We start from the raw sequence: 72089 nt of genomic DNA on the forward strand, positions 1-72089 counted from the left end.
TGGGGGCCGCTGCTTCTGAGTGGCTTTTAACCCAGCTCTTCAGGACCCCCCCCCCCCCCCCCCCCCCCCCCCGGTGACGTGAATGTGACATACCCTGAATGAGCCACCACAGAGACATCTACATAAGCTCAGGTTCTGCCGGGCTTTACAGATACAGGGGCTGACTTCCTGAGAAGAGCAGGACCCGTCTTGTGCGGAAGTGGACGGACCTAGTTCGAGTTCTTAATGCCATTAAGTCTGGAGTCAGGATGTTTGGGGAGAGGGGTGTCCGGTGTTGGAACGACTATGGAGGAGAGTCCTGGGAGGTTTTAGGAGTGAGGTCTCTAGATTCCTTTGGAGCTCTATTTCGGCTTATTTTGTTCCGCGGTAATAGGCACTCAGGGAGGTCAGCGGATGAGCTTTGAGAATTTACAAAACAAAAGAGAAAGAGATAAAACGCCACCCGGGTGGGGCTTGACCTCTGCAATGGCATCCAGTGCCGGAGAGACCACCATGCCTGCAGCCGGCAAGCCAGGGCAACTGCTTTCTGCCAACTCAGCTGTTGATGATCGTGGGCCAACCATTTCCATCTTTGGGTCTCAGAGTTCCATCCAGGTAGGGTGAGGTTAGGCCTTCCTGGCTTCCAGAGATGGGATCTGTGTGCACTGCAAATGGGGGGGAGGATCTCTACACACCCCTCTTGGCCAATCACAGCCTCTGCATCTGTGTACACTTTTTTTTTTTCCTTTCTTTCTTTGGAATTAACTTAACTCATAGGAATGTTACTGATAAGTACGCCTCTTCTCCCCTTTTTAAAAAATTGTTATTTGAAGATGCTAAGTGCCTGGGGAATGAGGCCTGGATATTCAGGACTTGGAGGGTTGGATTCAGTGTTGGAGAAAAAGCATAGATTGCCTCCTCCCATCACCTGGCCTGAGTTTTCCAAAAAGTTCTGCCTCCTTCCCTGGTTCTCCCCAGGGCAGGCACCCAAGCCCTGGAAGATGCCCCTGGCTGGGAGGGGGCAGAGAATGGTTGCTGAGACCTGCACCGTCCAGACCCCCTATAAGTGGGGCAGTCTAGAAGCAGAACAGGTAGGCTCATGCTGGAGGCCTCAGCTGAGAAGCACAGCTGCCAGGTTGGGCACAGCATCCCAAGCAGGAGATAAAGCTTTAATGATCGTGGGCAGCAGGTACCACTCTAATTCTTTGAGGTCCATCTCAGAGCCCACTTCCTCCATGCAAACCTCTTTGCAAGCAAAAAAAAAAAAAAAAGAAAGAAAGAAAAAAGAAACAGAGAAAACAAAGACAGCATTTCCTTAGTTCTCAGCATGACTGGAACTCTCTTTTCTCTGACTTTTTAGTCCAGATAACCTATGATTCTCTACCTTCTTGCTTTTAATCATTTCAGGTTTTTTTCCATGGGTCCCAGATAGGATAGGATCCCTCCGGGGACCATCATATCCCCTACCTGTAGAAGCAAAGGAGCCCCTTTCAGAAGTGCTGAGGGTTGTGCCCGTGGATTTGATGGTTACAGGAGTGCACTCCCCACCGAGCCACACCCCATGCCAGCTCTGTCCATTCAGTAGACTGGTGTTTTCTGCCCACCTCATACTTTTCTCTCTCCATTCAATTGTTCTCAGTACTTGCATTTTCCTTGTGCCAGTTGCTTCTTCTCACCTCTGCCAGCCTCTGAAAGGAAATTAAACACTTGTTGCTTAATTTCGTTGTTGCTTCCTCCCAGCACTGCTATTCGCTGCTTGTCATAAGGACACTGAGACCCCTGGAAGATCCCAGGGGCTGCTGATGGTCAAACATTCAAACAAGCAATTTTTTTTTTTTGTCTTTTTAGGGCCGCACCCATGGCACATGGGGATTCTCAGGCTAGGGGTCTAATCAGAGCTGTAGCCGCCGGCCTACGCCACAGCCACAGCCATGTGGGATCCGAGCCCCATCTGTGATCTACACTACAGCTCATGGCAACGCAGGATCCCCAACCCACCCAGGATCCCCACCCCACTGAACGAGACCAGGGATCGAACCCCAACCTCATGGTTCCTAGTCAATTCGTTAACCACTGAGCCACAACGGGAACTCCCAAACAAGCAATTTTAATTTTCAGTACATTTTATTGCTTTCTGGTGCTTAATAAAATTAGAGGCACCCTAGTTCACTGATTGGCAGATGGTTATTCTCCTAGTGTCTCTGAAGCTGGGACATGCCTTTTTTTTTTTTCTCTTTAGGTGCTCCCAAGGCATGTGGAAGTTCCCTGGGCTAAGGGCCCAGTCAGAGCTGCAGCTGCTGGCCTCTGCTACAGCCACAGCAATGCCAGATCCAAGCAACTCCGGATCCTTAACCCACTGAGTGAGGCCAGGGATTGAACCTGCAACTTCATGGTTCCTAGTTGGATTCGTTAACCACTGAGCTACAATGAAAACTCCTCCTGGGATGCCTCTTAATCGAAGGCAGGCTCTTCCAGAGACAGCTGCTCTCACCTCTCTTGGTACCTGGAAACCAATTTTGAGTCTTGGCTTTAGGGTTGTTTTCTGGACCAAGAGGGTATGTGAATTCAGACTGCAATCCTGTGTGAAGAGGAGCCTGTGGCTTAAATTTTCAGACTTCCTTCTCTTCCCCACTCAGTGCTGAGGTGAACGTGAAGTCTTGCTGTCCCTCTGAGAGATGTGGTTGTCCCTTATCAGTGGTACACTGAGCCCTCTAGTGTCTCTAAGAGATTCTTCATTTGGGTTCATTTTCTTTCTCTCTTTTTTTCTTTTTTCTTTGTGTGTGTGTGTGTGTGTGTGTGTGTGTGTGTGTGTGTGTGTGTCTTTTTAGGGTCCTACCTGAGGTATTTGGAAGGTCCCAGGCTAGGGGTCAAATTGGAGCTACAGCTGCCGGCCTATACCACAGCCACAGCAATGTAGGATCCCAGCCACATCTGTGACCTACACCACAGCTCACGGCAATGCTGGATCCTTAACCCACTGAACAGGAACCCGAGTCCTCATGGATGCTAGTCAGGTTCGTTACTGTGAGCCATGACAGGAACTCCTAGGTTCATTTTCTTTCTCAGGGATACATGAAATAATGTTTATTTTACAGTTCCAGATAGCTTTGATTTGAAAAAATATGGCCTGTGGTTTCTCTACTAGCCAGCGTTCCCCATCCTCTGGCAATTCTGGGGAGCAGGATTGTTACTCTGCTAGTAAACTCCAGCATGGCTGGGGTCACTGAGAATTCTATGGACTGGCACTCGGGTCCAAAGATTTTAAGGAGCAGCGCCAACCCAGGTATTTCCGCTGGTTAAGAGTAAGTCCACCAGATAAGACTCACAAGGACTGGCCAGAGAGCCTGGCTGGGGGTGAGAGGCTGGAATTCCTGTAGCCTCAGTCCCGCCCAGATGTGGCTCAGGATGAGGTGAACAGGATGGGTGGGGAGGGAATTCTCGTGTGTCAGGGAGTGGCAAACAAGAGACTCAGCTTACCTCGGGTGATGGGGTTTGACCAAAATGGTGAGAAAGCTCTGGGAGTGATCTCAATAGCCATGCAGTCATCGGCCCAGAGGTAACCCAGCACCTCATGCTTTCAATTCTCCTTCTTGGCTTCCACTGTCAGGACCTGCCTCCAGGAATGGCTCACAATCCAGCTCGTCAGAGCAAGAGCTGACTTTCAGGTCACTTAGTCACCATAGATGCAGAGTATCCCCACTGGGCAGGGTTCCTACACCCTGTCACCCTGAGGGCACTGGCTAGCCTACAGATGGCTGCTTGGGCATTGGCACCAATTTTGGGCCAATCAGCTGTGATCTGGATCACAGGATACTTAGCATGGAACCTCCTGGAACCACTTTTTCTCAGGAAGGGGCAGTATTACTGCTCAGGAAATGTATTCACCCTGAGGTATGTATATGAAACCCTGGCAATTTCACATGTCACCCTCCCTTGGAGCTCTGAATTTTAATTAGAGGTGTGGAGTTCACTGTGCTGACTTTTTGAACATTTATTTTTTCCTTTAAAAAAAATTGAAGGGTTCCTATTGTGGCTCAGCAGTAATGAACCCAACTAGTATTCATGAGGATGTGGGTTTGATCCCTGGCCCTACTCAGTGGGTTAAGGATCCAGTGTTGCCGTGAACTGTGGTGTAGGTCGCAGATATAGCTTGGATCCTGCATCACTGTGGCTGTGGCTGTGGCAGGCAGCTGCAGCTCCAATTCGACCCCTAGCCTGGGAACTTCCATATGTCATGGGTGCAGTCCTAAAAAGAAAAAAAAATTGAGATGCAATTGACATATAATGTTATATTAGTTTCAGACTATAACATAATGATTCAATACTTGTATATATGGTACATGTATGAAACATGATGACTATCCTTGTTCAACTCTCCTTTTCTTAGAGCTCTTAAGCCCTCTCAGCTGTGACCCAACACTTTTGTAAATTCCATGGTGCCCACTGCCAAGAGTATCTTCATCATTTTGAAAAATGACACAAATGGTACTGTCGTGAATCCACTGTATTAGGTGGCCCCTGATCCATGCAGAAATAATTCTGTTCAAAGGAGGGATGCTGAGATATGTGCCAGGAAAGGCCTGGTAAGCCATGGATGTTAACCCACAGTCTCCTCAAATATCACTTCAAGTGCCCTGGGTGATTTTAATCATCTATTCATATTCTATCAGACATACACTTATCTGTATATTTCTTGAACATACATCTCTTAAAATATGACATTTTTTAATAATATGAGAAACAGACATAAACTTTTGGAAAATAGGAGAATAGAAAAATCACCATTTATATACAACTATTTGACGGTATTTTTTTTAAAAAATTAGTATAACAGGGAGTTCCTTTGTGACTCAGCAGGTTAAGAACCCAACATGGTGTCCGTGCAGGTGTGGGTTCAATCCCTGGCCTCATTCATGGGTTAAGGATCTGGCACTGACACAAGCTCTGGCATAGGTTGCAGATGCAGCTCGGATCTGGCATTGCTGTGGTTGTGGCATAGGCCTGCAGCTAAAGCTCTGATTCGACTCCTCACCTGGAAACTTCCATAAGCTGCAGGTGTGGCCGGAAAAAGAAAAAAAAAATGTTAAATAAAATATGTGTGACAAATACAGTGAAGTATACAAGCCTTGAAGCGTAGAGCTCAGTGACATTTTACGTGTGTAAACATCTGTGTTACCACCACCCTGTAGGTAGGATGTTCCTAGCACCCTAGTGTTGGAGACCACTGACACTGCTGAACTTTTCAGTAAACAAATTTGGCGCATGTGCAAAAGCACAACCACTAAGAGGTAGTTTTATCATGACCTGTACTTGATTTTGCTCATTAACCTTCCCTAATAAAAGTCACATGGGCTAAAGCCTAGGAGCCTTTGTTCTGCGGAACAGAGTGCCTCCTGGTTCTCCACTTGTAGATGTCAAAGAGTCTTGTGTGTTTTGCTAGCCATGAGAGCCCTCTTTGAGGATCCCTCGTTGCCCTGCAGTGCTGGCCTTGGCAGAGTGGCACCCAATGTGGGGCTGGAAGAGAAGGTATGCCATGAGCGGAGAAAAGAAAAATTAAGGTCTGCCATGAGTGGAGAAAAAGGGAAGGTCTGCCACAAGCAGCAAAAGGTGAAACTATAGATGGTGGAAATGGTAGTCTCTGGCTTGACAGAGTCGTGACTGTGTGTGGGCAAGGAGAAATTTTCAACTAGGATAACAATGGGGCAGAAGAAATCACGAGAAACTAACCATATCCGGTTGCTTAAATGTATGTTGAAACAGCCAGGGGCTTGGGTAACAGAGTCTAAGATAGAGGAATTGTTAGAAGCCATGGTCAAATGCAATCCTTGGTTTCCAGGAGAAGGTACTCTGGACCTGGAATGTTGGGATCATGTAGGAAAAAATTTAAAGCGCGCCCATCAGTCTGGGGCCTCTATTTCTGTTTCTGTTTTTCTATGTGGGGAGTAGTAAGGCATGTTTTGGAAGCCTTGCAGGAGCATAAATTTGAATCCAATCTCTCTTGTAACTGACAGGTTTTACACAGATGTACCTTATACATGGCTAAAACTCTGAAGGAGGAAATATGAGGCCTCTGTTTTGCTTGTTTGTATCTTTGTGTGTATGGCATTGCCAAAATGAATTTATAAAAGAGCTCTACTTAGTTGGCTTGAAGGAAATTAAGCGCTTACATAAATCCTCAGGAGATCTAAGGTGGATTAATTTTTGGTTCACGTGACCTGCAAAACATTCAGTATTTGATATTTATTATTAGATGTTAAAGTTTGTTGATCTAGCTAATATAGACATATCTTTAGAGTCATGTCTTTAGAGTCCTCAACCTTAAGTACAATACCTTATTGTATTTGGGTTTACTGGAGCAATGTAATTGCAGTTTATTAAGGGAAAAGAAAGTATGCCTGTCTTATAGCTTGTTATTTTGAATGGAAAGATAGGAGACAGAGTAAGAGGGATACAGAAAGTGATGGAGAGTTTGTGGGAAGTGGACAATGAGAAAAGAATTTTGTACATGGTTGGGACCGACTAAGTTTAAATTTTCAGTAAACTAATTTTAAAAGTAAGCTAGTGCAAAACTTGAATTTGGATACCGTCTCTGTTAAAAGAAGGTTTTCTTAAGTCAGGGCTATGGGAAATCCAAGACGGCGGCTTGGTTCTTCCCAGCTCCCTGGCAATCCCAATAATGAAAAAGAAAGGGTTAGAAAGGTGTTTTCCATTTGGGGTAAACTTTCTACAGTCCTAATTTGGCTATATTTGGTAAAAATGAGGGCAATTTTAAAGAAAAAGACTGTTTTGATTCATATCCTAGTTTTGCGTATTGAGATGAATGTTTACTGTCTAAAACTCACCTCCCAAAAAATTCTTTGCCACTGTTACATTATTATAAACTTCAACTGAGTTATTAAGAAAAATCATCTAAGCTTCTTCTGAATCTGATGTTGTAATCTGTCTCTGGGCGAATATCAGGTGTCCCTTGATAACCAGGAGAATATACATACATTCTGGAAAAGTATCATTTAAAGGGTTGTCTTCAGCCTAGATAAAAAGTTTCTTGTCAGGAATTCTTAAGTGCCATATGCACAAAGAAAGTGAAGAAAATTAACCCTTAAATTCATATTTCTCACTTAAGAAGGGCCTATACATTGGGCTGGTCTACAGGGAGAATTACTGACTTCAAACTCACCCTAAAACAAGGCTCTAATAAGAAAAACACCAATGCATGGGCAAAAAGAAGACAACATCAGAAGTAGACCACTATCTCAAGATGGTCACACCTGACTCATATGGTTGTTTGTTTTACTTCTGATTTACCCTGATGGGTTTCTCCCCTCCAAGGCTCTTATTATTGATATTACTAGGTGGGATCCCCCTCATCTGGCCACTTAATACCTGCTCTGACCCAGGCCATAAATACGTTTTCTTCTAATGTTACCCAAGGTCAATCAGCAGCAATGAAGACTTCAGCCAAGGGATGTAACTTTGCCAGGCTATATTAATTTAAATCTAAAGGCCTTTATATTGGGAACAATTAAACCATCTAGGGATAACCAGCCTAATAATACTAGAGAATTAGGCTGAATGGACAAAGCCAGTATAAAATTTCCTTTAAAGATAAGAAACGACTAAGCCAGCTGAACAGGGTGAAAGCTCTTAACTTAAATTTTTGTTTATGACTTTATTAATACTCCTATATTTTTATTAACTGTTTTCACAACATTGCTATTTCTTGCATTGCCAAATTTGTAACTGAGTCTCTGGTAAAATGATGTACAGTTCCATATGAGGTCAATGATCTCTAGGAATGGGAAAATGCAACAAGAGGGAATATTTTCCTGACCATAACAGACTAGAAAGATAGGTGGTCCAGAGACGTTTGGCTACTGTTAATAAGGCCTAGTCTAATAATAGCCCATTGAGTTGCCCATTGGCAAAATCTTTGCCAGATCTAGGAATATTCATTGGGATGAAATGGCCATGAAATGCCTCTCAAAACTATGGTTGAATTTATGACCATGGGGAAACACTGTTACCTGAGGTTTGGCACTTGCCATCAGCCTCTACATGGAGTAAAACATGAGCCACAGCAGCTGCCAACCCGCAGCACCCGCTGAGCAGAGCTCAGCATAGGGATCAGGAGTGAGGCACTTGGTGCTCTGGGAAAACTGACAGGACAGGCCTTTGGATAGTTAGATTTCAGGTAAGGATTTTAATTGGCCCGAATTCTTGCATCTTCTCCTATCTAGAAAAACAAATTATTAACAGTGGCATCTGCATTGGCCAGAAGAGATAAAAGCCAGAATATAGTAGCTGTGGGTCAGACATCCAACGTAATACTAGGAAATATTATGGGAGTAACTTTAGACAAGTCTTTGTATTGCTAAGAACTTTAAGGTTTATGTGCCCTGTCAGACTTGATGCCACTAGCTATTCTCGAAGTAGCACCAGCTGGCATCTGCAACCTTACATTTTCAAGGTCTCCTCTTATAACAACAGAAGAGAGGACTGTCGCCTCTATCCTATATAACAAAAGGCTGGAATGACAGTTTTCCCAGGAGGATGAAGACAGACCCCCGCCTCCCAAAAATGACTGTTCAGCCTGAGAACTGCAACGGAGATGGTCTGCAGAATTGGATTGATCCATAGAAACAAGATGAATGCTCCGCAGTCAAAACGTACTAGGACTGCTCTTACGCAAAAAATAAAAAGGGGAGATGTTGGAGACCACTGCAACTGCTGAACTTTGCAGTAAACAAACTTGGCGCATGTGCAAAAGCACAACCACTAAGAGGTAGTTTTATCATTACCTCTACCTCATTAACCTTCCCTAATAAAAGTCAAGAGGACTAAAGCCTAGGGGCTTTTGTTCTGCAGAACAGAGTGCCCCTTGGTTCCCCACTTTGCATATGTAAAAGAGTCTTGTGTTTTGTTATGCCTTACCGGCCCTCTTTCAGGATCTCCCATTGCCCTGCAGCACTGGCCGCAGCATCCTAGCATGCACCCACCCTTGTGTCCCTCTCAGGAGATATCCCCCAAAGGGAACCACATTCCGACCTCCATCATGGATTAGTTTGACCTGTTGTTTGAACATCATATACATGGAATCATATAGTATGCAGTTTGATGTCTTTTTTCAAAAACATACCTGTGAGATTCATCCTTGGCTATAGTAGTTTGTTTTCACTGCTGCATAGTATTCTACTGTATATATTTCATAATTCCACTACCTTAATATGAACACATTAGCCTTTTAATGGAATTGTCTTTCTTCTGCATGTGTATTTTTATTTATTTTTTTCTTTTTATAGCTGTACATGTAGCATATGGAAGTTCCCAGGCAAGGGGTCAAATTGGAGCTGTAGCTGCAGGTCTATACCACAGGCACAGCAAAACCAGATCCAAGCTGTATCTTCAACATACACAACAGCTTGTGGCAACACTGGATCCTTAACCCACTGAGCAAAGCCAAGGATTGAACCCACATCCTCATGGACACTGTTGGTTTTTTTTTTTTTTTCTGCCTTTTTAGGTTCACACTTCTGTTATGAAGGGTCCCAGGCTAGGGTCGAATCAGGGCCAGCCTATGCTGCAGCCACAGCAATGCCAGATCTGAGCCACATCTGTGACCTACACCACAGCTCACGGCAATGCCAGATCCTTAACCCACTGAGCACGGCCAGGGATTGAACCTGAGTCCTCATGGATACTAGTCAGATTCGTTTCCTCTGAGTCACAACGGGAACTCCCCACTGTTGAGTTTGTAACCTAGTGAGCCACAATGGGAACTCCTGCATGTATATTTTAAAACATAGTTTTAGGAATTCCCGTCATGGCTCAGTGGTTAACGAATCTGACTAGGAACCATGAGGTTGTGGGTTCGATCCCTGGCCTTGCTGAGTGGGTTAAGGATCTGGCATTGCCCTGAGCTGTGGTGTAGGTTGCAGACATGGCTCGGATTCCGCATTGCTGTGGCTGTGGCGTAGGCCGGCAGCTACAGCTCCGATTCGACCCCTAGCCTGGGAACCTCCATATGCCGCAGAAGTGGCCCTAGAAAAGGCAAAAAGACAAAAACAAACCCCAAAAAACATAGTTTTAAAGCAGTGTACTCCAGTTTACAGTCATTTTTGGTCTCCTTAAGCTTAACATTTCTGGTCTTAAGAATATTTCTATTTTCACCTCATACTGTGTCTTGAAGAAAAGTTGCTTGAGTTACTTTGTAAGGACTTGGTCCTATTTCTTCTGAAATTGCCACCTAGAAAGCTCAAAGGGGCTAAACACCATGGTATCCTTCATAACTTGGGGTGTCCTTACTCAGCCATTGTCTTTCCAAATGGAAGTCTTGTTTCTTCCACGCACTGGTGGGCCCAGACCCATATCTGGGAGCTCATGTCCATGATGAACACCCAGAAGCCTGTGGAACAGAGTTTTTCTCACTTGGCAGAATTGCCTCTTCTTAGGGCTGGGCTAATCTGCATGGTCTTAGCCTCTGAGCCACCTTTAGGGACCAGGGAATAAGCTGGAAAATAACCAATGAGTACTGTTGGTCCATGGCAAGGCTGGGAAGCTGCTTAGGTGCCAGATGCTGCTGGTTCTCCGTGAAGATGCAGGCTTAGAGCCCTGGGGAATGGTTTGACTACGGTTCTAGCTCCCACATCCCCTTGTTTCCTGGCACCAGGCACATGACACACCAGGCACAAATTGAAAGGCTGGCTGGGTTGTGAGTTCTATTTCATCTGCTTGGGCCTCAACTCCTGAGGACTTGGCTTCAAATGCAACCTGTGTGTGTGTGTGTGTGTGGATAGCCAGCATAGCTTGCTCTTTGCTCTTGATATCAGCATGTTCCCTCAGTCTGTAATTTGTGATTTTATCTTGTCCTGTGTTGCTAAAAGGCTCTGGAGGAATGGCATGTTCAAAGCCCAAGTCTGGCTGTCACTTACCCTGCCAGAGCCCCTTATTTCTACAACAGCTTCAGGCCTTTCAAGTGTGTCTGCTTATTGGCTGTGCTAAAATGGGGCCAAAGCGTGGCTTTGGAAGACCCCATTTTATTACCTTCCTTTGCTCTCACATGTTGGAATATTGTTGAACTGTGGGGAGAGCGGACATTGCTGAGCACAGGCAGAAGGGGCCTTGTCCTCCCCTGGCCGTGTCCTGAGAAGTATAACATCCATTTTGTTTCCTTACCGAGGCTCCTGTAGCAGAGGCACTGGAATATACGTGGAGTGATCTAAGGCAGTGTGCCTGTCCCTGGGGAATCGAGGCCAAGGCTCAGGACATGGATCTCCCCGCTTGTCTGCTCTATTTCTGAGCTGTGCCCCAAAGCCCTCAGACCTCCCTGGTTATGGCCCCTGAGTCAGCTCCTGTCCATAAATGTATCTCCCAGCAGCCCTCGTTCTTATGGCAAGGAAAGGTTGGGGGCAGCTGGGACTTTTAAATAAATACAGGGTCCAGAGTGAGATGAGGAGCCCCTGGGCTCCATGTGTCCATGACAGTGAAGCCTGGGGAGTATGGCTGTTGCCCCATCTTCTCTGTTGCTCCAGACTGTCCCAGCCTCTCTCCCTATGCCCTCACCTGGCAAGGCCTGGGGCTTAGTGCCTGTGGTCTGTTACAAGCAGATCACAGGCACTTAACTCTGGACTCCTAGGGTCTGGGCCTTTGCATCTGCTGTATTTTCATTGAGGAGAAATAAAGGGCAGTGTCCTTGGTCAGAGGGACCTAGAGCATTAGCCAGCAGGTGGGACAGAACTTCATGGTTCCTAGTTGGATTCGTTTCCACTGCACCACAATGAGAACTCCTGTTATTGTGTTCTTTTTTTTTTTTTTGGCTTTTTGCCTTTTCTTGGGTCGCTTGCCACGGCATATGGAGGTTCCCAGGCTAGGGGTCTAATTGGAGTTGTAGCCCCCTGCCTACGCCACAGCCACAGCAACATAGGATCTGAGCCGCCTCTGCGACCTACACCACAGCTCGTGGCAACTCCGGATCCTTAACCCACTGAGCAATGCCAGGGATCAAACTTGCAACCTCATGGTTCCTCGTCAGATTCATTAACCACTGCGCCACAACGGGAACTCCTATTGTGTTCTTTTTGATGATAGCCATTCTGACAGGTGTGAAGTGATAGCTCTTTGTGGTTTTGATTTGCATTTCTTTGATGATTAACCATGTTGAGCATTTTTACATGTTTCTGTTGGCTGCTTGAATGTCTTTGGAAAAATGCTCATTCAAGTCTTCTGCTTATTTTTTAACCAGGTTGTAAGGTTGAATTGTCTGAGCTATTTATATATTTTGGATATTAACCCTTTATCAGTCGTATCATTTGGAAATATTTTCTGCCTTTAAGTTGACTTTTTTTGTCAATGGTGAGGCCAGTAGTTCTTGATCAAATCCCATTTTTATGCCAATGACTCTCATATCTAGGTCCATTCCAAAGCCAGACCCCTTCCCCAAATGCCTGCTCAGCATGTCTGAACTGAATTACTGAACCGCCCCCCAAACCTGCTTCACCTACAGCCTTCCCATCTCAGTGGCTGAGACGAAAAGCCCAGGAGCCATCCTTGACATTTCGGGCCTGGTAATTCTTTGTTGTGAGGGCTGCCCCGTGTGTTGCAGGATGCTCAGCAGTATCCCTGGCCTCTAGCCCCTAGATGCCAGTAGTACCCCCTTCCCAGTCATGACAACCAACACATCTCCAAATGTTGCCAAGTGTCCCCTGGGTAGGGGTGTGCAGGACAGGGCATAATTTAGGTAAACTGGCAAAGTTAAAGAGGAGGGATGAAATCCAGGCAAAACTTTGATCTCTTCAGTCTGTGGGTTCTCGAAATTTTGGCATAAGCACACTAATTTATAAGAGTAACTTTCGGAGTTCCTGTCGTAGTGCAGTGGTTAACGAATCTGACTGGGAACCATGAGGTTGCGGGTTCGATCCCTGTCCTTGCTCAGTGAGTTGAGGAATCGGTGTTGCCGTGAGCTGTGGTGTAGGTCACAGACGCAGCTTGGATCCCACATTGCTGTGGCTCTGGTGTAGGCTGGTGGCTACAGCTCTGATTAGACACCTAGCCTGGGAACCTCCATATGCCGCAGGAAGCGGCCCTAGAAAAGGCTAAAAGACATTTGTGCAATAATAGTGGGAGTGAAAAATGGTACGAATGCTATGGAAAACAGTATGGCAATTCCTTGAAATATTAAAAATAGAATTATATAATTCAGGGATCCCACTTGTTTTTTTTTTTTTAGGGCTGCACCCATAGCATATGGAAGTTCCCAGACTAGGGGTTGAATCAGAGCTGCAGCTGCTGGCCTACGTTACAGACAGCAATGCCAGATCCAAGCTGCGTCTGTGACAGACCACAGCTCATGGCAATGCTGGATCCTTAACCCACTGAGTGAAGCTGAGGGATTGAACCCACAACCTCATGCTTCCTAGTCTGATTCGTTTCTGCTGTGCCACAACGGGAACTCTAGAAAGAAGAAAATTCTGATACATGCTACGATATGGATGAATCTTGAGAACATTATGCTAGGTACAATAAGCCAGTCACAAAAGGACCAATGCTTTATGCTTCCACTTGTATGAAGTACCTATTGGAATCAAATTCATAGAGACAGAAAGTGGAATGGTGGTTGCTTCAGAGAGGGAGGAATTGGGAGTGGTTGTTTAATGGGAGTAAAGTTTCAATTTTACAAGACGAAGAGTTCTGGAGGTGGACTGTGGTGATGGTTGCTCAACAATGTGATGTATTTAAGGCCACTGAACTGTACACTTACAAATGGTTGAGATGGTCAATTTTATGTTTTTGTGTATTTTACCTCAATTAAAAATTTTTAAAAATACAAGAAATGACAGGTAAGGATTAGCTGAGATTAAGGCAGTATCTATTCCATTTCCTTACAATATTATCATTTAAGCAGTGGTTATTTGGCAAGGATACAATTCCTTTTAAGGCCTTCTACAGTGGATTTTAGTTCAGCAATGCATCCTACTTGGTACAAATCTGAGAATTTATTCTGGCGTGGGCTCTGGTTTACGATAAATGCATCTTTGCCTCATCATCTCTTGATCAAACGCAATCACTCTCAGTGCAGGGCATGGTTGGTTTCGCAGCTGCTCTGAAGGTCACCTTGGCTTACTGTGGCCTGGCCAAGTCAGCTGAGAGGGGGCCAGGACAGATTCCCTGCTCTCCTCAGGCTGTGTTCTCAATGATGATGGCAATTCCTTGGCCCCCTCCAATGCAGGCTGATCCCACAGCATATTTTTTACCCCGGCGCCTAAGAAAGAAAATAGTGGCTGAAACTTACTTGCATGAAGAATGAACAGAATTAATTAGATAATTAATTAAATAGAATTCATAATGGTCACATCTGCATTATTCATTCTCCTGCAGCTCATCAGTTCAATCTCTTCTGTAGTTCTCAATATTGGGAAAAAGAGGAGAAAGAATGTGGAAACTGGAATATTTTTACTAAAACAAGAAAGCAATAACATAGAAGAGGAAGGCTGTAACAAATGTAAAAACGTAGGTCGCTGTGAGAACGGAGTGAGAAGACAAGGAATTTGGCATGAACCAGAAATTGAAAAGGGAAGAAAATATTCAGCCCCTTTGATTTACTGGTTTTAGATTTTTTATGGCATCTTAGAATAAATAAGTATACTGAAGTTTTTATGGCATCTTAGAATAAGTAATTATACTGAAGTTTGTCCATATGAAAGGCTGATAATTTAGAAACATTCCATGTCATTTTCATAAAAATTAGACTCCTTTAAAGTACCATCTGCTCTAATTCTTCAGTCCTGATAGAATGACCTTGAGAAAACCATCCAGGAATTATTTATGTGTGTATCAATCACTCTTTTTTTTTTTGTCTTTTTTGTCTTTGTAGGGCCACACCTGCAGCATATGGAAGTTCCCAGGCTAGGGGTCAAATTGGAGCGGTAGCTGCCAGACTACACCACAGCCACAGCAATGCTGGATCAAAGCCACATCTGCGACCTACACCACGGCCCATGGCAACGCCGGATCCTTAACCCACTGAGCAAGGCCAGGGATCAAACCTGTGTCCTCATGAATCTTAGGTTCATTACCACCGAACCATATGGGAACTCCCCAATCACTCATTTCAACTTAATCATTAAATGAAATAGTCCCATGTACCTTAGCCTCACAGGGAGCGAGAGTGATTTTCTGGCCTGACATTTGGTTTGTTTACAATTTTCCTACTAACAGAGAAAAATGGTCCAAAATACAAAGTACAGAGGGAAGAGCTCTTCTATTAAAAATGAAAAGTATCAAAAACACAGAAGGCTCCTTCTGGAACCTGGAAAGAGTAAAGGAAAATCTTAGCTCAGACCCAAACTGTCCGTTTGCTTTGGCATCTTGAATGACAGCATCTAGATCAGCAGTTTGTTTTCTTAAATAACAATATCTGAGTCCTGTAACTGGCACTAGAATGCATGAGAACCAGGGCCCCATTGTGGCTGGTGAACACGTGCTGAGTGGCCACACTGCAAACATGAGGAAGGGTGAGCATCCTGAGAGCAGAGGCACCAACAAGTCACCTGAGTCATTTATCAGGTCAGCTGAAAGGGCGCCCCAATAACCTGTTCCTGCCGAGAAGCAGTGCATGGCGTAGGGAGAAGAATGAAAAGTGCTCCTTTGTTCTGGGGTAGCCTAAATCCATGTATTATGCGTTGCCACAAAAGACGGCAAATCTGAAATGTAAAATTTCTATTAAGTACCTTAATTCATGAACCAGGTGTGAGGTAATTCTTGATCCAGATCCTCCCAATGGGTGACCCAATGCAATGGCTCCCCCGTTCACGTTGGTTTTACTTGGGTCAAGATCCAAACTCTTTTCAACTGCCAAGTACTGGGGAGCAAAAGCTTCATTCACCTTTAAAACAATCAAAATACAAATAAAAAGCTTGATTCACAAACTGATTTTTAACTGAGAATTGTCCAGTCCAACTGTCTTCTTTTTTTCTTTTTGTTTATATTACTTTGCAAGGTTAGTATCTTCAATCATTCATTATAAATAATAACAGGTTTGAAAATGGGTATATTGACTAAGTGATGCTTTAAGTGTAATATATCCCTTAGAGAAAATAAATCCTCAGTGTGATATTATAAGTGCATATGGGACTAGAGGCCGTGGGATACTGGAGAAAGCCCAAATGTTCTGGAGCTAGATGGACAGTTCAAATCTTGGCTGTATGCATATTCCTTAAACTCCTTTGACATGCAAATTTATTCAATGGTAAGATGTGACTGTAGTATTATTTTAAGAGTTATTATTAAGGTTAAATGAAATCACAGGTATTAAGTGTTTGGTATGTTACCTGGCATAAGCAAGTGTTCAGTAAATAGTTGCTACTATTATTATTAACATTACCCAGTACTGGAGTTCCCGTTGTGATGCAGTGGAAACGAATCCGACTAGGAACCATGAGGTTGCAGGTTCGATCCCTGGCCTCGCTCAGCAGGTTAAGGATCTGGCATTGTCATGAACTGTGGTGTAGGCCAGCAACTACATCTCCAATTAGACCCCTAGCCTGGGAACCTCCGTTATGCCTTGGGTGCAGCCTTCAAAAAGACAAAAGACAAAAATAATAATAATAATACCCAGTACTACCAGCCATACTTCCAAGAAGAAACTGATAGACAACAAAGAATAAACCTTTAGAGCGAGATACATAAGATGAATGGTTACTAGGTTGAAATGTGGCCAGTACTAAAAAGTAACATATTGTATTATACTTAAAAAGGCTTGCTTTGGAGTTCCCAACGTGGCTCAGTGGTTAAGGAATCCGACTAGGAACCATGAGGTTGTGGGTTCTATCTCGGGCCTCGCTCAGTGGGTTAAGGATCCGGTGTTGCCGTAAGCTGTGGTGTAGGTTGCAGACGTGGCTCGGATCCTGAGTTGCTGAGGCTGTGGTGTAGGCCGCGGTGGCTACAGCTCCAATTAGATCCCTAGGCTGGGAACCTCCATATGCCTCGGGTGTGGCCCTAAAAGGACAAAAAGACCCACCCCCCCCAAAAAAAAGGCTTGCTTTCAGGATTACCTTAGTTCATGTTTATAGTGCTCTATTTTCATAGGATCTTAGCTAGGGAATTTTAGAGATAAGAAAACTGATTTTAAGAAAGCTAACTTTTACAGGGATGGGGTAAAAATCTAGTCTTCTTTCCTACTAGATCTGTGCTCTCCCACGATGGTGTTTTATTTGTCCTTAGATCAAACATCATTTTTCCACTTTATATGGTCACGCTTAAGGAGGTACTATAGATCTAGAATATGTCATGAAACTAGGCTTTTGAACCTAGAAAAATTACTGCATGATCATCAAAATTCCCAAAGACAATCGTATCAGGGTGTTTAGAGCTAGGTCCCTGAGTAATTGTACCTTAATGAATGATTATGAACAGCTTTGCAGAGCTGACATATTTCAGTAGTTTTAAATGTGAAATCTAAAGTCAGAAATTTAGTGTAACTCATTTACTAATACAAATGTGGTAATTAAACAGCCCCTAGGAAGGTCTGCACTGTGCTGATGGCCTGAGAATGGAAGAAGAGATTTAAGGATAAACCATTTGTCTGAAACCATGGTTTCCCAGGTGAGAGATTACCACAGAGGACACCACGTATGTGCCTAGTGTGAAAAGGCCCTTTCTCTATCAATTTAAAGAGAAATCCTCTGTTATATTATCTATTTCAATGTCAAGCAGCCTATACTTAATTACCTAAAATTTTCAATATTCCCCGAATATAGAATGCATATAATCTATCTTGAATCATTTTCTTAACCCCTTCTTTTAATTGTACTAGACATTTAACAAGTCTTTGTTCTAAACCAATAGTAAAGAAATCACTCTATCAATAAATTTAAGTTTCCAACACCAAAAACTATGATAGGTGCATTCCAAATCAAGCTACAACTATGATGTAAAGGCCAAAGGTAAGCCTGAGGCAGGGGTCGGTGGGGGGGGGAGGGGGGTGGGCTCTTACCTTGGTGGAAAGTACAGGAAACACACTGGGTATCAGATTATTGTTTTTCTACTAGGACAACTTTTTTACCGGTATTTTTCACTTTAATCCGTAAAATAGGTTTAAAGTTACTTATTTCAATAGGCACATTAATAGTCTAAAATGTAATAGAATCTTACAAGGGCATAAAAAGTTTCCAAGAAATTATACTTCAGTAGAAGAAATCAGGCTGTTCTAAATGTTTTATTTTTATTTGAATAATTAGGAGTTCCCATAGTGGCGCAGTGGAAACGAATCTGACTAGTAACCACAAAGTTGCGGGTTTGATCCCTGGCCTTGGTCAGTGGCTTAAGGATCCAGCATTGCCATGGGCTGTGGTGTAGGTCGCAGATGCGGCTCGGATCCCGAGTTGCTGTGGTGTAGTCTGGCAGCACCGCTCCAATTTGACCCCTAGCCTGGGAACTTCTATATGCCATGGGTGTGGCCCTAAAAAAATAAATAAAACATTTTAATCAGGTAGGGCCTGACTGCATGCCAACACAGGTATGGAATAAAAGTGATACTGATTTAGATTCACATCATTTCAGGAGTTTAATGGTACTAAAACAGAAAGAGCTATTAAAACCAAACTAAAGCCATTTATGCTGCAGAAGTTGGTGGTTTATACATGTTGTAAAAAAAAAAAAAAATAGAACACTTACTTCTACCAAATCCATGTCCTTAAGACTTAGTCCTGCTTTCTTCAGTGCCCCAGTGATAGCAGGGACAGGACCTAGATAAGAACAAAAATCAGTTTAATCTTAGAAGTATCAAATTACTTGTTCTTCACTAAACAGGTAAAGGAGGAAATAAGGGGACAGCTAATAGCCAAAAATCTTGTCATCCTGATAGCACACTAGTAAACGATGTGACAATAAATAAATAGAAAAATGGGACCAAGGTGAAAACTGTTTATGTAGCCAAATTGTAGATGAGAGACTAACATGAAAAGTCCTATCATAAATGGCTTTAAAGAGTTCAAATGACCAAAGAGGTCATATCCGGGGTTTTGCATAGATCATTTTTATTGTATTTTATTTTATTTTTGTCTTTTTTTAGGGCCGCACCTGCAGTATATGGAGGTTCCCAGGCTAGGGATCTAATCGGAGCTGTAGCCGCAAGCCTACACCACAGCCACAGCAACACGGGATCTGAGCAGCGTCTGCGACCTACACCACAGCTCACAGTAATGCCGGATCCTTAACCCACTGAGCAAGGCCAGGGACAACCTCACAGTTCCTAGTCGGATTTGTTTCAGCTTTGCCACGACGGGAACTCCTAGATCATTCTTAATATCAAATGATAAGGCAGACTTAGTGCTCTCCCAGGACACAAATCATATGCATTCCCAGTATAGAAGTGACTGTGACTACACGCTGAATTTTCAGGCTCATTTGCACAAAAGGCAGGAAATAGCAGTATCTCCATATGGGGATTGCAAGGGAGGAAGCCTACCAGGCACTCCAGCGAAAAGATATCTGAAGCAAGGAGATGTTTATCATTCCAATGGTACGCAGAGAATTGAAATAAAATATAACTCCTACTGGAGAAATGCAAATCCACCAAAAAACCTTTTGAAATAAACTTTTGCGCCTAGATTTCTGATGATCACCAACGACAGTTTCATATTGCTCATAATTTTAAAGTAAATTGATATTTTTTCCCAAAAGGTAAAAAATTTGGCTAGAAATGATGACCTACTTCTCTGTCCTTAGAGAATGAAATTGCCAAATGTCTTAAAAGAAAAACATGTAGTGTGTTCTATGGAATTTAAGTAGTCAAATATTCGGTAACAAGTTTCACAAATGCACCGAAGGTAAAATGGGAAATGAGTCTTTAGAAGAAAAGCATGGCATGATCTAAATATAACAATTTGTTTTGTTGCCTAGTCAAAAATTTCCTTGGACAAGAGTCTTCTGATTGGTAGGGCCATCTACTTAACATTTTTCAATTTAAAGTGTCAATTCTGTACTGGCTGCTGACAATAAAGAATCTAATTCCAGATTCTCTTTGTATCTGTATGACATGAAAACGGGGTGGACAGTCAACAGCAGAGCATCAGTTACCTGGCGTGGTCAGAAGATGAAGTATCCTACACACGTGAAAGGCACACAGAATTAAAAGCTGAGGGCATGAAGCTGCTGTATATACTGCCCTTGTCTCCATAACCACAGTCAGCATGGCTAAGTGTGTTCATTTTAACTTAGAATTGTTACAGTCAATTGCACCGATATGTGAGGCCATAAGCTGATTTTTAAAGAACCGTTTCCATACCACTCTGCTATTTCCTGGGACTCAGAAAGGTATAGGATTCTTGTTGGGAAAAGGGTACCCTCTTTCTAGTGCTGGCTCCCACCACTAATAGCTATGTAACCTTGGGTACCTTTGGGGGCTATAAGTTTCTCATCAGAAGTGCTTTCAGCTGGTTTTTAACCCCTTTCTTTCTTTTGCCATTTCTTTCTAAGCACTGGTATTTTTTCTACAAATGAAGCCCAGTAATAGCTACCCCAGCTGCAGAGGCTCAGAACTCCACCTACCAACCTTTGTCACCCCTGGGAGTTCCAGGGAGCACTGTCTCTCCAGAACTGTGTCCTTCCTTGGAGCCATTACTGTTCTTCTCAAGTCTGGCTCCCACCAACCCCTTTCTGGATCTGCATTTCCTCTGCAGGGCTAAGCATTGCTATATGTTGGATAACAGCATAACTGGTGAACAGCTCTTCTTAGAAGTTGGATTGATGAATCAATCCCCACCAGGTACTCAACAGTCTATTCTCCTGTGTTTATTCATCTAGAGCACTTCATGTGGTCACCTTGTTTAGCCCCGTGCTAGAACCAACAGATGAGCTCTCTAGGTGAGGGGGGCTTCTGAAAGTGTGGGACATCTGACACACATAGTTCTGCTCAAACCCTGAGGAAAAACAGAAAATCTCGTACAATAACATTTATTGTACTACAGGCCCCAGAAGAGAAGAAAGGAAAACTTCATTTTCTTGCTCACTATGTTTACATATCAGAACCTTTTTTTTTTTTTTTGCTGCACCCATGGCATGTGAAAGTTCTAGGGCCAGGGATCGAACACGAGCTACAGCAGCACCCCAAGGTGCTGCAGTGACAATGCTGGATCCTTAACCTGCTGCGCCACAAGCATTTTCTCATTCACAAAGAAGTCTCGCTAGAGTTGTGGGAAGATTAAATGAGATCTATTAATGACCTCGTGTAAAACACTCAGCAGGGTGTGTATCTTCTCTACCTCACCCCATGATTTCTCCCATCTCACTTTTTTTTTTTTGGTCTTTTCCAGGGCCACACCTGGGGCGTATGGAGGTTCCCAGATTGGGGATCTAATCATAGCTACACTGCCAGCCTACACCTGAGCCACAGCAACGCAGGATCCGAGCCGCGTCTGCGACCTACACCACAGCTCATGGCAACACCGGATCCTTAACCCACTGAGCAAGGCCAGGGATCGAACCCGAAACCTCATGGTTCCTAGTTGGATTCGTTAACCACTAAGCCACAGCGGGAACTCCCCATCTCACATTTTCCACTATCTTGTCCATTCCTTGAAATTCTTCTCTGTCGTTTACTGTATGTTAATGTTTATACATCTTAAAGGGACAATAGGACATGATTATTGTTCATAGGGAGTCGACCTGGTCTTGGTCTTCCTTTTGTGCCTGACAGTTTTTCATAAAGATGAGTTGTTTAAATGACCGATGACCCCTCTCCTTTTCTCTGCAATTGACCTTGATTTGGCTACTGTTTCAGGAATCTGAATGCTAAAGAAGACTTATCTCTAGAAATAGAACAGGTTTGTTTCTCTGCAAACTTACCAATACCCATGATAGAGGGATCACATCCAGACGCAAAATAGCCCACGATTCTTGCCAGTGGTGTGAAGTTATGTTTTTTAACAGCATCTTCACTAGCTATGATAACAGCTCCAGCACCATCGCTAACTCCCTTGGAAACAAAAACAGATGATTAACTAGACGGTAAAATACAGTTAATCAAAGTTTGAACTGATGGAATGGTATTAGGATCATGACAACATACAGGAAGTGGTGCCAGAATTACAGATTCCACAAGTAGTAGTAGAGGTACACTGCTGGATTCAAGAGATCGTTTTAGGCCCAGAATACAACCTCACTAAGGGAAAATAGGAAAGAGTGTCAAGAAAAAGCTTATATCCAGATGTGGGCAGATGTAAGAAGAGATCTGATGACTTATGTACATGAGGGAAAAAACCTAAAATAATAAACCACGTAGATTTCCTTTTAACATTCTGGAAAGACTTAAGAAATTGGAAGAGTGTTATATAAGGGCCCCTGGCTCACATTTTTTATCTTGGACTATGAAAAATGAAAACCCAAATTAATGGAGGATGACCTCTACTAGCTTAAGCTAAATAACCGAAGACTACCATGAAAGGCATCTAAAAGGTACCACATGATTATCTGGCGCTGACCACATCCAGAAGAGTACGGAATAATCTGTAGCGCTACCTACCGACGCGTTCCCTGCAGTAACGGTCCCTTCTTTCTTGAACACTGGAGGGAGTTTACTCAACTGCTCCAGGGTGGTCTGGGGCCGAGCATGTTCATCTACTTGCATGGTCTGTTTTCCTTTCTTTGTCTTCACTTCGATTGGTGCCATTTCATTATTAAAGTAGCCAGCATCATTAGCTGAAAGAGTAGAAATAAGAATTGGGGCAAGAAAAAAAAGAAACCAGAAAAACAAACATATCCTTCAGTTTAATTTGTGTTCTTTCCTCTCAGTCTACTATAATATAAGTCTTTATTACTCAAATAACTTCCCTTGCCTATTGGAGGATTTAATAGACTGTCATTCATGCAGATGCATTCTGTACCTTTTTAAAATTACAACTTTGATTTTTTTTTTAACCACAATTTTTCTTTTACAAGGTACTACTAGACTTATTAGTGCTTGCTACCTACAGATGTAATGGCCTTTTTTAAAATTCTCTGGGTGAGATATAAAGTAATTAAAAAGTAGTTTTACCTCCACTCAACAATAATGTACACCTAAAATTCTATTAACAGAGCTCATGTTCAATATTCTTACCACAATAAGAAAAAAGTTACTAAGTCGTTTATGTCACCAAATAACCTATGACTGAAATTTAATGACAGGCAGCCTGAAGAAATTATATGAGCTATTACTCACACAGTCCTAAGTAAAACAGCTTATCTATGTCCACCTCCACTGACTGGAGTGGACTATTAGTAACCTAAAGTGTCAGAAATAGACTAAGTCAGGAATAATATCACCTTAATTTTTAAATCACTTTATAGCAGGCTAAAACCTTCCTTATTTGGTTCTCACAACAATTCTGTTAGAAAAAAGGAAGGCAAATATTTTTATCCCTATTATTAGCTCAGTGAATAAATACTCAGTGAACAAACGACTTGGCTAAAGTCCATCTGTATGTGGCAAAACTAAAAATAGATGGATAACTCTTGACCTCTAGACCAATCTATACCCTTTCATTTAAACGTGTAACTAAAAAACAGACTGCGAGTTGGATCAGCTCCATTCCACTTAACCCCTCTGAAATACTAAGATGAACTTTATCCTCACTATTCCAAGTAATTAATGCCCCTAAGTAAGAGTTTCCACTCATTTATAATAGTTTAGTTTTTAAAAACCCTTTTCAGAGGACTAACAAATTTCTTCAACATGCCATGTTGATGAAAGAATGGCTGTCACCTTGCTCATCTTGGATTGGCTCACCAGCAGTGGGCAGTGTCACAGAGGGCACCATAGCTAGGGCCTGGGACTAGTTCTGAATCTCTGAGTCAGGTACAACAATTTTGAATTGGGAATGGAAGAGAAGAGTCCTAAGAGGATACCCAGTGGGTCTTTCCCAAACATCCATCCCCTTTTCTTGTGAGTATGATATGCCCCTTGGGAGAGGACACCGTCTCTGTCCCAGCTGCCCAAGCAAGCTATCATCTCTGATGGAGTGTATCACGGCCCTCAGCATGTTCTACTGAACAGTTTGGGGCAAAATTCAAGTGTCCAGGTAGGGCCAATTAACCATACTACTTTTTAAGTAGTATTAACATACTTCAAAAGAAAAATTCCCAGTTAATTTGCAGTCATTAACAGAATATTTAATCATTAAAAATAATGAAAAAATGTGATTTTCAAATGGGATAATTTTAAACTTCTTTTTTTTTTTTTTTGATCTTTTTAAGACTGTACCCTCGGCATATGGAGGTTCCCAGGCTTGGGGTGAATCGCAGCTACAGCTGTCAGCCTACACCACAGCCACAGCAATGCAGGATCTGAGCTGCGTCTGCGATCTACACTACAGCTCATGGCAACACCGGATCCTTAACCCACTGAGTGAGGCCAGGGGTCAAAGCTGCAACCTCATGGTTCCTAGTCGGATTTGTTTCCGCTGTGCCACAATGGGAGCTCCTAAACTAATATTATATGATCTTTGTAACCTGAAATGACAAGAATCTTTCTTATAGTTTTCTTTTCATAGATATTTATTATAAGCAATCTTACCAGCTTTCCACCTCTGTTGTGACTGTAGGGCGTACTTGTCACATTCTTCTCTGCTTATCTTATATTTTGCAGCAAGATTCTCTGCAGTAATTGCCATTGGGATTTGGATATGCTGATCTGTTAATCCTGTCCACAAACTATCTTCTAGCTATTAAAGACATTAATAAAGTGATTTGTAAAGTGTGCTTTGGAAAGTAACATTATCATTTCTTTAAATAATCAACAGTTCTAATAAAAAGTAAAATTAGAGACTTCTTTTTTTTTCCCCAGGTTTTTAGGGCCAAACCCACAGCATATGAAAAGTTCCCAGGCTAGGGGTCAAATCAGAGCTATAGCTTCTGGTCTATACCACAGCCACAGCAACACCAAATCTGAGTGGCATACATAGCTCACAGCAATGCTGGATCCTTAACCCACCATGTGAGGCCAGGGATTGAACCCACATCCTCATGGATACCAATCGGTTTCCTTAACACTGAGCGAAGATGGGAACTCCCTGAGACTTTTTTTTTTTTTTTTGCCTTTTCTAGGGCCGCTTCCTGCAGCATATGGAAGTTCCAGGCTGGGGTCGAATCAGAGCTGTAGCTGCTGGCCTATGCAGCACGGGATCCAAGATGCATCTGCGACCTACACCACAGCTCACAGCAACGCCGGATCCTTAACCCACTGAGCAAGGCCAAGGATCGAACCCGAAACCTCATGGTTCCTAGTCGGATTCGTTAACCACTGCACCATGATGGGAACTCCTCCCTGAGACATTTTAAAAAAGAATCCAACACTATAATAAAATACACACATTCCCTTCTCTCTCTAAGTATATGGCTCAAAAGAGTGCCAACAGGGAGTTCCCATGGTGGTGCAGGGTAAACAAATCCAACTAGTATCCAAGAGAGTATGGGTTTGATCCCTGGCCTTGCTCAGTGGATGGAGGATCTGGCGTTGTGAGCTGTGGGGTAGGCAGGCAGCTGCAGCTCCATTTTGACTCCTAGCCTGAGAACTTCCACATGCTGCCTGTGTGGCCCTAAAAAGCAAAAAAAAAAAAAAAAAAAAAAATTTCCAGCAGTGCTAAATGTGCATAGTGAGAACCACAAAGTCATCCTAAAATCACAACTTAAACCGTTGAGGTTCCATTTTGGAAGAAACTTCAGAGATTCATGCAACGTTTATCTGCAGCCACCTTTGTAAAGCAGTTCCGAGCTCCGTAAGAAAGAGTACGGGGGTGGGGATGATGGTCTGGGGGTTTGGGATGGAAATGTAAAATTAGGTTGTGATGATGGATGTACAACTGTAAATATAATAAAATTCACCGAGTTTCAAAAAACAAACAAACAAAGAGTACAACTATGCTCTTTTTCCATCCCATGTCTTCAGCAGTGGCAACAGCTAGTTCTATCAATCATCATGAGATTGAAAAGAGCCGGGGACAGGTACCTTGAGTAACAGTTGCTATTTATTATACAATTAGTTAGTCTTTGATAAGTGTACCCGACCTGTTTCTTCTAGACTGCCTTGTCACCTTTTGGGTCACTGATCTGTTTTTCCAAGGGTTTCTCAAATATGCTGGGTGTCTTAAATCTTATCTCATATTTTCTAAGTCTTGTTCCTTATAGCTTTCAAGACAGCCAGGTGAGAAACTGGGAGAACAGGATAAGTCAATGATTATTACCACTGGGAAATTCTAAGAATATACAATGTCATCAGCCTATTGACATAGGAAAAACAGCATACTATCATTCTTTTTTTTTAAACTCAATGCATTTTATTACATTTATACTTGTCATCACAGCCAAATTTTACATCATTTCCATCCCAAACCCCCAGCCCATCCTCCCACCCCCCTACCTGTCTCCTTTGGAAACCATAAGTTTTTCAAAGTCTGTGAGTCAGTATCTGTTCTGCAAAGAAGTTCATTGTGTCCTTTTTTTAGATTCCATATGTTATAGAATATGACATTGGTGTCTCACTGTCTAACTTCACTTAGCATGATAATTTCTAGGTCCATCCATGTTACTGCAAATGTCATTATTTCTTTCCTTTTAAGGCTGAGTAATATTACATGGTGTATATGTACCACATCTTCTTTATCCACTTCTCTGTCGATGGACATTTAGGTTGTTTCCATATCTTGGCTATTGTATATAACTGCTGCAATGAACACTGAAGTACATCTATCTTTTTGAGTCATGGTTTTCTCTGGATAGATGCCAGGAGTGGGATTGCTGGGTCATACGGTAATTCTATTTTTAGCTTTCTGAGGAATCTCCATACTGTTTTCCACAGTGGTTGCACCAATTTATATTCCCACCAACAATGTAATAGGGTTCCCCTTTCTCCACACCTTCTCCAGCATTTATTGTTTGACAACAGCTGTTCTGGCCAGTGTAAGGTGGTACCTCATAGTGGTATTGATTTGCATTTCTCTAATAATTAGTGACGTTGAACATCTTTTCATGTGCTTTTTGGTCATTTGTATGTCTTCTTTGGAGAAATGTCTGTTTAGATCTTGTGCCCATTTTTTAATGGGGTTGTTTTGTTTTTTTGGTATTGAGCTGCAGGAGGTGTTAAAAAATTTTGGAGATTAATCCCTTGTCAGTTGCTTCATTTGCAAAGATTTTCTCCCATTCTGTGGGTTGGCTTTTCATTTTGTTTAGGGTTTCCTTTGCTGTGCAGAAACTTTTGTTTGTTTTTGTTTTTATTGTCATTACTCTAGGAGGTGGATCTGAGAAGATATTGCTGTGGTTAGGTTGAGAATGTTCTCTAAGAGTTTTATACTAGCCGGTCTTATATTTAGGTCTTTAATCCATTTTGAGTTTATTTCTGTGTATAGTGTTAGGAAGTCTTCTATTCATTCTTTTACATGTAGCTGTCCAGTTTTCCCAGCTTATGGAAGGGGCTATCTTTTCTCCATTGTATATTCTTGCCTCCTTTGTTACAGATTAGTTGATTGTAGGTGCATGGGTTTAATTCTGGGCTTTTTATCCTGTTCCACTGCTCTATATTTCTGGTTTTGTACCAGTACCACACAGTTTTAGTGACTATAGCTTTGTAGTATAGTCTGAGGTCAGGGAGCCTGATTCTTCCAGCTCCATTTTTCTTTCTCAGGATAGCTATTCTGGGTCTTTTGTGCTTCCAAACAAACTTTAAAATATTTTCTTCTAGTTCTGTGAAAAATGTCCTTGGTAATTTGATAGGGATTGCACTGATTGCCTTGGGTAGTATAGTCATTTTGGTAATATTGATTTGTCCAGTCCAAGCACATGGTATGTCTGTTCATATGTTTGTGTCATCTTTCTTTTATCAGCATCTTGTAGTTTTCAGGGTACAGGTCTTTTGTCTCTAGGTAGGTTTATTTCTAGGTATTTTATTATTTTTGTTGTGATGGTAAATGGGATTACTTCCCTAATTTCCCTTTCTGATCTTTCGTTGTTATACAGAAATGCAGTCAATTTCTGTGTGTTAATTTTGTATCATGTGACTTTGCCAAATTCACTGGTGACTCTAAGAGTTTTCTGATAGTGTCTTTAGGATTTTCTAGGTATAGTATCATGTCATCTGCAAACTTGATAGTTTTACTTCTTCCTTTCCAATTTGGATTCCTTTTATTTCTTTTTCTTTGAATGCCGTGGCTAAGACTTCCCAAACTATGTTGAACAGTAGTGACAACAGACATCCTTGTCTTGTTCCTGATCTCAGCAGGAATTTTTCAGCTTTTCACCATTGAGAATGATGTTAGCTGTGGGTTTGTCAAATATGGCCTTTATTATGTTGAGGTAGGTTCCCTCTAGGCCCACTTTCTGAAGGGTTTTTATTAGAAATGGGTGTTAGATTTTGTCAAAAATTTTTTCTGGGAGTTCCCGTTGTGGCGCAGTGGTTAACGAATCCGACTAGGAACCATGAGGTTGTGGGTTTGGTCCCTGCCCTTGCTCAGTGGGTTAATGATCTGGCGTTGCTATGAGCTGTGGTGTAGGTTGCAGACGTGGCTGGGATCCCGAGTTGCTGTGGCTCTGGCGTAGGCCGGTGGCTACAGCTCCGATTAGACCCCTAGCCTGGGAACCTCCATATGCCGCAGGAGTGGCCCAAAGAAATAGCAAAAAAGACCAAAAAAAAAAAATTTTTTTTTCTGCATCTATGGAGAGATCATATAGTTTTTATTCTGCAGTTTGTTAATGTAGTGTATCACACTGATTGATTTGCAGATATTGAAGAATCCTTGCATCCCTAGGATAAATCCCACTTGATCATGATGTACAATCCTTTTAAAGTATTGTTGGATTCCACATGCTAGTATTTTGTTGAGGATTTTTGCATCTATATTCATCAGTGATACTGGCCTGTAATTTTCTTTTTTTGTGGTATCTTTATCTGGTTTTGGTATCAGGGTGATGGTGGCCTCATAGAATGAGTTTGGGAGTGTTCCTTCCTCTGCAATTTCTGCAATTGTTTCAGAAGAACAGGTGTTAGCTCTTCTCTAAATATTTAATAGAATTCGGGAGTTCCCGTCGTGGTGCAGTGGTTAACGAATCCGACTAGGAACCATGAGGTTGTGGGTTCAGTCCCTGCCCTTGCTCAGTGGGTTAACCATCCGGCGTTGCCGTGAGCTGTGGTGTAGGTTGCAGATGCGGCTCGGATCCCGCGTTGCTGTGGCTCTGGCGTAGGCCGGTGGCTGCGGCTCCGGTTCGACCCCTAGCCTGGGAACCTCCATGTGCCGCGGGAGCGGCCCAAGAAATAGCAACAACAACAACAACAACAAAAAGACCAAAAAAAAAAAAAAAAGAATTCGCTTGTGAAATCATCTGGTCCTGGACTTTTGTTTGTTGGAAGTTTTTAAATCACAGTTTCTATTTCATTACTTGTGATTGGTCCATTCATATTTTCTATTTTGTCTTGGTTTAGTCTTGGAAGATCGTACTTTTCTAAGAATTTGGCCATTTCTTCTAGGTTGTCCATTTTTTTGGCATATAGTTGCTTGTAGTAGCATCTTATGATCCTTTGTATTTCTGTGATGTCCATTGTAACTTCTCCTTTTTCTTTTCTAATTTTATTGGTTTGAGTCCTCTCTCTTTTTTTCTTGATGAGTCTGGCTAAGAGTTTATGAATTTTGTTGATCTTTTCAAAGAACCACCTTTTCTATGGTTTTCTTCATTTCTATTTCATTTATTTCTGCTCTGATCTTTATGATTTCTTTCCTTCTGCTAATTTTAGGTCTTGTCTGTTCTCTCTCTAGCTGCTTTAAATGTAAAGTTAGGTTGTTTATTTCAGCTTTTTCTTGTTTTCTGAGGTAGGCTTCCCTCTTAGAACTGCTTTTGCTGCATCTCATAGGTTTTGGATTTTTGTGTCTTTGTTCTTGTTTGCTTTTAGGTATTTTTTTGATTTCCTTTTTGATTTCTTCAGTGTTCCATTGGTTGTTTAGTAGCATGTCATTTAGTCTGCATGTGTTTGTGGATTTTTTTGCAGTTTTTTTTCTTGTTGATTTCCAGTTGTATAGTGTGGTCAGAAAAGATGCTTGACATGATTTCAATTTTCTTAAATTTACCATTGTGGCCCAGAATGTGATCAATCCTAGAGAATATTCCATGTGCACCTGAGAAGAATGTGTATTCTGTTGCCTTTGGATGGGATGTTCTATAAATATGTATTAAGTCCATCTGGTCTAATGCATGATTTAGGGCCTGTGTTTCCTCATTGATTTTCTGTCTGGATTGCTATAAGTAGGGTATTAAAGTCCCCTGCTATTATTGCGTTATTGTCAGTTTCTCCTTTTAAAGTTGTTAGCAGTTGCCTTACACATTGAGGTGATCCTATGTTGGATGGATATATATTTAAAATTGTTATATCTTCTTCTTGGATTGATTCTTTGATCATTATGTAATGTCTTTCTTTGTCTCTTACAATAATCATCAGTGTGTGTTCCTCTAGAGGTGGACATTTTAGGCCATATTTTTCCAATGACTATTCCAGAGAACTTTGCTTCTAATGTCCTTCCCCCACAATGAGCCACGGTCACCCCCTGTTTTCTCAGGAGACCCTCCAAGAATTGCAGTCAGGTCTGATCCAGATTCCTATGGAGTCTCTGCTTTTCCCTGAGATCCAGTGCACATGAACGTCTGTGTGCACCTTTCAAGAATGGGGTCTCTGTTTCACCCATCCCCTGGAGCTCCTGTGCACAAGCCCCACTGGCCTTTAAAGCCAAATGCTCGGGGCTCTTTCTCCTGATGCCAGTTCCCCAGGGGTGCGGACCCCTTGTGGGGCTCAGAACTCTCACTCCTATAGGTGAGTCTCTATGACATTGTTACTTTCCAGTCTGTAGGCTGCCCACCTGGCAGGTATGGGGTTGCTTATATTGCATAATTGCCCCTCCTATCTCTTGATGTGGCCTCCTCTTTGTTTTCTGGAGTAGAATATCTTTTTTAATAGTTTACAGTCTATTTGGCCAAAGGTTGTTCAGCAGCTGGTTGTAATTTTGTTGCTTTTATGAGAGGAGGTGAATTCCAGTCCTTCTACTCTGCCATCTTAATCCCATCACCATACTATCATTCTTTATCAATGCTCCTTAGGCAGTTCTTGAAGGATTATTTTTTTATCTGACTGACTTGGGACACTATAATCTACATTCAAAGATAATGTTTTCTGTCATAATGAAGAAATCTATTCAATGGAAATTTCTCCAGAAATAAAACTTCCATAAATCATGGTATAGATTTAATTATTTACTAATTATTCAATAGAGATTAATTCAAATTTTACCTGTCTTTTTAATCCAATCCATCCCTTCCTCCATCTCTCCACATGTTAATTCCTCTACCAGAGGTATGCTGAGATAAAAGTCTAATTTTATGTGAGTTAAAATGTCAAAATTACCACTATGAAATAGTTTATAAATCTCAAATCATTCATATCTTGCCAATCCCCTATTAATAAAATTGGCTTTAAAATTTGTTTTCTCTTTCCCAAAATGATGTTATTAATAGTATAATGGCATGAGGAGTAATTTTTAAAAATTTCAATGTTTCAAACCTTGAGATCCAATCCAAGCTTGGTTCCAAAACGAATATTTCTGACACAGTAAGGAGCCTGGCTCATGCTTTCAGTTCCTCCACACAAGACGACTTTAGCATCTTTAGCACAAATTTCCTATTAAAAAAGAAATGAACAACAACAACAAAATCCTTTTATTGTGACCGATGTATTAAAGAGTGTGTATTAAGCAGTAAAACAATAGTAAATCTAATAAAGTAACATACCTTACTGAATAAGTAAAACTTCCATATTACAATATCTCAAAGGGAAATCCTTTTAAAGTAATTGCAAAGCAAATGCTAAAATATCCATTCCCAAGATACAAGAAGGAAAAAAAACTAAAAGACTTCAACCATTTGTACAGAAGTAGAAAATCCTATCTGCATTTTGAGAGTAATGGAGATTCTTTTTTTTTTTTTTTTTTTGGCAAGCAAGTGGTCTTTATTACAGGAAAGCAAACAGCTCCCAGGACAGCTGGTAGGGGAGAGAAGAGCCCCTCCCGCCTCTTCTATTGTCTTATAGGGGTTTTTAATCACTTAAAGATGAGGGTTACCAACGTGGGGTCCAGAAAGATGTGGTTTTCTCCCATTGACCTTGCCTAATTACCTATATCAGTCCTTGTCCTATTGGGGCCTTAAGGGTGGAAATGTCTGGTAAGTCTCATAGTTTCTTTGCCCCTCTATTCCTGTAGCCTGAGTCACAGGGGTTAGAGATTAATGTCTATCTGGGGGTAGGTACACTCCCTATAGTAAACAAGGCCTGTGGGGATGTTACTCCCTGGAGCCCTTAAACCTCAAATGTTAATCAATAGCCATATCAAAGCCTGTATCAAAGAAAGCATCAAAGCCCACGTTCCTACACTGACTACCTGAGTTAGGAATGGAAATTCTTAATTCAACACAAACTGTGAAAATTAGTAGAGATATTAATGTCTGGCATAAATGTATAGATTGCCAGCAGATAGAATAAATTTTTTAAATAGGCAAAAGTAAAATGTACCCTATTAATGATGAATTTGAAGGAGACCGCAGATTTATAACTAGGTTAACCTAGGGGACCCAGAAAAAGGAAACTATTTCATTCTTCCACCTTTTCCCACTGTTTGCATTTCTCAGGAAAACAGCAACTAACAACCCTTCAAAAGCCCAATGTTTAAAATGATCACTAGGAAAATCATGGCTACTTCCTAAGATATATTGTTGCAGAACTAAATTAAAGTGAAAGTAATTTATTCATTACAATATGTCTTGTCTTTTACATGAAGACTTTGACAAATTAGATTTCACTTTATCCCTTTTTCCAAGGGAACAAATGCATTTGCCCAACTATCCCTTGAAGAGAGATCATACTAGTTTGTAGGTCTACCAATGGTATCATTCAGTTCCTTCTGCAATAAAATACATTTCTTATCCTCCCCTAAATTCTCCAACTCCCTTCTCACCTTACAGCCTTTATTCAGTGTTTCAAACTGCCTCACTGGGAACCCTTGCAGACCTGGGTTTGAATTCTGCCTCTACAACTTAGTAAACATAATGCCTTTAACAATCAGTTTCCTTGCCTGTAAAATGGGAATAATAGTTCTAGCTTCATAGGAAGGTTGTAAAGTGAAATACTGAATGTAATCTAGCACAGTGCCTGGCACATAGGAACCACTCAATAAAAATGACAGTCATGGAGTTCCTGTTGTGGCGCAGTGGTTAACGAATTGTAGGTTTGATCCCTGGCCTCGCTCAGTGGGTTAAGGATCCAGCATTGCCATGAGCTGTGGTGTAGGTCGCAGACATGGCTAGGATCCCGTGTTGCTGTGGCTCTGGCATAGGCCAGCAGCTACAACTCCAATTAGAGCTCTAGCCTGGGAACCTCCATATGCCGTGGGTATGGCCCTAGAAAAGAAAAAAAGACAAAGAAAAAAAAAATGACATTCATGACCATCTTTTTAAAAAAATTGTGATAAAATACACATAACATAAAATTTACCATCTAACCAATTTTAAGCGTACAGGTCCTTAAAGACATCCACGTTGTTATGCAATCAACCACCATCCATCTCCAGAAGTCTTTTCAACTTCCAAACTGAAACCCTGTATCCATCAAACACTAACCCTCCTCCCCACAGCCCCAGTAATCCCCATTTTACTTTCTGTCTCCACAAATCTGACCACTCCAGGGACCTCACATAAATGGATTCATACATTATTTGTCCTTTTTTTTTTTTTTAGTATTTTTTTTTTGCCACACCCACAGCATATGGAAGTTTCTGGGCCCAGGGATTGACTCCATGCCACAGCCGTGACCCAAGCTATAGCAGTGACAATACTGAATCCTTAACTGATAGGCCACCAGGGAACTCCCGTATTTGTCCTTTTGTGACTGGCTTGTTCCATTTAGCATAACGTCTATAGGGTTCATTACTAGCTTATAAGAAACTGTTTTCTTTCTATGAATACTTTTCAAGAGAAGTCAACTACTGACCTCTCCTAATAAGTACTATAAAAGAAGAAACCTACAGTGCTATACTGAAGTGGGACATTTCCTGTAATAACTATTAATATTTTCAGAGAGTTATATAAAATGTTGCCCATACCTGACATCCATTCACAATGGACTGGAAACCAGAGCCACAGAGCCTATTAACCGTGAGAGCCGGGGTCTCCTTTGGGATTCCCACACGCAAACCAACATGTCTTGCCAAGTATATAGCATCTGAAGAACTCTGGAACAGAAAGAGAAGAAAAAGAATTTCCTCTATAAATCTAGGAACTGAAAATAAGCAATGAGGTCCTGCTGTACAGCATAGGGAAGTATATCCAATCACTTGTGATAGAATATGATGGAAGATAATATGAGAAAAAGAATGCATTTGTATGTACAACCAGGTTACTATACAGCAGAAATTGACAGACCATTGTAAATCAACTATAATAAAAATTTTTTTTGAAAAAAATAAGGACAAGATATATTAAAATGTTCACAATGTTTCAAAAAATTATAAACTAAAGTAGGACACAAGACATATAGGTACAGTATATAGTTTATATGAGTTAATGATCTGAATAAAAACTGTAATTTGCTTGATTAGTTTTTAAATAGACTAAGTATGAGAAATCCTGACATTAGGTCCTCACAGAAATCAGAAACATATAACAATTAGAGCTGTTTAAAATATAACAGACTATCTCAAAGTAGTATGTTCTTTAATTGAGGAAGCATTTGAGGCTGTGGTTCTCAACCTGGGCTGCAACTGGAATAATCAGGTAAGTGTTATAAACATACTGATGATGCTTAAGTTCCTAACCAAACCGATTAAACCAGAAAGGCTGGAAGTATCCATGGGCATCAGACCTTACTCCAGGTGACTGTAATGTGAAAACAAGCCTGAGACCAGCTGATCTAGGAAGGGGAGAGATGAACAATGGTCAGGAGAATAAGAGTTGGGACTAGATCACTGTTTCCCAAACTTTAAAATGTACACTGACAGCATCTTGTTAAAATGTCAGTTCTCAATCAATAAGGTCTAGTACTGCCTGAAATTCTGCATTTCTCACCACTGCCCTGATGAGGCCAATGCTGCTGGTCCAAGGACTACACATGGATTAAGAAGCAATGAAATGACTTTTTTCTTTTACTGTAGAGAGAGCCAAAGCAAATTTGATAAAATGTAAAGAACTGATCCATCAAGTTAACTTCAGAGTGTTCATTGTACTATTCGTTTAGCTTCTGAATATGTTTAAAATGTTCCAAGATAAAATTCAACACATTCAGTGAGTTCCTGCTGTGGCTCAGTGGTAATGAAACTGACTGATATCCATGAGGACACAGGTTCGATCCCTGGCCTTGATCAGTGGGTTAAGGATCCTTGAGCTATGGTGTAGGTTGCAGATGTGGCTCCGATCCCATGTCACTGCTGTGGCTGTGGCGTAGGCTAGCAGCTATAGCTCCGATTCGACCCCTTCCTAGCCTCGGAACTTCCAAAGGCCACAGGTGCGACCCTAAAAAGAAAAAGAAAATTTCAACACATTCAGCCTATCTATAGGTTAGGGGTTGTGAATGAAGATGGAAGTGGGAGGGGTTCAGTATGACATCGATTAATCCACTGACTGAAATCTTCATTTGTTGATTGAGATGAAATCATCTTAATTTATAAATTAATGTCATTCAAGAGATTATTTGTCAACAGATCTTCTTTTGCCAGAGTTTTCTGTTTTGGAGTTACTTTTCTTAGAATGCTCTCTTACATCCAGCTTGGTAAAACAGGTGTTTTATAAACTCAGGCAGTAATCTGAGGTAATGGAGAGAATATTAGGCCAGGAGATAGAAGATCTGGATTAGAATCCAGAGTCTGTCATTCACGAGCAGTGGGAGCTCTGGTTTACCAGAGCTCAAGGTCCTCATCTGGGACGAGCCATCTGCAAATAGATTTACAAATGCTTCTTAATTGTATGTATATGCTGAATGCATCCTACCTTCCAACCTTATGCATATAAGCCAGGTGACTTCTACTTTGGCCACTGTTTTCCAGAAAGTAAGTGTTATTTTTCTTTTGAGATTACATCTTCTCTAAGAGCTTCCACAGAGTGATGCTAAATTCCTTTTAATCCCAAGAGACTAAGCTTTGTGGGAAGAGTTTACTTCGTACAGGAAGGAGATCATAGGCAGGAGATCTTCATTCTAGCCAGAACTGTTGCAGACTACTTGGTTCAAACTGGTCAAACCCAGTCACGACTTTGAAACTTCTCTGGATGTTTCCTCATGTTAGGAGAGGCCTGGAGTTCTACAAAATCTTTAGGGTTTCTTTGGCTCTTTAACACTTCATAAACTTTACTGAGAACTTATATTTCTAAAAGTTTCAAAATTTTCCTTATTATATAGCTATTTGCATATATTAGAATTTCTCAGAACAGAATACATTAGTACCTTTAACACTAGGAACTTTAACGCCTCTCAAAACAGGCAGGACATATGCATGTAAGTTCAAAATATAGTCAATCCTTATTACATGTAGCTTCTATACTTGCAAATTCACCCATCTGCTAAAATTTCTTTGTACCTCCATCCCCACCAATGAGGGCTGGGAGGAATAAGAGCTCCCACCTCTTGGCCACACTTGGAAGGAATATTCAGCTTTCAATTCCCTGCAAATGAATATCTATTTTACACACCATACATAGCAAGGTAGAGGGTAAAGGAGCTTCTCATTCCCCACAGCAAACACTGACCAACTCTAACTGTGTATAAGAAATTATGGGAGATGGGTTGTATTGATTGGGCTTGCTTACCTTCCTTAGGTGACACACAGAGAGCTAATTAACTTCAAATAAGTCAAGGAAATTAATCTACTATTTAAGAGGCAATGAAATGTATCCCAAGTCCAGACATAATCCCAGATAGATAAATAGTTCCCAAACATTTGCTCTTTTGAATTATATATATATATATATACACCATTGCTTTCAGAGTTGGAGGACTGCTTATGAACATCTTTAACTATTATTAACTAGGAAAACATTATGACATGTTAAAGGAATTATTTTTTGAAACTGATGAAAGAAATCAATAGGAGGGAATATCTCCCTTCTGAGCTACTAACCTGCATGACATTGCCTACAATGACACTGTCAATAGTTTCAGGAGAGACGTTGCCAGCAGATAAGGCAGCCCTGGCAGCAAATTCAGTCAAATCAGTAGCTGTGAAGTCTTTCAGAAGACCTCCAAAAGCTCCAAAGGGTGTCCGCTTAGCAGCGACGATGAACACACCTATTGCAATGAAGAGATTAGTCAGTGTCCCTAACATGTTTTAAATAATTTCACTGTGAACCTTATTATAAAGTACAACTTTCAATTAGATAACTGAAAATCTCTGTCACATAATAATACATAGAATGGGTCACACTTATAGAAGTGGTCCTAAGAGTTATCATTTTGTTTGATATCTACCTGCTAGCACCAAGAACTGCACCATATCCTATGAAGTAAATCCATTCTGGTTAGATGGCATGCTTGTCCTCTGATGATTTATAATGCTAGAGACATTTAAGATGGAAATGTTTCTTCTATTTGCTGGAATATATTGCCTAGTTATAGAATCAAAGAATCTTCCAAACTAGAGGGTCCCTTAAAGTTGTTTGAGGTCAACCACTCCCCCTCTAGAATATTCCTGACAAGAGGTCCTCTCTAACCTCTGCTAAAAAACCTTCCAGAAGAAGGTATGCGCCATACTGTGATGCCCATGAATGCCCATGAATGGACAACATAAACTAATGATTTTTCTCATACTGAGCAGGCACAGTTTACCAAGTCTTCTATTTACCGATTCTAGTTCTATCCAAATGCATCCCAAAGTCAGACAATATATTTCTTCTAGAATATACATTGCTTCAAATTTGAATTATATACACGCCATTGCTTCTTGAGTCAGAGGATGACTCAATTTACAAATTTCAAAGAACTTGATCTTTTCCTGTTATACTTTACTCCTAGAATAAAATGGGCAACAGCAGATCACCTTTATCACAGGTATACAAAATGGCACAGCCAGATTGGAAGACAGTGTGGCAGTTTCTTTCACAACTAAAACTAAACATGCTCTACCCGGTCCAATCATCACTTATTTGATAAACGACTGGTATCTAAAATACACAAAGAACTCTTGAAACTCAAATAACCCAGTTTAAAAAAAATGAGTGAAAAATTGAACAGATAGCTCAGCAAAGACAATATACAAATGGCAAACAACCATATGAAAAAAATGCTTGGAGTTCCCACTGTGGCACAATGGGATTGGCAGCATCTCTGCAGCACCAGGATGCAGGTTCCTGGCCTGGCACAGTGGGTTAAAGGATCTGGCACTGCTGCAGCTGTGGCATGAGTTGCAACTGCAGCTTGGATCTGCTCCCTGGCCCAGGAACTCCATACGCCACAGGGTGGCCAAAAAAGTAAAAAAAAAAAAAAAAAAAAAAAGGAGGCTTGATAATCTTTTATCTTATGTCATTAGGTAAATGCAAACTAAAACAACAATGGGATGCCATCTGACAACTATTACAGTATCTAAAATCAAAAACACTGGCAACACCAAGTGCTGATGAGCATGTGGAACAAAGGTTCGATCACTGGCCTCACTCAGTGGGTTAAGGATCCGGTGCTGCTGTGAGCTGTGGTGAAGGTCGAAGATGTGGCTCGGATCTGGCGTTGCTGTGGCTGTGGTGTAGGCCGGTGGCTACATCTCCGATTAGAAGCCTAGCCTGGGAATTTCCATATGCCGTGGGAGTGGCCCTAGAAATGGCAAAAAGACAAAAATAAAATAAAAAAATAAAAAATAAAAATAGAGAAATCAACAAAAATACTATTTTCTTTTAAAGAAGATAGCTGATGATAATGCAGCTTTTACATGATTTGGGTTTTTTGCATACCTCATCTAAAAAAGTCAATATGCTGCTTTATTAAATTCAGAGTTGGAAAGAGCACTGAAAAATTAAATCCAATTATAGGAAACATTTTGTTTTGGAAATCCTATTTTTCACTTGCACTGTTCACAGGTCATTTAGGTTTTTCTGAGCTCCAGATACCCCTTTCCAACTGCCTACCTGTCATCTGCACTTGAGCGGCTCAATATTCTCTTCCAAGTTCAGTCTCCTCAGTTTTTCTCATTCTATAAGCAGTACCATCATGAACACAATTCCTCAAACATGAGACCTGAATTCATTTTTAATATACATAAACTGTTCTATTGGAAGGTTCTTCAAAGGACACAAAATAAGGATGAGCTTTTCTTTTCTTTTGTCTTTCTGGGGCCACACTTTCAGCATATGCCCCCAGGCCAGTGGTCAAATTAGAGCTGTAGCTGCCAGCCTACACCACAGCCCCAGAAATGCCAGATCCGAGCAGCCAGCAGCATCTGCTACCTACACCACAGCTCATGGGAACTCCAGATCCTTAACCCACTGAGTGAGGCCAGGGATGGAACCAAGTCCTCATGGATACTAGTCGGGTTCATGTCAGGAACTACAAGGATGAACTTTTAAAATTCCATTTACTGTGACCATTTGTTATGAAAAGCAGAGTTCATATAATTTTTTAAGTTAATAACCATAGGAGTTCCCTGGTGGCCTAATGGATAAGGACTGATCGCTGTCACTATTGTGGCTCGGGTTCCGTCCCTGGCCCAGGAATTTCTGCACGCTCTGGGTGCAGTAAAAACAAGCAAACAAACAAACAAAAAAACAAAAAAAACTACTACAGAATTTACGTCTTCAGTGATTTACACGTTTCTGGTTTCTGGAGTCACTCAAAAGAAATGGAAGGGAAAGGGGGATTAGGTCAGGTTCTCCAACAGAACGCTAACAAGCATGTTAGAGGAGACGGTCACTGCGGTAGAAATTTCCTGGACACCTCAAAAGAACATCCATACTTCCCCCAAGCCTTGCCCACGCCTTGACCAAGGCCGAGCCCACCGGGTTCATCTGAAAGGTACTCCTCCGGCCCCGGCTTATTGAGCAGGCTCCGCCGCCTCCCAGATCGCTGAACCACAAGGTGAGTCACTACTCCGCGGAGACGAAAAATGACCTTCAAGGTCAGAAGTGAGCAAACCGTCCTCTCAACTGGAAGTTGCAGAGGTTACTATAAACAGTGCCTTACAAGTATGTTTTCTCCTGGACCCAAACAATGCTTTCGGCGTTGCATTTCTTCCAAGTCCCCTTTTCTGTGGAGGCGACGCAGATTCCCTCCTAGACCAGACCCCAAGGGGCGGAGGCGCTCACCTCGGAGCAGAGCCATGGTGGCTGCAGCGCAGGGTCCTCCTCGATGCAGATGGGCCGCGCGAGGTCCTGCAGACTTTAGGAGCGAGGGGCGGTGCCAGCAGGGCCGCGCCCCTGCCTTCTCACACACTGGGCACCCAGACAGTTATCCCCCGCTTTGGAACTCGCAGCCCTCTAAGCGCCACCCCACAGGACTGGGTGGGGGTGGAGGCACTGGGACTAGGGTCCTCGTGAGCGGATTTTTCCCTCACATCGTTTTTAGGACTTTATCTCTGTGTGGGTTTTTTTTTTTTTAGGGCCACAGCCGCGTCATACGGAAGTTCCCGGGCTAGGGCATCCATTCCGAGCTGCAGCTGCCGGCCTATCCACAGCCACAGCAACACTAGATCCTAGCCCCATTTGCTATCTATAGATCCTTAACCCACTGAGTGTGCGAGGCCAGGAATGAACCTTATCTTCATGGGCACTAGTCAGGTTCATTTCCTCAACGGAAACTCCCATTCTCTATTCCCCCAGGGGGAAAAAAAAATAATTTGACTCTACCCTATCCAGTCTCCTCCCAGCCTTTATAAACCCGCCCACCTTCCGCAAAAGCTGAAGATCAGTTGGTGCGGCGCTGCCGGAAGTCGAATGGGCGGAGCGTGGAAGATGGCGAGGGGGGATTGGCTAAGCCCATTTTGCAGGCTGGGTAGGCCACTGCACAGACCGCTGGCAAAGGCCTAGGCCTCTGGGCGGGAGAGGGGAAATAGGTCCCGGGAGGGGGCGGGGAGGTTTGCGCCCTAGGGCTTTAGCGACTGTCTTAGGGCGGGGGCGCCCCCTGTTCCACCTTGCAGGCCCCGAATGAAGCCGCAGTATTTTCCTTATATGATTGGGCCCATGGCTTGGCAGCGCTGCTGCTGGCCTGGAGCCTGAGAGGATTATAATACGTGACTGGCGAGGTGGGGGCCGGGAACGGGGGTTGGGGGGAAGATGAGGGGCAGCTGGTTAGGCTAGGGATGAGGGAGGTTAGGGATGCCTCTGCCGCTGTAACTGTGAGCCCTGGTCGATGATGACGTGACCGCTGCGCAATCTGAGATCTGGGAACCACCAGGTGATGGAGTTTGTGCTGAGAACGATCTGAGACCAGGGTAGCAGGAGGCGATCCGGGCAGAGATGGGGCAGATTCTCAGCGCCAGGGCTTGGAGGCCGGCCAGGCTGCCTCAGGCTTCTGATAAGGGGTGGTGGGAGGCTCTGAGGTTTTCTGTGAGCCAACAGCGAATGCCTTCTCTTCAAACACTTTCGTGGCCCTGTCACATCGTTTGTTGTTGTGGGGTTTTGTTGGTTTGTTTGGGTTTGGGGTGTTTTTTGTTTTTGTTTGTTTTTGTTTGGGCCGCCACTCGGCATATGGAAGTTCCTGGGTCAGGGATCAGATCAGAGCTGCTCTAGCGTTTTACACCACTGGCTCCGTGTTGGGTGGGGTATCAAAACTGCATCCTGGCGCTGCAGCAAGAACTCCTATTTTTTTTAACCCAATGTTGTTATTATGAAAACTTTCTCGAACTTACAGAAAAGTAGAAAGAAACATAGAAAGAACAAACACTGGTATATTCACTGACTGTATTCTACCCTTAACATTTTGCCATATTTGCTGTATCATTTCCTCTCTTCTTCCATCAAACCATCTTATTTATTTATTTATGCAGACCTTAGTACACTTCACCCCAGGAATACCTTAGCTCATGTTAGAGGTCAGTATTTGTTTACTCTTTTAAGGGAAAATTTCCATGTGTTCAGGATTGAATTGGATTCTTGTAATCCAAACCACTCAAGGCTTTCAAAATGTAATTAGAACGTGTCCATAGTTACAGATGTACATCATTCATTTCCCATCCAACTCCCATTTAGCCATTGTTCCCTTTTTCTCACCAGCTATTGTAATTCGATCCTCTGGTTTATTCCTTTTCTTTTTCTGTTTCTTTCATTTGAACAAATCCAGGAAATTGACAGTCATCGATTCAATACAGAAATTCTAAGATTATTAACATTGTATTTATTTATTTATTTATTTTTGTCTTTCTGTCTTTTTAGGGTCACACCCACGGCATATTCTAGAGGATGAGCAGAGAGTGATAGTAAAATAAAACTGCCACATTTGGGAACTGTTTGTCCAGCATTGAAACAAGCACTTATGAACGCCGTTTATAATTTTTACACTCAGGCAATATGAGAATTGTACAAAACAGAAAAACATAATTCACATAACATCAGACAAATCCAAATTGAGGGACATTTTGCAACTCCATGAAATAGGTAGGGGTTTTTCCTTTCTCTCTCTCTCTCTCTTTTTTTTTTTTTTTAACTATGACAACATTTTATTTTATTTATTTATTTTTTGCTTCTTAGGCCTGCACCTGTGGCATCTAGAAGTTCCCACCTCAGGGGTTATATCTGAACTGCAGCTGCCAGCCTATGCCACAGCCACAGCAACATGGGATCTAAGGCACATCTGTGATTTGCACCACAGCTCACAGCAACACCAGATCCTTAACCCACTAAGCAAGGGCAGGGATTGAACCTGCATCCTCATGGATATTGGGATCTTAACCCAGTGAACCACAACAGGAACTCAACATTTTAGTTTTTTTAAAAAATATTTTATTGAGGTAGAGTTGATTTACAATGTTGTGTTAATTTCTACTGCATAGCAAAGTGATTTAATTAAAAATATGTATTATTTTTCATATTCTTTTCCATTATAGTTTATTACAAGATATTGAATATAGTTCCTACTATAGTTTATTATAAAATATTGAGTGGGGCTCTTGAGTGTAGTCCCAACAAGTAGGGGCTTGTTGTTTATCCATCCTATATATATAGGTTTGCATATATAACGGTTTGCATCTGCTAATCTTAAACTGTACCACAGCAGGAGCTCCGTGTCATATTTTAGATTCCATTTATAAGTGATGTCATATTTTTCTCTCTCTGTTTCACCTCATTAGTATGATAATATCTAGGTCCATCCATGTTCCTGCAGATGGCATTATTTCATTCTTTTTTATGGCTGAGTAGTAGTCCATTGTGTGTATATACACACCACATATTCTTTATCCATTCATCAGGGCATTTATGTTCTTTCTATGTTGTGGCTATTGTAAATAGTGTGGCTATGAACATAGGGGTGTGTATATCTTTTTGAATTGTAGTTTTGTCTGAATATATGCCTAGGAGTGGGATTGCTGGATCATATGGCAACTCTAATTTTAGTTTTTTTTTTTTTCTTTTTAGGGCCACAGTTATGGCTTGTGGAGGTTCCCAGGCTAGGGGTCTAATCCGAGCCATAGCTGCCGGCCTACACCACAGCCACAGCAATGCCAGATCCGAGCCATGTCTGGGACCTACACCACAGCTGGCAGCAACACCGGATCCTTAATCCACTGAGCAAGGCCAGGAATCAATCCTGCATCTTCATGGTTCTGAATCAGGTTCTTAACTCACTGAGCTACAATGGGGACTCTTATTTTTACCTGGGAAACTGACCTAATAAAACATTGGTATGACTTATGTTGGAGAATGTTTTACCTATGTTCCCTCCTGGGAGTTTTATGGTGTCCTGTCTTATATTTAAGCAATTTTGAGTTATTTTTATGCATGGGGTGAGGGTGTGTTCTGACTTCATTGATCTACATGCGGCTGTCCAACTCCCCAGTATCACTTTGCTAAGGAGACTCTCTTCAGTGTATATGCTCACCTCCTTTGTTGAATATAATTGCTTGTAAGTGTATGGGTTTGGTTCTGGGCTCTCTATTCTGTTGCACTGATCCATATAGTCTGTTTTTTGTGCCAGTACCAGTTTTGATAACTGTAGCTTGTAGTATTGTCTGAAATCTGGGAGGGTTTGATTGCCTGCTTGGTTCTTTTTCAAGATTGCTTTGGCAACTCTAGGTCTTTTACGGTTCCATATAAATTTTATGGGTAACAGGCAGTGGACACCCAGGGGGACCAGTGTCTGCAGTCACGCCCAAGGGGGCTGTCCCCAAGGCTTGCCCCAGGTGCACAGTGAATGGCACCATTGCTCCTAAAGAAAGACAGTGAAATGAGCCTCCTGTGAGGGAGGGGAGCACACAGCCTGTGCACGAGGGGCAGGGTGGGGGATGCACAGTGGGGACAGAAGAGCAGGGCCCTCTCCCTAGGCTCTGGGTGTCATCCCTTAGATGCCACCAATTGTGATCAGAAACAGTCAGCAAACATTGATGTTTCCACACGTGTTCTGCCAGATACTCAGGAGTTGCTCTATGTCCATCTGTCTGTCTACCTGTCTGTCCATCTGTCTACCCATTCCTCCCTCCACCCATCCATCCATCTACCTACCTATCTATCCACTCATCTCTCTGTCACCTGTCTACTCTTTCTATCTCTGTAACAAGTTTCAAAGAAAAGATCGTGGATGAGCAGAAGACTGGATTATTCTAGTTCTGCAAAAAGTGTAATGGCTAATTTGATAGGGATCACATTAAATCTGTAGATTGCTTTGAGTAGAATGGCCATTTTAACATTATGAATTCTTCCAATCCCAAAGCATGGAATATCTTTCCATTCCTTTGAATCATCTTCACTTTCCTTTATCAATGGTCATCATTCTTAGCATATAAGTCTTTCACCTCCTTGGTCAGATTTATTCCTAAGCATTTTTTTGTTTGAGATTTTAGAAAGGATATATATATATATATATATATATATATATATTTTTTTTTTGTCTTTTTGCCATTTCTTGGGCCGCTGCTGCGGCATATGGAGGTTCCCAGGCTAGGGGTCTAATCAGAGCTGGAGCCGCCGGCCTACGCCAGAGCCACAGCAACACGGGATCCGAGCCGTGTCTGCGACCTACACCACAGCTCAGGGCAATGCCGAACCTTAACCCACTGAGCAAGGGTAGGGACCGAACCCACAACCTCATGGTTCCTAGTCGGATTCATTAACCACTGAGCCATGACGGGAAATCCTTCAAATATATTTTCAATCCCTTTTTTTCTTTTTCCTCCTGTGCATAGTTTGGTAGACTTCATATTAATCCCATAGGTCTCATATTGCTTTCATTTTTTTTTTCCATATGGCTTCTATCTGCTGTTCTAATTGGGTGACTTCCATTATTCTGTCTTCCAGATCACTTATTCCTTCTTTTGTATTTTTCAGTCTGCTCTTTATTGCCTTTACCTCAGCTTTCATTTTGGCAAATGTGTCTTCTAATTTTTCTTGGCTCTTCTTTATAATTTTCTAGTTACTTTTTAAAGGAGTCTGCATTTCTATCGATAGCCTTTCTTAATTCCTTCATTATTTTTTATTATCTTCCTTTTGAACTCAGTATCTATTAGACTGAAGAGGTCTCTTTCCTTGTTTCTTCTTTCAGGGGATTTTTTTTTTTGATATTTTAATTGGGAGTGGTTCCTCTGCTTCTTCATTTTACTTATATTTCTCTGACTCTAAGTTTAGGAGAAACAATTATCTACTGTGGTCTTGGAGGGCTATTTTTATGTAAGCGTGTCCCTGTAGCCTATGTGAGTTTGATATTTTTGGTGCACTGACTGTTTTCAGTATGAATGCCTGCCATGTCTTTCCTTGGTTTTGCTGGCCATTATCCCCTTGATGGGGCATGTGACTGCTGTTGTGTTGATCAGAGCCTGCACTGGATATTGAGCAGGGTCTCTTCTTTGCTCTGTGGTTGTCACAGCCCTGTAAGGGGCAGGGTTTGCTCCCTAGTTGGAGTAGAAACCCTCAGATCCATTTCTGACTGTTGTATGAGGTAGGTGGCCTTGGATTGCTCCCACTGGGAGAGGAGCCACTGAGTATTTCGATGCCAGAGATGTCCACCAAGGACTGTGCTCTGTTGTGTCACCTGTCACCCATTCTGCAGGTTTACAAAGTACATTATAATTGGCACTACCCTCAGCCCTGCCTCAACCTGTGGGAATGAAAGCAGTCAGCCCTGGTGTTCATCAGGCACTGTGTTCACAGAGCTACCTGCGTAGATTCTTAGGTGTTGATTCACTGAAGTCAGGTACTAGGACCGCAGTGGTTGCATACCTGGACCTGCTGTGAGAGCTATGGAAGCAGCCCAGGCTCTGGCCTGGCCCAGCCTCTTTAAGCACACACCCACAAAACCCACAGCTGCTAAAGCCAGACCTGTCTCAGCTGTGAGGGCATCCGTTGTCTACACAGGTAGACTGTAGGTGCTGAGTTTACAAATGGGGAGAGCTCAGATTTCAGCCCTGCTTCCTAAGTTGTACTTCCCCTGGGAATCAACTCTGATTTCAGCTCTGCCTCTGTGTGGGCAACCTACTGGGACTTGTCCAGTCCCAGAGCTCATAGAGGTGGCACTGAGAAAGAGACTGCTATGGTGGGCCCTGCACCTCCCTTCACACACCCCTTAACAGTGGTGCTTCAACTCTGTGGTAGACCCAGACTCCTTCCACGTACCCCCTTGGTTGTGATACATAGCACACTCCAGCCCCTTCAGGCTGTTTCTGTGTAGCCACTCCCAGTCTTCTCCCTAAGTCTGTCCTCTAAAGCCCAAATTTTAGCACCCAGCCCCCACTCACACCAATGGACATGTGTCTCAGGCTGGGGAGTGCAGGGCAGTGGTGAACCATCTGTGTGGGTCTTTCTCTGTTCTGCCTGCTGCAATCCACCTGCTGTGTGCTCCTCTGAGCATCTGGAGCTCCCTTTCCGTCCCAGCTGGTCTCCCTACTGGTGAAGGGGCTTCCCAGGGTGCAGGTTTGTTTCATGTTTCATAGCACCGTCCTAAGGACACAGGTCCCATATCGATTCATTTTTCCCTCCTTTCATCCTACTTCATTATGTGGAGGTCTTTCTTGCAATTCTGGGTGTCTCAGATCATCTGTCAGCATTCAGTAGTTATTCAATGAGAATTGTTCCATATGTAGATGTATTTTTTTTTGTCTTTTGTCTTTTGTTGTTGTTGTTGTTGCTGCTATTTCTTGGGCTGCGCCCACGGCATATGGAGGTTCCCAGGCTAGGGGTCCAATCGGAGCTGTAGCCACCGGCCTACACCAGAGCCACAGCAACGCAGGATCGTTAACCCACTGAGCAAGGGCAGGGACCGAACCCGCAACCTCATGGTTCCTAGTCGGATTCGTTAACCACTGTGCCAGGACAGGAACTCCTGTAGATGTATTTTTGATGTGTTAGTGGGAGGTGAGCTCTGCTATCTTTTTTAAAATTGTTTAATTTATCAAAATATAGTTGATTTACAATGTTGTGTTTATTCTGACATCTTGTTTGGACTTTCTTATTTTATAAGTGAGGAAGCTTAGACCCAGAGAAACCAACAAAATTGCCAAGGCAAATACATCATTGTAAGGCAATGTGTCACTACTAAAAGCTCAGCTTTTTTCAACCAGGGCTTCTATAGAAAATGATTTTTAGTGACTATTTTCTTAATTCTCCCAAGGATGGTGCAGAGCTAATATCATTCTAGATGCACAAGAGTTATTACATATGATGAATACCTTAGTGCATTAGAGCCTGATTTATGTCTGAAAGCTAGTAATATCATAAAATTGAAACCAAAAGGGATTCATTAGATGAGCCAAAATCAACATAGTTTGTCTCGAGCTGGCACTCAATAAACTCAAGCCAGTCAAATGTGTGTTTTGTAATGAAGAAAATAAAAATCAGAAAACATGTGCAGTGAATTATGCCTAGTATGAGATACAGTGGTGGAGGAAATCAACCCATCTTTAAAAGTTAAGTGTTTTTTCTTTAAAACTTTCTAATATTCAAATGCAAAGAAAGTTCTTGGTCTGAAGAACTGTTGATAAGTGTATTAGTGTTCTTCAATAAGAGAAAAAGGCAGGTTCTATTCAATTTGTCCCCCTCCCCATATATTTATTAAGAAAAGTTAAGATACCATTATTAAATATCACATTTTCCCACTCAGTATCACATATCTGAATGAAGATAATATTTAATGAAGATACCATCATTAAATATCACATTTTCCCTATAGATCACTGGCAGAAAGTCCTTTGAAACTCCCTAAATTTTCTTTAATTAAAATGTCATGAAAATGGGTGGATTTGGAAAATCATTGGGTAAAAGATTTACATATATAAAAAACATGAGTTCCTGCTGTGTCACAGTGGGATCAGTGGCATCTTGGGAGTGCTGGGATGAAGGTTCTATCCCTGGCTCAGCACAGTGGGTTAAGGATCTGGCATTAGTGAAGCTGTGGCTTAGGTCCCAATCATGGCTCAGATCTGATTCCTGGCCCGGGAACTCCATATGCTGTGGGGTAGCCAAAAAATTAAAAATTAAAAAATTAAAGCATGTGAATCTATGTAAAGATATTTACACAGACTCAAAATATCATGAAAAGGAGAGTTTTATGCTAGAGAAACCTCGATTACCTTAACCAAATGGCAAAGCTTAACATCAATAATTCATCATCTTGATGCATTGGGAAGGACACAATTTCACTTATGTATGAGTTTGCCAAAAATGTCTTATTTGAATCTAATCATAAGGAAATAATTGAATCTAAATCGAGGGAATTCTGCAAAATAACTGACCTGAACTCTTAAAAAATTTCAATGTTATAAAAAAAAAAGCTGGGCATGTATTAGATTAAAGGAGACAAGATGTGACAGTTAAATGTAACATGGGATCTTTAATTGGAAACTGGATTTGAAAAGAACAATACTAAAGAACAGAATTGGGGTGGCTGGGGGAAAATTTCTGCAAATTATCTGAGATAATAGCATCGACATAACTTTTCCTGATTTTGTTAATTATATTGTAGATATGGGGGAGATTGTCCTTTGTTCTTAAGAGATAACATACTGCAGTATTTAGAGGTGAATAATCATGATGTCTGCAACTAATTACTGATTAACTCAAAAAACTCACACAAATACTCTGGCAGAGAAAGAGAGAAAGCAAACATGGCAAAATATTACCAGGTAGGGAATCCAAAGGTAGAGTACATGATTGTTGATTGTTCTATTTTTACAACTTTTCCGTAGGTATTTAACATTTCAAAATAAAAATTGAGAGGAAATGTATCTTTCAAGCAAGCTGCAAAATTACCCCAAATAAATTATGTTTTGTTTCGTGTTTAATCATATATAACCAGGAATATATTGTACAGCACTAAATATCTATATCAAAATTAGTTATTTTATAATTTAAAAAATCTAGACATGGGCCTTCCTGAAATGTAAAGTTATTGTTCTAAGACATTTAGCTTTTGATATTTTTAGAAATGCCATGTAAACATTTCTTTCTGTAATTTTTTTTTTTGGTGGGGGGGGAGGAGTAGCATTAGTGTAAGACTAGAAATCAGTGAACCTATGTAAAAATCTATAAATTCTGTTGAGATTTCATTAGGATTTCATAAATAATCAGCCTCGGCTCTCTCTTCTATATTTTGTGGATAATCTCCCTATGTTTAAACTTCCTATAATACTAAAAATTGATGGTAGCTTAGGCAGCAATAGCTTTAGAAATTTCAGTAACAGAAACTGGGAGGCTGGTTGAGTTGGTAGGGTCTAGGACATTGTTAGCAAATGAGTACGCTTGACCCTCAGTATCTCAGGAGACTGGTTCCAGTCCAAAGTACCTTATGTAAAATGGCATAGTATTTGATCATAACGTACGCACATTCTCCCATATACTTTAAGCCTTCTCTGAATTAGTTATAATCAAATCTAATACAATGTAAATTCTATGCTAGTGCATGGAAAAATCCAAGTTTTGATTTTTGGAACATTCTGGAAAGATTTTTTTTTTTCTTTTATGGTCACACCCATGGCATATGGATATTCCCAGGCCAGGGACTGAATCCAAGTTGCAACTGCAACCTACAGCACCACTGCAGCAATGTCAGATCCCTAACCTACTACACTGGGCCAGGGGTCAAACCTGTGCCACCACAGAGGCAATGCTGGATCATTAACCCACCGCACCACAATGGGAACTCCTTTTTTTGAATATTTTTGATTTGCAGTTTATTGAATCCATGAAAGCAGAACCCAAGGATAGAATTTGAATAAATGAGAATTTGAATAAATGAGGAGTGAGTTTGCTAATCTTGAGTAGTTTGGGAAGTTATATATGTGCTCATTGTTAATTTAACTGCCTTGGTGATTACTTCAAATTTTGTTAATTAAGAGGCTAGTTATTATGTTGGATGTGGTTTTGTCTTTATAACAAATATCTACTCTTTAGAAAGCTCAAGTTGCCAAATGCACACATAAGAAATGAAATAGAGACTGAATATAATACATTTGATTTGCTGAACTTATTTTAAGTTTACCCCAGGTCTGGATGAGTTCCCAATAGCTTAAGACATTGTCACAAACTTAGGTGAGGGATATATACACTTGACTCTTGAATAGCATGGGTTTGAACTGCAATGGGCCCATTTATGTGCAGATTTTTTTCAGTAGTAAATACTACTGTACTATATGAGCAGAGGTTTGTTGGAACTCTAGATACAGAGGAACTGAGCATATAGAAGCCTGACTATAAATTATATGCAGACATTTGATTTTAGGGAGGTAGGCTCTCCTTCCCATCATTCAAATGTCAGTTGTATTTGTCTTTGTTCCTCTTTCTCTTTTTTTTTTTTTTTTTTTTTGTTTTTTGCTATTTCTTTGGGCTGCTCCTGCGGCATATGGAGGTTCCCAGGCTAGGGGTCCAATCGGAGCTGTAGCCACCGGCCTATGCCAGAGCCACAGCAACGCAGAATCAGAGCCGCATCTGCAACCTACACTACAGCTCACGGCAACGCCAGATCGTTAACCCACTGAGCAAGGGCAGGGACCGAACCCGCAACCTCATGGTTCCTAGTCGGATTCGTTAACCACTGCGCCACGACGGGAACTCCCTGTTCCTCTTCCTCTTTGAAAATAATTTGTCGTGTCTATATCCTGATCATGCCTTAGAATTTCATTTAGTAATACAGGCATACCTCATTTTATTGTGCTTCATTTTATTGCTTTTTTTTTTTTTTTTACATTGAGTTTGTGGCAACCCTGTTTGGAGCAAGTCCACTGGTGCCATTTTTCCAACAACATTCACTCACTTTGCGTCTCTGTATCATATTTTGGTAATTTTCACAATATTTCAATCTTTTTCAGGCTTATTATTATTATTACTATTTTGCTTTTTTTAGGGCCACACCTGTGGCATATGGAAGTTCCCAGGCTAGGGGTTCAATCTGAGCTGCAGCTGCTGGCCTATGCCGCAGCACAGCAATGTGGGATCCGAGCCATGTCTGCAACCTACACCAGAGATCATGGCAAAGATGGATATTTAACCCACTGAGCAAGGCCAGGGTTTGAACCCACATCCTCGTGGATATTAGTCAGGTTTATTACTGCTGAGCCACAGCAGGAACTCCAGGATTATTATATTTGTTAAGGTTATCTGTCATTGGTGATCTTTTCTGTTACTATTGTAATTGTTTTGGGGTGTCACAAACCATGCCCGTATAAGATTGTGAACTTAATCTATAAATATTGCATGTTCTGGCTGCTCCACTGACTGGCTGATCCCACATCTCTCTCTTTCTCCTTGGGCTCCCTATTCCCTGAGACACAACAGGATTGGAATTAGGCCAGCTAATAACCCTACAGTGGCCTCTAAATGTTCAAGTGAAAGGAAGAGCCACATGTCTCTCACTTTACATCAAAAGCTGGAAATGATGACGCTCAGTGAGGAAGGCACATGGAAAACAGAAACAGGCTGAAATCTAGAAATCTTACACCAAACAGCCAAGCTATGAATGCAAAGGAAAAGTTCTTGGAGGAAATCGAAAGTGCGATTCCGGTGATCACACAATGATAAGGAAGCAAAACAACGTTATTGCTGATATGGAGAAAGTTGTAGTAGTCCGGATAGAAGATCAAGCCAGTCCCAACCTTCCCTTAAGCCAAAAGCTGATCCAGAGCAAGGTCCTAACTCTCTTCACTTCTATAAAGCCTGAGAGGTGATGAAGCTGCAGAAGAAAAGTTTGAAGCTGGCAGAGGTTGGCTTAAGGGGTTTCAGGAAAGAAGCCATCTTTATAAAAGCAAACTAAAAGGTGAAGCAGCCAGTGCTGGTGTAGTAGCTGCAGCAGGTTATCCAGAATCTAGCTAAGAATATTAATGAAGTTGGTTAGAGTAACAGTGCATCTTCTTTTTTTTTTTAATTAATTTAAGTCCATACTTTATTCAGAATTCCTTAGTTTTTAACCTCGTGTCCTTTTTTTCTGTTCTAGAATCCCACACTAATTTAATTGTCATGTCTCTTTAGGCTCTTCTGCTTTTTTTTTTTTTCTTTTCTTTTTTCTTTTTAGGGCCACACCCACAGCAAATGGAAGTTTCCAGGATTTGGGTCAAATCAGAGTTACAGCTGCTGGCCTATACCACAGCCACAGCAATGCCAGATCCAAGCCAAGTCTGCAATCTACATCATAGCTCATGGAAATGCTGGATCCTGAACCCAGTGAGCAGGGACAGGGATCAAATCTGCATCCTCATGGATACTAGTCGGGTTCATTACCACTGAGCCATAATGGGAACTCCCAGTCTCCTCTCGACTGTGACTGTTTCTCCGATTTTTTTTTTTGTTTTTGATGATAGTTTTGAGAAGTTCTGGCCAGGTATTTTGTAGAATGTCTCTCTATTGGGATTTGTCTCATGTCTCTCTCATGATTAGATCAGAGTTATGAGGTTTGGGAAGGCAGAACTTAGAGGTAAAGTGCCATTTTTATCACATCATAATTATTACTGTGGATGCTGACCTTGAAGCACTGTTTGTCAGGTTTCTCACTTTAAAACAAACAGACAAACAAACAAAAACTACTCTGGTAGGATTTCCCGTTGTGGCACAGTGGAAACGAATTTGACTAGGAACCATGAAGTTGCAGGTTCGATCCCTGGCCTCACTCAGTGGGTTAAAGATCCAGCATTGCCATGAGCTGTGGTGTAGGTTGAAGATGTGGCTCAGATCCTGAGTTGTTGTGGCTGTGATGTAGGCTGGCAGCTACAGCTCCGATTAGACCCCTAGCCTGGGAACATCCATATGCCAAGAGTGTGGCCCTAAAAAGACAAAAGACACACACACACACACACACACACACACACACACACGCACACACACACAAAAAAAACCCCAAAATAAAAAACAAATTACTCTGGTAGCTTTAAAGTCACCCACTGTCAAGTTCTCTGTGACCTTGGGTGGCTGTTTGGGGGGAAGAAGAAGCTTAGTGCTTTGCTGTCTGTATTGAGCTGACAGCCAGGCTGCTCCTGGCTCTGGCGGAGAGAGGCAGGGGGTGTGATGGGGTCCATTTGATACAATCTACTTTATTCAGCCATGGGGAAATGTTGACCTGGGAGGACACTATGAAAATGGAGTCAGGAAGCCAGAGTTGGGATCTCTCTCTGGGCTTGGAAATTCATTTATCTCAGTCACAGATATGCTCAAGGATTCTTGGGGTATCTTTGAGGATGAAATAGAAAGAACACTCCAGAGCCAGGAAACTTGAGTTCTATTCTAAAGAGTTAATGTGCCTTGGACAAGACAGTAGCCTTCTCTTGACTTAGGGGGAGGCGATACTGAAAAATATTCATTAAATCATCCACAAAATGACACAGCTCATGTCACTGAATGAGCTAGGTGACTCTACGAGGTAGATATTACACCATAATAAAACAACAACCATAATGAAACCAACAACACTTAGGACTTGAACCTAGCCATAACCCAGACTGGGACTTGAACCCACAGTTTTTTTTTAGTTAGAGTCACTCATATAATGTCTGGACTTACTGAAGTTCAGGTTCTTTGTGTCTCGGTGCAGAAGGAATTTACTGAGAGACAGTGAAAGGCAAGAAATAGATTTATTAAAATAGGATATTTGTGAGATATGTAAGGTGGTAGTCAAAGAGGCACTAAACAACATTTTTTTTTTTTTTTAATTTTAGGGCTGCACCGCGGCATATGGAGATTCTCAGGCTAGGGGTCTAATCAGAGTTGTACCTGCTGGCCTATGCCATAGCCACAGCCACAGCAATGCAGGATCCAAGCTGCATCTATGACAGACAGCACAGCTCATGGCAACACTGGATCCTTACCCCACTGAGCAAGGTCAGGGATCGAACCTGTGTCCTCATGGACGCTAGTCAAATTCGTTAACTGCTGAGCCATGATGGGAGCTCCAATGACAAATTTTCAATGCAGACAAAACAACCTTCTATTCTAAGAAGATGCCATCTAGGACTTTCATAGGTAGAGAGGAGAAGTCAATGTTTGGTCTCAAAACTTCAGAGCACAGCTTACTGTCTTGATAGGAGCAAATGCAACTGGTGACAAAGTTGAAGCCAATGCTCATCTACCATTTTGATAATCCTAAGGCCCTTACAAATTATGTTAAATCTACTTTTCCTGTGCTCTATGTTTCGAACAAAACCTGGATGATAGCATATCTGTTGACAGCATGGTTTTCTGAATATTTTAAGCCCATTCTTGAGAACTCCTGCTCAGAAAAGATTTCTTTTAGAATATCACTGCTCATTGACAAAACACCTGGTTATCCGAGAACTCTAATGGAGATTTACAAACATATTAATGTTGTTTTCATGCTGGGTAACACAACATCCATTCTGAAGCCCATGGATCAAAGAGTCATTTTGACGTTCAAGTCTTATTATTTAAGAAATATATTTTTAAAGGTTATAACTATAACATAAGTAGTTATTGCTCTGATTGATCTGGGCAAAGTCAATTGAAAACCTCTGGAAAGGATTCACCATCCTCAATGCCATGAAGAAAGTTTGTGATTCATGGGAAGAGATAAAAATATCAACATTAGTGAGATTTTGGAAGAAGTTGAATCCAACCCTTATGGATGACTTTTAGGGATTTAAGACTTCAGTGGAGGAAGTAACTGCTGAGTGGTGGAAATAGGAAGAGAACTGGAATTAGAGGTGGTATCTGAAGATGTGACTGAATTGATGCCGTCTCATGAAAAAAATTGAACAGATGAGGAGTTGCTTTTTATGAATGACAAAGAATTTGGTCTCTTGGGATGGAATCAACTTGTGATGGTGGTGCTGTGAAGACTACTGAAATGACAACAAGGAATTCTAAATTCTAAATCAGAATATCCCGAAACTTTAGTAAAGCAGCAATAGGGTTGGAGAAGATTGACTCCAATTTTGGAAGATGTTCTAGTGTGGGTAAAACATGATCAAATATCATCACAACATATAGAGAAATTGTTTGTGAAATGGAGGAGTACAATGATGTGGCAAACTGCCTTTCTGTCTTATTTTAAGAAATTGCCTATCATAACATTTAAATCAAACAAAAAATTAAAAAATAAAATAAAATGCTTAGGAATATATATATATATATACATTCCTAAGCCACCCCACCCTTCAGGAACCACCACCCTGGTCAGTCAGTAGCCATCAAAATTGAGGCAAGACGCTCCACCAGCAAGAAGACTAAAAGCTCACTAAAAGCTCAGATGATCGTTAGCACTTTCAAGCAATAAAGTATTTTTAAATTAAGGCATGTACATTGTTTTTTAAGACATAATGATATTGCACATTTCAGTATAATGAAAGCAACTTTCATATGCACAGGAAAACCAAAAAAATTCTTGTTAGTTTATTGTGATACCACTTTATGCAATGGTCTTGAACCAAACCAGCAATATCTCCAAGGTCTGCCTGTATAACCTTATGTAAATCTAAATTCTGTAACCAAGCAGGACCCTTTGGGATCTTCCCTGGACAGATCCCTCCACCATGTCCTCCACCTCCTCTTGTTTGTAGAAAAGCTTTTACATCCAAGGCCTTTCCTGAGTTCCAAAGAGCAAATTTAATCAGAGAAGTGAGAAAATGCAAAAACAAAGGAGAATATTCAAGCAGGAGAAAATAATAATAGTTTAGGCCTAAAACAAAGTCAAGGACCTTTAGTCCCTCCTCAAGGGCTATAGATAGTTTTCTGAGTCATATTCTTGAGCTGTTTTGCAGATACTGAAACCCCTACCAGGTGCAAGAAGTTACCTGCCTGCTGATCAGAAGCATGTAGACCCCAGACCAGCTGGAACTCAAAGGTTGGTGATGTTGATGCCCAATTATTCACCACCCAACAGTCAGAAAAATGTCCAGGAGCTGACCAGTTACCCTGAAACCCTCTCCTTTACCTTGTTTTTAAAAACCTTTCCCTGAAATCCATCAGGAGTTCAGGTCTTTTGAGCATCAGCCACCCAATACTCCTTGCTTGGCCTTCCAATAAATTGCACTTTCCTTCACCACAACTTGGTATTGGTAGATTGGCTTTACTGTGCATGGTGATGGACCCACATTTAGTTTGGTAACACTACCTCCTTGGTTCTAAGTTTATGCTGTAAAATGCTAATATTGATGGAAGGGACAACGCTGTGTTGATGCAAGCAACTTCAACCAAATGCTTCCTAGCACACACCAGCACGGGAACAGGTGGGTTTAATTCTGTTGCAGCAAGGAAGCCTACACATGAAGAGCACACTTTAGGGAAGTGAGGGGCAGCTCAGTGAGAGGGTGTTGGGTGTTGGGCTTTGCCTGGGTGATTTGGGGAGCATCCAGAGAAGCAGAGCTTCTCTCTGGATTGGGTGCTGTCCTGAAGTTAGGGTTAAGTATTTGATTAGATATTTCAGCATGATCCTATCTAGAAGGAGGGCAGCTTGGAGCTAGACTAAAGCTGCAGCTGGTGGAGAAGCTCCAGTCACTCATTAGCAGGGAGAGGGCTGTTTGGTATTGTGTGGTTTGCACAGTGATCTTGTATTTCTTTTTAGACAAAACTCTGAAGCGGTCTTGTGTTGTCTCCCTTCATCATTCAGGGTGACCTCATTTGGTTCGGATTTGTAAGATTGTGTGAGACCACCACAGCCTAGCTGGGAGCACCAGACCAGCTTCTACTACCACCTGGGCCTACCTCTAAGTGTCAGACCAGGACCCAGGTGTTGAGCTGCTTTTTTCTTTCTCAGCTGTTATTAGCTAAGTGTATGTTGTCTGAAATTCAGCTCTTTGCAGACAGTTTTCGGTTGAGGCCCCAAAGAGAGGCCTAACCTCTCTGGGTATGAAGTGGAGGCTTTCCTGAAGAGAGGTTATTCTTCCACCAGCCATCCAGAAAACAGGTGAGTTCATCCTTAGGTTGAAAGTTGGGTTCCAGAGGTAATTTTTCAACTGACCAGTATGTTTTGAACACTTTTCTGTATTGTGAAATATTTGAATAGACTTTCCTAATAATGGGTGTTTAAGGGTACCATCCCTGCAGATGTCTTTTTCTCTCCATTTGGGTGAGGTTGGTTGTATGAATTTTTTTTTTTTTTTGGCTTTTGCCTTTTTAGGGCCACACCTGAGGCATATGGAGGTTCCCAGGCTAGGGGTTGAATTGGAGCTGTAGCTGTTGGCCTACACCACAGTCACAGCAACACAGGATCTGACCCACGTCTGCAACCTACACCATAGCTCACAGCAATGCTGGATCCTTAATCCACTGAGTGGGGTCAGGGATTGAACCCCGCAACCTCATGAATACTAGTTGGGTTTGTTAGCCACTGAGCCACAAAGGGAACTCCCTGGTTATGTGAATTTATTATATGTTTATTACCTAGAGGAACACACAGTCTACCCACCTTTCCATACAGATGTTCAGTTTCTAGGCTCTCTGTACTATTGGTCTATTTTCTATCTCTGTGCTAGTTCCAGCCATCTGAATTACTAAAGTTTTGTACTAAGTCTTGATGTGTGTTAGGGAAAGCTTTCCTTCTTTCTCTTAAGGAGTGTCTTCCTTATCTTTGGGGCTTTGCTCTTCCATATAAATTTTAGTTAGCTTGTCATTTTTCACCGAAAAACTACAGTGGGAATGTTTTCAATCTATAGACCAAATTAGGGACAATTTTTGTGGTATGGAGTCCTCTTATCCATGAAATCTATTTCTCCTATTTTTTCATGGTATCGTTAATGTTTTTCACTTATATAGGTTCCTCCACATAGATCTTGTAAATATTTTCCCCACTGCTTTTTAATGCCATCTTTACCATATACAAAGTTACACATATGAGTCTCTCTCTCTGGGTTCTCTGTTCTTTTCCATTAATCTGCCTCATGTAGCTGCACAAGTCCTATTTTACAAGGAAAGTTTTCCTCTATTCCTCAACTTGCAGGCTGTAATTTGTCAATCCCTGGTTTAAATGATCCTGATGCATGTTTAAATATAGCCCCCTGAATAAGTTTTCTTAAGAAAGCATTAAATAAACTTTTCAACCAATACGTAGTTGGAGTTTTCAATTTCATTTAAAAATTTCACACCACTTCATTCAAACGTATTTATTTCCACAAATTTTATCCACAGATAAATATTACAGTGACTAATACAAGCAATTTTTATAAACAAATTTATAGTTTACAGAGTTATTCAAAATGGAAAAATGTTTTTTTTAGTAATATTTCTCCTACATTATTAGATTCACCCCTGAATGTGAAGTGAACCCCTTCAGTAAAGTAGTCCCTCATCTAAACATCAGTTGGTGGCAGAATGTTATATTCAAATCTGGATTATTCTGATATAATGGCACTTTAGAAAGTATTTTAAATTCATTTTTTACATTAAAGTATAGTTGATTTACAATGTTGTGCCAATTTCTGCTGTACAGCAAAGTGACCCATATATATATACATATTCTTTTTCTCATATTATCTTCCATCATGTTCTATCCCAAGAGTTTGGATATATTTCCCTGTGCTATGCAGTAAGATCTCATTGCATGTCCATTCTTTTTTCCTTTTTTCTTTTCTTTCTTTTCTTTTATTTTTAAGGGCTGCAGCCATGGCATATGGAAATTCCCAGGCTAGGGGTCCAATTGGAGCTGCAGCTGCTGGCCTATGCCACAGCCACAGCAATGCCAGATCCAAGCCACCACAGCTCATGGCAATGCCAGATCTTAAACTCCCTGAGTGGGGCCAGGGACTGAATCCACATCCTTGTGGATACTAGTCAGCTTTGTTACCACTAAGCCACAGTGGGAACTCTGTTTGTCCATTCTAATTTTAATAGTTTCCACCTACTAACTCCGCACTCCCAGTCCACACTACTTCCTCACCCCTCCCCCTTAACAATCAAAAATCTGTTCTCTATATCTGTGAGTCTGTTTTGTAGATAGGTTCATTTGTGCCATTTTTTTAAATTATTTTTTAAAGTTTTGGTGAAGTAGCGTTGATTTACAAGGTTGTGATAATTTCTGCTGTACAACAAAATGATTTAGTTATCCATGTACACACATCCATTCTCTTTCAGATTCTTTCCACACATAGATTATCACAGATTATTGGGTAGCATTCTCTGTGCTTTATAGCAGGTCCATGTTGGCCAATCATTCCATATACCTCAGTTTGCATATGCCAATCTGAAACCCCCAGTCCATCCCCCACCACCTGTCCCCTTTGGTAACCATAAGTTTTTCAAAGTCTGTGAGTCTGTTTCTGTTCTGTAAATAAGTTTATTTGTATCCTTTTTTTTTTAGTTTATACATATGTGATATAATATGATGTGTATACTTCACTAACTTCACTCAGTATGATAATTTCTAGGTCCATCCATGTTACTGCAAATGACACTATTTCATTCTTTTTTGTGGCTGAGTAATATTCCACTGTATATATTACCAAATCTTCTTAATCTATTCATCTGTCAATGGATATTTAGGTTGTTTCCATGTATTGCCTATTGTGAATACTGTTGTAATGCCTTAGCTATTGTGAATACTGATGTAATGAACATAGGGATACATATATCTTTTAGAATTACACTTATGTCTGGATATATGCCCAGGAGTAGGATTGCTGGGTCATATTGTAGTTCTGTATACCTAGTTTTCTGAGGAACTTCCATACTGTTTTCCATAGTGTAGCAGTCATACCAGTTTACATTTCCATCAACAGTGTAGGAGGGTTCCTTTTTCTCTGCACCCTCTCCAGCATTTATTGTTTGTAGTCTTTTTGATGATGGCCATTTTGGCTGGTGTAAGGTGGTACCTCACAGTAGTTTTGATTTGCATTTCTCTAATGATTAGTGATGTTGAGCATCTTTTCTTTTTTTTTTTTTTTTTTGTCATCTGTATATCTTTGGAGAAATGTTTGTTTGGATCTTCCACCCTTTTTTTTTTTTTGTCTTTTTGCTATTTCTTGGGCCGCTCTCACGGCATATGGAGGGTTCCCAGGCTAGGGGTCGAATTGGAGCTGTAGCCACCGGCCTACGCCAGAGCCACAGCAACGCTGGATCCGAACCGCGTCTGCAACCTACACTGCAACTCACAGCAACGCCGGATCGTTAACCCACTGAGCAAGGGCAGGGACCGAACCCGCAACCTCATGGTTCCTAGTTGGATTCGTTAACCACTGCGCCACGACGGGAACTCCCCCACCCATTTTTTTGATTGGATTGTTTGTTTTTTTGATATTGAGCTGTAAGAGGTATTTATATTTTTGAAGATTAATCCCTTGTCAGTTGCTTCATTTGCAAATATTTTCTCCCATTATGTGGGTTGTCCTTTTGTTTTGTTGATGGTTTTCTTTGCTGTGCAGAAACTTTTAAGTTTAATTAGGTCCCATTTGGCTATTTTTGTTTTTATTGTCATTACTCTAGGAAGTGGATCTGAGAAGATATTGCTGAAGTTTATGTCACAGAGTGTTTAGACTATGTTTTCCTCTAAGAGTTTTATAGTGTCTGGTTTTACATTTAGGTGTTTAGTTCATTTTGAGTTTATTTTTGTGTATGGTGTTACATCTTTTACATGTAGCTGTACAGTTTTCCCAGCTCCACTTATTGAAGGGGCTGTCTTTTCTCCACTGTATATTCTTGCATCATTTTTCATAGACTAGTTGACCATAAGTGTGTGGGTTTATTTCTGGGCTATCTGTTCTGTTCCATTGATCTATATTTCTGGTTTTATGCCAGTATCATACAGTTTTATGACTGTAGCTTTGTAGTATAGTCTTAAGTCAGGGAGCCTGATTCCTCCAGCTCCATTTTTATTTCTCAGGATCGCTTTGGCTATTCAGGGTCTTTTATGTTTCCATACAAATTTTAAAGTGTTTTGTTCTAGTTCTGTGAAAATGCCATTGGTAATTTGATATGGATTGCATTGAATCTAGATTGCCTTGGGTAGTATAGTCATTTTGAGAATATTGGTTCTTCCAATCCAAGAGCATGGTCTTTCCATATGTTTGTGTTCATATCTGATTTCTTTCATCAGTGTCTTATAGTTTTCAGAGTAGAGGTCTTTTGTCTCTTTAGGTAGGATTCTTCAGAGTAGTTTTGATCTTCACTTCTCCAATAATTAGTGATATTGGCATCTTTTCTTTTTTGGCTAATTGTATGTTTTCTTTGGAGAAATGTCTATACAGGTCTTCTGTCCATTTTTGCATTGGGTTTGTTGGTTTTTTTTTTTTTTTGAGTTGTATGAGTTGTTTGCATATTTTGGAGATTAATCCTTTGTTGATTGCAAAGTTTGCAAATATTTTCTCCCATTTTGTGGGTTGTCTTTTATTTTTTATGGTTTCCTTGGTATGTAGAAACTTTTGAATTTAATTATATCCCATTGGCTTATTTTTGTTTTTATTGTCATTATTCTCAGAGGTGGATCAAAGAAAATAATGCCATGAATTACATCAAAGAACTTTCTGCCTATGTTTTCCTCTTGGAGTTTTATAGTATATGCCTTACATTTAGGTCTTTAATCTATTTTGAGTTTATTTTCATGTATGGTGTTAGAGAATGTTCTAATTTCATACACGTAGCTGTCCAGTTTTCCCAGCACCACTTATTGAAGGGATTATATTTCCTCCACTGTATATTCTTGCCTCCCTGTCATAGATTAGTTGACCATAGATGTGTGGGTTTAATTCTTGGCTTTCTATCCTGTTCCATTGATCTATATTTCTTTTTTTCTTTCTTTCTTTGGTGCCAGCACTGTGCTGTTTTGATGACTTTAGCTTTGTAGTACAGTCCAAAATCAGGAAGCCTGATTCTTCCAGTTCTGTTTTTCTTTTTCAATATTGCTTTGACTATTTGGAGTCTTTCATGTTTCCATACAAATTTTAAAATATTTTGTTCTAGTTCTGTGAAGAATATCATTGGTAATTTTGATAAATTCATTTTTTAACTCCTTCTATTAAAAATTTTAAATGAAAAACATCTTTAATGACCTTTATAATAAGAAAAAATGTCTTCTATTGTCATTGGCATCAACCTCTACACTTCCTAATTCTCTAATTATGGCACCAATGTGTACAAAAATGAGTTATGACTAATTGGCACATGCAACAAATTAATTTGAGGAACTGACTACAGAGAAATATTCAATGAGGAAAAACTTCAGGATCCTGCCCCAGGCTGTCACATTTTAGTATCTGTTTAGTCATTTGGCTTTATTCAGGCCTTCAACTTAGGATACTATTGGTGCCTTAGAATTAGGTCAAATGGATGAACAATTGAATTTGCTATACGTAAAAGAAATGGATTCTAATTTATCTGTTACCATAATCTTAAAGCATAAAGTAAGGCTCTAAATATTTGATTAATTGATGATAGCAGTGTTAACTTTTTCTAAGTTTTTCGAAGTTCTAGTTTTGTCTGTTTTGTTTTCACAAAATTCTTAGAATTTAATATAAGAAAATCAAGGGAAGAAACTCTGATTTATATACTTCTTAAAAGAGGAAAAAGTATATTTTCCTTGGATCTGATCTGCTTGCCAGGAACCATACATCTAACTGCAGCCGTGATGGCACAAGGAGAATGAATGTAGGTGATATGTTTGTTAGTGTCAGTAACAATTATTAAGACATATATAACATGTATTACTCTAGGTAAACAGATCCCATGTAACACTTAAACACAAGTTGTTTCAGCCATAAATATTTTATTCCTAAGTAATCTTTAAAATGCTTCTAAAAGACAGATCCATACTCCACCATGATGTTATGCTGAACATGAAAATTCTTCCCAAGGCAACACATTTCAGAGAATTGATAAGTCAGTTATCTTAGTAACTTCTAAGGGCACATAGTGAGAAAGGTGGCAACTAAATTTTAAGCAGTAAAACATAAAGACAGATATCTAGTATAGATTCAAACCTTTATGTGAATTAATTTATTTAAATTAAAAGTCATTATTGATTTTGCGAAGCTGGAAAATGTTGAGTTGAACTGACTTTTTAAAAATGCAAAGAATAAAAATGCTAACAAAAGTTTGATTATTAAAGATGCTTCCCCCAGTCTCTAATTGTTAAATAGGGCAGATCCAACATTAAGTAACTAATTACTATATTTCTTTATTGTTAATGCCTAAAAAGACTACCTATTTTTTAAGAATATATAAATCAAGTACAGCTCCAGTGAAATACTTTCACCTTTGGAAGAGGAAAATTAAATCTACCATTCCTTAGGCTAAGTAGAGGGCTATTCTAAGGTTCTCCTGTCCCACTTATTCTAATTGCCAGACTTTTATTCAATGACTCCTTGGCACGCAATGATTAACTAGTGACAGCAGAGGGAGTGATCCAGAGGGATGGAGAGAACAAGGGTATAAGACAGTTGATTTAAAAGAGGTGAGCTAAGACAGCTTCTCCCAAAGTGTGTACAAAGTGCTATACATAGCACCTATCATATGCAAGTGTCCAATAATGGTAGCTATTAATATTACTATTTTCATTAATAAGTTCAGTGTTGGAAGGATTGTTAGAAATCTGTTTCTCTCACTTTACAGATAAGTTCAAAGTATTCTGTACTTTTGGCCTTCATGATATAGGTTTTGGTTTCAATCAGTAAAAGGATTAGTGACTATAAACCCAATATTTTGAGTCAAGAGGATTTAAATTTGCACAGGCATCACGGAGTCAGCATAAAGCACAGAACTCACCTAAAGCCACCCCAAATCCATGTCTGTTCAGGAAGACCAGGTAGAACCACAACGTGGCAAAGAAGCCAAGCTGCAGGGCTGCAGGGACAGAAAAACTCACCACTGGGGGCAGGGATTTAGCACAGAAGGAAGGACTTCCCAGAGGGAGAAGGATTTGTTGAAGAACATGCACAGGGATGAATGAGACTACAAGCAGAGACTTCCTTGGGCTCAAGGTGTCCAGGTGGTCTCCTGGGCTCAGTCACACTAGACAGGGCACCTGGGAAGACCAGAGCAACTCACCAGAAAAATCAGCAGGTGGGCTTGTAGGTTGAGTTATGAACATCTAAGAAATCTTTGAATCCATACCCTCTGTTTCTTTGGAGTTTGTTTACACCGTTCCTCTCCGATACCCTGTATTAACAGCTGGAAACAACACTTCTGTCTGATTGGGTTAGGGAAAGGACTTAATTTGCCAGAAGAAGAGGAGGGAGAATGCTGTAGTTGGGCAGTAGGGCCAGTGGGGGAGGGAGGCCTTTAAGAAGCTACGATCTCTGGAGACACAAGGCTCGGGTGAGGGGCTTTGTGGCCTGGAATTAACTTTTACTCTTTTTTTTTTTGGCTTTTGTCCTTTATTGGGGGGAGGGGCACACCAGTGGCCTATGGAAGTTCCCAGGCTAGGGGTCCTGTTGGAACTGTTGCTGCCGGCCTATGCCTGAGCCACAGCAACTCCAGATCCAAACTGTGTCTGTGACCTACACCACAGCCTACTGGCAACTCCAGATCCTTAACCCACTGAGCAAGGCCAGGGATCAAACCCACAACCTCGTGATTCCCAGTTGGATTCGTTTCTGCTGCGCCACTTCAGGAACTCCAACTTTTACTCTTTTAAGCAAACTTTTAATTTAAGAATAATATCCAAGAGGTGTGTACCGCTGGATGTGACTTTAATTTCAAAAGAGAAGTTTAATTTGCTTCACAAATATATGCCCTCCATTCCCTCATCTCTGCAAAGACCCTGACCTTCCCCTTCTCTTACCCTCTGACCCCTGATGTTCATCACTTCCGGGCTGATTCCTGCTGTGTGGTGTCAGGTGAGTGGAGCATGCCATTTCTAGAGTTAGCTAATTTCCTGTGGAATATTCCAGAGGTTCCTCTACACCAGTGCGTGAACCTTCACCAGGTACCTTGTAAAAATGGGCAGAGCTTGGGCCCTGCACTCCATGAGGTTTTGACCCCGAAGTTATGGGGCAGGCCTGGCGCTTATAACAAGCTCTCCAGGGGATTCTGACTACGGAGGCCCAGCCAACAAGGTGAGTAATACTTTGCTTTCTCTGCTCCAAAGGTGGAGATGAGCCCTGACAACTGGAGGTTGAGCTAGATCAGTTTTTATCTTGTGATGGGGAGGTGGGAGGCAGCAGTGGAGCCCTGTGTTTTTCTAACCACACACTAAATTTTCCGTGCAGGGCACTTAATCCTCATTTATTTTGCTCTGCTTGAGAGCCTTCCGGTGACCTTAAAATTCTAGGTATGCCTTTTAAGAAGTGACAAGGCAGGATTCTTGGCTTCTGAGGCCTGGGCAAGTGGCCCTCAGCTGCTATGCTAATCCTGCAAGACCAATGAGAAGAACAGGGAACCCAGTTTGCTTTCCTTCCCAATGGAGAGAAGCTTCAGGCATGATTTTCTTATGCTTCAAAACAGGCACTCTAGCTGCTTTTTGCCCTCCTTGGGGAGCCACCCTCAGATTGAGGGAACTTTGCTTCTTTTAAGCTCCCCATATGCATGGTCTGGCCTCTGTCAGCTCTGATCCAGAGTGTTCCACCTGAGGAGTGGCAGGTTCCATTGAAACAGAACGTTGTGTCTAGAAATGTCCCCACAGAAACAACCAAGTGTGGTTTTTGCCTCGGTGTGAATTTTTAAATCCCTTTATTCTGGAGAGGAATGGCATAGTAATACTGTGCTTTCTTTCTCCTGATGCTGGTTCTCAAAGAGTGGTTCCCAGACCCACAGCATCCCATCATCACCTGGGAGCTTGTTACAAATGTAGATTATTGTGTCCTGCTTCAGGTGTAGAGAGTCAGAAACACTGGGGGAGTGAGTCTGGGAGATTGTGGTCTGGCAAGTCGCACAGGTGATTCTGATGTACACTCAGTGTGAGAACCACTGTATATTAAGCTTATAGGAACACCTTTTTACTCAAAGAAAACCTTGCTAGTTGGTGAGGATGCAATTTCCTGGGTTTTATTTGAGTCCCTCAGTGCAGTGGTGAGGGGAGGTGTGCTGGCCAGAGATGAAGAGGAGAGACTGGGGCTACAGGGTGAAGAGGTGTTTTCATGTATCTCTTGAGTGTCTTCTGACCAGGAGAACATTACTGATACCAGCTGGGGGTGGGAGTAGGGAGATGATGGAGAAACCAAATCTTTATGTACTTCCAGGTCAGAGACACATATTCCAAAGCACAGCTGTTTATCAACACTGGGCTGTATCGATCACTTGCATTTAAATAAGTTCCGCATGTTACCAAATGAATCCAGGATTCCACTCTTTGCCTCGTACATAATCAATACTCACAAACAGTAGAAAGGAAAGGTGCCTTGAATAGGAATGCTTGTAACCTGGGGAGATGATGGACTCTGTATCCCCTAAAAACCACCTCTGCTCAGCCATGAAAGAGAAAGAAGTAATCTCAAACATTAAAATAGGGGGTCAACCAGAATTACCAGCCAAGCCACTCCATGCTCCAGACCTACTGAAATTGTAGATAATAAATGTGTTAAGCCGCTAAACTTAGCGTGATTTGTTATTCATCAGTAGTTCATTATCTTTTAGAATTTCTTTTTAATAGAAGCATTTATAGTTATAGTTTTAATTGTATATTTTCTCTAAATTTCATTTAACTCATCCCAGTTTTGAATTTATATTTTCATTATTTTTCAGAATTAAGTACTTTTTAATTTCTTTTGTGATTCCTTCTTTGCTCCATAGATATTTGGGAAATATTTTACAATTTTACATAGGTATTTGGGGAAAATTTTACAATTTCTAAATGTGTGGGCTTTTCTAAGTTGTCTTTGAGTTATTAATTTCTAAAGTTTCACTATGACCATAATTTTTGAAATTTAGAATAATTATGTGGAAATATAATACTGACTCTATTGAAACTTGCTTTACAGCCAAGCACATGGTCAGTTTTGGTAAATATTAATATCTGTGCTTGATAAGAATAAATATTTAAGGAGAGACAGTACTCTGCACATGTCAACTGGGTTAAGTTTATTAATTGTGCTGTTCAAATCTTGCATATCCATAATGATATATTTGTATGCTTGACCTATTAATTACTAAGAAAGTTATATTAAAATGTCCCTCTATGATAGTAAGTTTGGCAAGTTTTCATTTTATTTCTGTTAGCATTTTGGTTTATGACTGAAGTTGTGCTGTAATGTGCATACAGTTTTAGAATTGTAAATCTTAATGTAATACTTTTGTCCCTATGTGATGATTGTCTTAAAGCTTAGTAAATCTTTTTCCATAAAGAAATAAAATAAAATAAAATAGGCGGTCAGAGTCTTCACTATCCCCCACTGTGTGTAGGCTTGTCACCACCTTGTGATCTTCCTCTAAAAGATCTTGTTCTCTTGTTCAAACAGTTTGTTGGGGAGATTACTGAAAGGGAAGCTAGGGAAGAGATCTGGACAGGTGTTAATTACTTATTCATTTCTACTTCTTTGATCTATTGAAGGAATCAACAAGTTAGGCAGTTCCCGTTGTGGCTCAGTGGTTAACGAATCCGACTAGGAACCATGAGGTTGCGGGTTTGATCCCTGGCCTTGCTCAGTGGGTTAAGGATCTAGCGTTGCCGTGAGCTTTGGTGTAGGTCACAGACACGGCACGGATCCTGCAGTGCAGTGGCTCTGGTGTAGGCCTGTGGCTACAGCTCTAATTCGACCCCTAGCCTGGGAACCTCCATATGCTGCGGGAGTGGTCCAAGAAATGGCAAAAAAAGAAAAAGAAATGAAAGAATTTGGGTTCATAAACTCTTCTCCTGAAAAGATCTAACTATATGAAGGCAAAGAGTACCTCATTTCTGATCTCCACCCTAAACTCCTTTCGGGGTGGGTTGAAGGTCTGCAACTGCAATATTTATTGGCTTAATCTTTGTAGAGGCAGGTAACAAGTGCCAATTTTTAGTTGATAGGGCCTCTTCATGGTCATAAATTTGATCATGGTTTGAGGGGTATTTCATGACCATTTCATCCCATGGTGCTAGGAATGGTCATTCCCAGTTCAGGCAAAGATTTTGTTGATAGGTCACTCGATGTGTTATTACCAGGCTTTATTAATAGTAGCCAAAAAGTCTCTAGACCACTTGTCTTACTAAGTCTCTTGCAGTTCAGGAAAATATTCTCTTATTGCTTCTTCCCATATCTAGAATTATACTACTACAATCATTGATCTCATATGAAACTGTATGTGATCATTTTACCAGAGGATCAGTCACACATTTGGTAATGAAAGAAATGATTTTGTAAAACAGGCAATATATAGATAATTTAGCTGACAGTATTAGTAGAGTTATAAGTTGTTGCAAATATCTCCAGGTTTTGGTCAGACTCTGGGAGGGAATATGTTAATTTCTTCTCTCCTGCAGCCATTCACAGGTGGGCTGGATCAGGATATTTCCTGCAAGCTAAACAAATGTATTTTGCTTTAACATTCAAGCGGGTGTGAGGGGAGCAGGCAGAGGGGTGCAGTGTTCCCTGATACTGGCCATTATGTATACTTTAAACTATAGGTTACATCCCTCTGATGATTAACTTTGAGCAAAAGCAATAGAATACAAAGGTTAAATGAAAATAAACAGATCTAGTATGGAGTCACATTTGTTATTGCTTATTACTATTCCCCATTGTTAATGTCCATTCCACAGTCTTGTGGGAAAAGGGGCAATGACCATGTTGTCTACTTCCTGTTGAACAGGCCTGATGAGGGGTGATTGTGGAATGGATTGATCAGCCTTTGGCAAGGAATATTCTTTAGAAGCGTTAATAGATGATACAATTCTCTTCTTTATCTGCAGTTATTTGAATCTGATGAAGCTCTTTAGCCCTTTTGTTGTCTAATTTGTAATTGGACTTGGTCTTTTGGTTCCAATTCCCATACATATCTATTAATTTTAACATTCTATGTTATAATTACACTAGATTCCTATGCTGTTCAGTTGAGCAAAACTAAACTAGTGGGTTGACTCACCCTTCTTTAACCATAACAAAATTGCAATTTCAATACTTTTTGAGGTCTTCTAAGGGTTCACAAACCATTGCTCTTTAGGCCTTTCAGGAGTTGGGCCGTTTTCTTATGATAATACATATTGTATACTTATCAGTACTTATGGAACTGCTTTAATCCAAGTGTGAAGAATGCATGGCTTAACTCTAGCTAACCTGACAGATGAGTGTGTGGTACATGATACAGCATATGGTCCTCTCTACCTTGCAGTCAGCTGATGTTCAGGCCCCTGATCTCTCTAGGTTTCAAGGAGGACTGGGTTTCTAGGTTGAAAAGGATGTGAAACTACTCTAGTTGGATAGGCAGACCTGTTGGAGGAAAACTTAGGAACAGAGGTTAGTATAGTGCTCAAACTTTTAACATAATTAGCAACAGCTAGGTCTTTCAGAGCACATACAGATTCTCCCGCCTGGGAAGACACCTGGAATGGCCTACCATACAATATTTCAAAGGAGCTTAATTTAAGCCTGTGTTTGGAAGCCACGCTGACCTGCAGCAGGGTAATTGACTAGGCCTTATCCCAAGTTAAACTAGTCTTGACATATTTTAGCAATGTCCCTTCCAGTACATATAATCCTTGGCTGCACATCATGGGGTATCTGATACTCATCCAAAGGTAGATTCCTAGGATAATCTTCAGAAATAGACTTTCCATTTAAAAAAAATGATTCAACTTTACAGTTGTGTAGCATGACAACAAAGAACTAATAGGTGAGTCTTAGGCAGTAAATGAAGACCTCAGTTAACAGAATAAAAATTTGATACCATCAAAACATGATCTCTTTCTAAAATTACCCTAATTTTAAGTCAAATATAGTCAAATTAAGATCAGTTTATTTGCAAAATGAGTATGGTTAATTGATCATATTGCCTCCTTTAAATTGGTTATGTTGGGATATTTGATAGCGTCTCAGACTGAAATTTCGTTTGACCTTTATCTTGTTTCCTGAGGTAGGCTTGTATTGCTATAAATATTCCTCTTAGAATGGCTTTTGCTGCATTCCATAGGTTTTGGAGTGTCATATCTTTGTTGTCATTTGCTTCTAGGTATTCTTTAATTTCCCCTTTGATTTCTTGAGTGATCCATTTGTTGTTTAGTAGCATGTTGTTGTTGTTTAGTCTTCACATGTTTGTGTTTTTTGCAGTTTTGTTCTTGTTGTTGATTTCCAGTCATATAGCATTGTGGTCAGAAAAGATGCTTGATATGATTTCAATTTTCTTAAAGTTTCTTAAAGCTACCAGCTTGATTTGTAGCCCAGGATGTGATCAATCTTAGAGAATGTTCCATGTGCAAGTGTATTCTGTTGCTTTTGGATGGAATGTCCTATAAATATCTATTAAGCCCATCTGGTCTAATGCTTCATTCAGGGCCTGTGTTTCCTTACTGATTTTCTGTCTGGATGATCTGTCCATTGCTGTAAGTGGGGTGTTAAAGTCCCCCACTATTATTGTGTTACTGTCAGTTTGTCCTTTTAAGGTTGTTAGCAGTTGCCTTATATATTGTGGTGATCCTATGTTGGGTGTGTGGATATTTAAAATTGTTATATCTTCTTCCTGGATTCATCCTTTGATCATTAGGTAGTGACCTTCCTTGTCCCTTAAAATATTCTTCATTTTAAAGTCTATTTTGTCTGATATGAGTATTGCTACTCCAGCTTTCTTTTGATTCCTGTTTGCATGAAATATTTTCTTCCAGCCTCTCACTTTCAATTTGTGTGTACCTAGAAGTGAAGTGGGTCTCTTGAAGACAGCATATATATGGGTCTTGTTTTTGGATCCATTCAGCCAATCTGTGTCTTTTGGTTGGGGAGTTATGTCCATTAACATTTAAGGCCATCATTGATATGTATGTTCTTATTGCCATTTTATTAATTGCTTTGGATTTGTTTTTGCTGCTCTTTTTTCTTCCCTTCTTCTCTTGTTCTCTTGTGGTTTTATGACTATCCTCAGTGTTGTATTTGAGTTGATTTTTTTTGTATTTGTTTGTGTATCAATTTTAAATTTTTGGTTTGCAGTTTTTCTGAAGTTTTGATAATAGGAGTCTATATATACACGAGATTGTTTTAAGTTGTTGGTCTCTTAATTGCATGTGGATCTTCAGTGTCCTGCAGTTGTACCCACCTCTTCTCAGGATTTCTAATTTTGGTGGCATAATTGTGCATGGATGATTTCATATCTTTACTGTATATATGCCTTTGCTGGTGAGGCTTGTCATTTGTGGCATTTTTGTTTCCTGTTGCGGTCTTTTCTTTTCTGCTTGGAGAAATTCCTTTAATATTTGTTGTAAAGCTGGTTTAGTGTTGCTGAATTCTCTCAACTTTTGCTTATCTGTTAAGCTTTTGATTTCTCCTTCAAATCTGAATGAGAGCCTTGCTGGGTACAGTAATCTTGTTTGGAGGTTTTTTCCTTTCAGCACATTAAGTATATCATGCCACTCCCTTCTGGCCTACAGAGTTTCTGCTGAAAAATGTGCCAATAACCTTATTGGGGTTCCTTTGTATGTTATTTGTTTCTTTTCCCTAGCTGCTTTCAGTATTTTCTCTGTCTTTAATTTTGGGCAGTTTGATTAATACGTG

The 72089-nt window shown here is 40.9% G+C and overlaps 1 protein-coding gene, 1 long non-coding RNA gene and 2 other non-coding genes across 4 annotated transcripts; 3 read left to right on the top strand and 1 right to left on the bottom strand.

The window, feature by feature from the left end:
* Positions 1-13823: 13823 nt before the first annotated feature.
* On the bottom strand, positions 13824-40711 carry ACAA2 (acetyl-CoA acyltransferase 2). Its single transcript, XM_047764541.1, has 10 exons — positions 40294-40711; positions 37128-37294; positions 34125-34253; positions 31538-31654; positions 24524-24671; positions 22493-22668; positions 21817-21946; positions 18646-18716; positions 15702-15856; positions 13824-14233 (listed from the first exon to the last, which is right to left on the bottom strand). The coding sequence occupies exons 1-10, from the start codon at positions 40307-40309 to the stop codon at positions 14149-14151; spliced, it is 1194 nt and encodes a 397-aa protein (XP_047620497.1). The 5' UTR covers positions 40310-40711; the 3' UTR covers positions 13824-14148.
* Positions 40712-40745: 34 nt separating this feature from the next.
* Positions 40746-43614, top strand: LOC125118271 (uncharacterized). The gene is made up of 3 exons (XR_007132807.1): positions 40746-41228; positions 42358-42579; positions 43558-43614. It is a non-coding gene; the product is annotated as an uncharacterized LOC125118271 (long non-coding RNA).
* Positions 41104-41248, top strand: LOC125121771 (small Cajal body-specific RNA 17). Its single transcript, XR_007133634.1, has one exon. It is a non-coding gene; the product is annotated as a small Cajal body-specific RNA 17 (non-coding RNA).
* Positions 41330-41415, top strand: LOC125121750 (small Cajal body-specific RNA 18). Its single transcript, XR_007133614.1, has one exon. It is a non-coding gene; the product is annotated as a small Cajal body-specific RNA 18 (non-coding RNA).
* Positions 43615-72089: the final 28475 nt, after the last annotated feature.

This window comes from Phacochoerus africanus, chromosome 2 (assembly GCF_016906955.1).
Source record: "Phacochoerus africanus isolate WHEZ1 chromosome 2, ROS_Pafr_v1, whole genome shotgun sequence".
NCBI lineage: Eukaryota > Metazoa > Chordata > Mammalia > Artiodactyla > Suidae > Phacochoerus > Phacochoerus africanus.

Bases quoted from the DNA above. Each gene is read 5' to 3' on its own strand.
- ACAA2 (XM_047764541.1), bottom strand. The intron at 22,669-24,523 runs GTAAGATTGCTT...CTACTCTTTCAG, and splicing joins ACAACAGAGGTGGAAAGCTG to CTAATGATGCTGGCTACTTT. The intron at 18,717-21,816 runs GTAAGTTTGCAG...GTTCTTATCTAG, and splicing joins TCCCTCTATCATGGGTATTG to GTCCTGTCCCTGCTATCACT.